The following is a 54,010-nucleotide window of genomic DNA, read 5'->3' as shown; positions in this document are numbered from 1 at the left end:
CAGAGGCAAGAGGGTCTCTGTTCGAGTTCGTGGACAGCCTGGTCTCCAGCACAGCCAGGATTGTTACACAAAGAAACTCTGTCCCGGGGGTGGGGGGGGGGACGACGAGACGACACATCTTCCTTCCTCTCTATGCCCTTGACTCCATTCCCGGGACCTGATACCACGGAGGCAAAGATAACGGAAGAGAGACTCCTGCTCTGACGTGGGACAGGAAAAGAGACAGGCACTTCTCCAGCAGGGGACGTGTAGGTCTGTTTGTTTACTTGGAGGTGATGTGAGTTACACTGAGGCGAGCAGCTTATCACCAAGCTGCACCCCAGCTTCATATGTCTGTGATGTACGTGCGTGCAATATGCTCATGCACACATGTAAGGTTTGCACTGTGGGGTTTCCAGTGGTCGGAAATAAATGCCCAAGTGTCCATCACCAAGGATTCCACGAGTAGGGCCAGGTGAAGATGTAGGTGGTATTCTGTACCAAGAGGGGAGAAGGAAGGGGTCCAAGTCTGGCTGCGGCCAGCGTCTCCAGCGTCTCGCGTCTCCCGGGGCAGTCCTCTTCCGTGTGTGCTTGGCTGTTACCGATCGATGCCATGTTGCCGGCTCACACAGGGAATCACCGATTTCAGACGCACATTGGCACCTTGGTCTGACTCTCCCGGAGTCTAGGAGTCCAGAACCATCAGGCAGCTCATTTGTTTACTCTCTGCATCGTGTTTCCATAGTGAGCCCCCAGGTTAAACTTGGTAGTCCTAATCTTCCCAAGCTCATGAAGAACAATTAAAAACTTAGGATCTGTGTATGTGTGTGCCACAGGGTTTCTGATTATCTTCTTAGTTCCCGACAGAACACACCTCTGAGCTGTGCAAGCCTTGACTCTCTGTTTTCTCTCACTCTCCCTAACCCCTACTCTACCTCTCTCCGGGCATCCATTCTGAGTTTGGTGTGTATTTTGTGGATGTATATGACTGCACAAGATGTTCATTTGCCCCGGGTGAATAAATTTAAGATTTACATATTGTATCATACCTGTCATTTTTGTTTTTTTTTCACCTTTGTAAATTTATCTTATTTTTGAGACAGGGTCTCAGGTAGCTCAGGTTGGACTGGAACTCCCTTATGTATGTGAAGATGACCTTGAATTTCTGATCTTCCTAGTTCCACTTCCCAAGTGCTGGAATTAGAAGCACGCCCCACCATGCCCAATTTTATGGAGTACTGGGGATCGAACCTAGGACCTTGTGGGTGATAGGCAAGAATTCTACCAACTGAGCTTTAACCCGACCACTCATCTGTCTTTGGTTTCTGTTTTAGTCAAATGCTATTAATTATAGTATCTGTGTCTTCAGGTAGAATTTATTTCCAAGTAAAGTATATCTTCCTGACCTTGGCTGCCCTTGATAGTGAATTTGCTCTGGAGCATGTGACACCTGCCCTGCCCAGATGTGGCTGCCTATCTTCAGCTGAGCGATATTTTAATTCCTCCTGGATTCCTCCCATGATTGGGCCTTTTGTGGCAACTGCCACAGATTCAGGTGCCTGCTCATTGAAAGTTCATCCTCGAGGTGAGTTTTAAGGTCGTAGAGGTTAGTGCCATGCTGTTAGTGCACACAAAATTAAATACTTCTGTACTGTCACCTTACTGCCCACGTAAGGTCACTGCCCCAAATTCCATGACACTAACATTTCAGTAAATCAGACAGTTCTTAACTCTTGCTTTTATTAGAATTCCCAGCATTCCAGTCCTTCCCCTAAAGTAATCTCTGGCCTTCCAGACTTCTCTCCCTCTAAACCACACCCCTTAACAATCTCCTTATCTTCTCACCTGGTTGCAGGGCTGTGACACCAGCTTCCTTTTCCCAGATGGAGACTCACACCTTGTGTCCTCTTCACTAAACCTGGTGATGTCCATCTTCTAGAACCCTTCTAAAATCCCTAGTTAGCCCCCAAATACGAATTCAACAGTACACCCAGCCCGAGACTTGCCACCGGCCCCTGATTTTAGCAATCTGTACAGCTGAGCCTGCAGTGGAACCGTCCCTGTGCGTGTCTTCTCCCTCCCATGGACCTGGGAATCCCTGCGGCAGAGCACAGGCTTTGGTTTCCAGCAGACCTGGGTTCAAATTCTGACTCTTTTTCTCACTCATGGGTGATGTAAACCACCTCACTTACCCGCAGAGCCTTAGATTCCTCGTTTGTGAAGAGAGGACAACACATGTATATCTCGAAGGAGACTAAAGATGGTGCCAGGAATGTACAGCAATGATGCAGGTGGGAACAGCACACATCCTCCCGGCAGCCTTTGTGGGAGTGAGAAGCAGCCACTGCCCAGGAGCTGGCTTCGTGCTCAGCTTAAGTTCCTCTCAGGAAAGGTAGACAGTTGGTGGCGCTCCAGGAACAGCCTGTTAAACGAAAGTGAAAGGCGGCCATCAGAGCGCTGAAGGGGCATGAACGAGCTAGCCTGGTGTCCTTTTTGTCAGCTGTTTCTGATCACCGGTGTTGCTACAGAGTCTCTCATCGTCATTCAGAGCATCCTGCCCTTCCACCGCCAAAGTAGCCACTTCACACTCTCCGTTTGTTTTGTGGTTGCCATGGCTTATTTGTTTGCACATTGCTCCCTGAATTTAGTGTGAAGCTTCGCACCTGTGGAGAAGGGTCATAGACCGTACCCCATGGAAGCAGTATAAACACACTTACCAGAGCATGTCTGAGGAGAGCCTGCTGGCCCTGGAGGTGCGTGCCTTGGCATGGAAGCGAGATGGGCTATGTATGGCAAGGGGGCTCAAAATCAGCATCATGTTTTTTGGAGATTGGCATCTAAGGTAAATATAATGCATTTCTGTTCCCTATCTAACTTCAGCACACAAGAAAAATGGATTTAAAATATCCATGAACATTCATATTTAAATAGAAATGTCACAAGAAGACGTGAACAGAGTGACTTGTGAGGGTTGTCACTCACTCTAGGGATTTGAAAAAGCGGAGAACCAAAGCACTGTGGTAAAAATATTTTAGAAAACCCAATGAGTTTGAAATGGAAAGATTCAGGTGTGAGTTCTGGTCCTTGACTTGATAGCCAGGACACCTCCAGATCTTCAGAACCTGTGTTCTGAATGCCTAAAGCGGAGATAAAGAATCAGCTACCTCATGGGGAAGCAAGGGAATTAGATCCTTGCAAATGGGAAAGCAACATTCAATCTAAAGCGGTTGTTTATCCTCAGCCTTTGAAGAAAGAGTGTGCCTTACATCTGCAATCAGAAAATAGTCCCCGGCTGGGAAATGGTTCAGTGGATAAGGGCACTAGGTTCAAATTTCCAGGACCCATGTAAAAAAAGCTGGGATGTGCCTTTAACTCCAATCCTATGGGGGAAGTGGAGACAGGAATCACTGGGGCTTGCTGGGGGGGGGGGAGACGGGGGGGGGGGCAGGTTCAGGGAGGCAGGGCTGGGGATGAGTGGGGGCATTGGTCAAAGAGAATTAAGATTCAGTTAGACTGGAGAAATAAGGATTTGTTTGTGTGTCTATTACACGGCACAGTGACTAAAGTTAATAATTATGAATGACATGTTTCAAATTGCTAAAAAATACATTTTAAATGTTTTTGCTACACACACACACAAGTTAAGTGTTTGAAGTGATGTATGCGTTAATCATGTTAATTTAATTAATCCTAAAGTATACACATATATTATGATATCACTTTGTACCTTTTAAAGATAATTATATTTATAATTAAATTCTGTCAATATATGTAATTATACACAATTTTAATTTGTCAATTTACAGTAAAAACTTTTAAAACGAAGTTGGTGTCTCACTGAAAATTAGCTTCTATCTTTTCCATTCTTTTGTATAACACCATGACTGGTATATATGTACTCACCAAGTGAGAATTTCTGTGGATTTAGAATATGTTCAATCAACACTGTGTCTTACCATACTAGACAAAGATATTTAATGCTTGCACAAGAAAACATAAAGAGGGCTGGAGAGATGGCTCAATGGTTAAGAGCACTGCTGATCTTCCCAAGGACGGGAGTTCAGATCCCAGCACTCACATGATGGCTAACAACCGTCTGTAAGTCCAGTTCCAGAGGTTCTGATGCCTTCTTCTGGCCCCTGTGGGCACTAGTTGTATGTGGTACCCAAACATGTACAGGCAAAATACTCATATATTTAAAATATAAATGAAAAGTGTAAAAGAAGACATGAAGAAGGAAACTTTCATCAAGCCCAAATGAGACCGGTCACCTTCCGAGTCTTGAGTTAGGTTTGCTTTTCCTTATCAAGCTATTAGACTCGGACAGTCATTTCTCACTGACCAGGATGTTACACAGTAAGACGGCTTTCTAGTCCATGCCTCTGCACACCCCTCCTGGGCAGTCTAAGGAACACTGCTTTCAAACTAATGGCAAACTCACTTTCTGTTCCGTTCCTTTGGGGCTTATATTAGAATTCTGTAATGCAATGTATTTTTTTTTACATTTTTAAAGTAAAACATACTATTATTTTCTAATTTATAGATTATGCATGTTGCAGGTGCAGATGTGTCTGTCTACACCATTGAGTATCCTAACAGTGGACTGCAGAATCATTTCAAAGATCGGGGGAGACACAGGTTCATGGCAAGCCAGGGAAAACAAGCCTCCAAGCCTTCTAGCCTTGTTTGCTTCAGGGGCATGTTGATTTCTCTCCCCCACATTCATGAAAGGACCCAGCACAATTCTGTGGGAATATGGACTTGCACTTTGATCTCAAATATGGAAACATCCATTTTCTCCTAGTAAAGGAAAAGCAAGGGAGAAGATTTACTTCAGAAATCAGAAAACCAGTGAGTCCCTAAAATCATTTGTCCTTTGTTCAAGACTTAGTAGTATGCTCACTTTTACACTTCCGTTTACTTTTCAGCATTGTTAGTATAGACGCTTGTGCATTCCATGCATAAATAAGATGTCTCATGTAGCTAGAGTTTTCCTGCCTTGCCCACAGTCAGGACAAATCTCTATCACCCGCCAGTCCCACAGTCGCTCAGACCCAACCAAGTAAACACAGAGACTTGTATTGCTTATAAACTGTATGGCGTGGCAGGCTTCTTGCTAACTGTTCTTATAGCTTAAATTAATCCATTTCCATAAATCTATACCTTGCCACATGGCTCGTGGTTTACTGGCGCCTTCACATGCTGCTTGTCATGGCAGCGGCTGGCAGTGTCTCCCCTGTCTTCCTGTTCCCTCCTTTCTCCTCTCTGTTAGTCCCACCTATACTTCCTGCCTGGCCACTGACCAATCAGTGTTTTATTTATTGACCAATCAGAGCATTTGACATACAGACCGTCCCACAGCAGTCTCATTTTCTGAGTCTGTTTGTATTAGACATGAGTAAGAATATGTTATCAGTAAACAGTAAGAAGTTTGAACTGAATTAGATTTTTTTTGGTATGGTTGACCAGTACAAAGATAATACTTCAACAAAGATGTTAACTTTAATGATGCCTCCCTGCTGCCCCCCCCCCCCCCACACACACACACTGTAAAATGCATTTCAACCTTTCTCAAACCTAGACTACATTTATATCTTCTGGTAATTTGAAATTTTTACCAGTTCTGTTCTACACTAAATGACTGTTGTATTTCCTGTTTTACTTGGGAAGAGAGTAAAAATGAGAGAGTTCAAGAATCTTTGCCACCTCTTTCTTATTCTGTAGCCCACGGCAGGAGCCTGGCTGTGCTGTCTCTGTGGCTCACAGGAAGTCAGTGTATCAGTAAGCTAACAGAACAGCTCATTGGTCTAATTTCAAAGACACTATTGTCACTATTATTTCCATTCAATAAATTTAAAATTTAAAGTGTTTCATCTCATGTGATTTTAATCTGTTTTTGTTGAGATAGGGTCTCATGTATCCTACCCAGGTTACCACTGAATGCTCTCTGTGGCCAAAGATGGCCTTATGCTTCTGAGCTTCCTGCTTCTGCCTCTCGGGTGCGGGGACTACAGGTGTGTACCACCACACCCAGTTTAAATGATACTGGGGATTGAACCCAGGGTCTCATACATGCCAGGCAAGAGCTCCACTAACTGAGCTACAGTCCCAGCCCTCTTCTTACTTTTTAAACTCTAATTTTAAGTTTTAAGGCATTTCTCCTACAATTACAGATATGGGAAGAGGCTAGCTATTTAGCTGATACTGATTACATATAGACAATTTAAAAATAAACAAATAAAAGATGGTTTGTAAAGGAATATGAAACTCAGAAAAAGGAGCCTAGTAACTTATTATTATTATTATTATTATTATTATTATTATTATTATTATATATTCTAGTAACATCAGGTAGCCTTTCACAAGGACCAGGACCAAGAGAGTATGAGGTCTGAGGGCCATCAAAAAGGATGACCCTTCTTCACTATTTGTCATCTGGAGCTTTCATTTTTAAAAATGTTTATTTCACATGTGTGTGTGTGTGTGTGTGTGTGTGTGTGTGTGTTCCAGTGGTTCTCAGGGATCCAACTCAGATCACAAACAAAGGCACCCAGTACCAGTATCTCACAAAGTGCCGGGATTCTAGCCAACATTTTGGAGGAAAAAAAAGAGAAGAGGTAGAGGGTTAAAAGGCTATAATTTGAAGCTGATATGACTATCTATCTATCTAAAAAACAAAAACGAAAAGTATGAAAGCTTAACAACGGTGATGGATATCAAATTATAATCAACTACGTCTTTGTCTGTGCCACTTATTCTCCATTACAGAACTACTGTGGCCAAGAGACCACTTACAGCAGCACTGAGAACCATGGAACGTCTAGAGATCAGCCTAACCGACAATGTGTGAAAGGCTTCTTCCCCAGCCCACAGTGCTGCGGGACAGCAACGTTTCTCCATGGGGAGAGTAGTCAGTTTCAAGTCTTTGGGGTCATCCTCTCAGAGGGAGCTGCAGGGTTCCAGTCCATTCCTGCCGCTTTGCTTTTAGCCATGAGGAGAGCAGGTCTCTCCCTCTGCCTTTCCCCACAATGTAATACAAGAGACGGAACCAACTGATCATAGTCTGAGCAGGGCAAAACCAAAAGCCCAAAGAGACAGCTCCTCTTGTTGAAGTCGATGACCTCGGGCATTTTATAGAAGTAACAGAGAGCCTGCAGGTACAGTGTCAAGGGAGAAAGTATGACACCGTCGAACTGCCTCTCATGTTATTGGCAACGGTAATTACTACAAAGATATCAATTTTCCTCACATTACTTTGTTTCACACAGAAAAATATTACTAGCTTTTTTTTTAATATATAAAGTAACTAAAATTGACTCTGTAATTTCTATGAAAGTTTTAAGGGCTGTGATTAGTTTAACCTACTTTGAGGCTTCAACTGAAAGCTGGGGGCTTTCCAGGCACTCTCTTCCTTAAGCCCTGGACTTCATAGATTTCTTTTCTTTCATTTTCTCTCCTTTTACTGTGAGTCTGAAAAATCTCTGCTTGGTCTCCAGCTTAGTTTCCAAAATCAGAATGTGTCGAGGGACAACTATGATACGGTGATTGATGCTCTTCGGGGCTCCTCTTGGGCTTTGGTCCAGCAAATCCTCACTGATAGGGTAGTTCAGCCACCACACAGATTGTAACACTTTACCAGATGTCATGGGGAGGGTTGGCTTTTCTAGAAATCCTTTCGTTGTTCTTGACACCATTATGTCATTTTAAGACATCCCCCACATCTCCGGGTATCTGACCCTGGGTTTCACTGTCTCCTTGGCACACCTGATCCGGCACGGCTCTGCTGGCTCCCGTCATTACCGTCCCATGATTCTTAGGGTGACATGGTTTACCTCTTCCAAGATACTTTTCACTCCCTATTTCCACACCTTAGCTGAGAGAATTATTGTTCTCTGATACATTGTTTCACTGGCCTTTTTTCTCCTTCCCATTCGTTTTTTGCCATTTGGTTTTGACCTATGGATCCTTACCCAGATTTCCAAATCCAGTCCCATTGTTATCTCCTGAAACCATGTATACTTTGTTTATCAGGTTTTTCCCAGCACCTAACAAAGTGCCTAGTTCCTTGCTGGTGACTAATAACTACCTTGGAGAATCCCCTGGAGAACGAGCTAAAAGCTCAGCTACAAAGCGCGTGCTTTATGGACAGGGCACTTTCCGAATGATCTACAGTAAACTCTCCCAACAACCTTTTGACTTCATGATCCTCATTTTAGAGAAGAGACATAAGGACATTTCATAATTTATCCTGTTAGTTAGTGTATATTCATTGCTTTCCTTATGGCTGTAACCAAGTACCTGAGGAAAAAAACCAAAGTTGAATGAGGATTTACTTATTTGGCTCCCCTTTAAGAGGTTTTAGTCTACCACAGTGGGGAAGAGCGTGGCAGAGCAGGTCACACCATGGCACTTCAGGAAGCAGGGAAAAAAGGGATGCTGGCTCTCTACTCCCCTTTTCTTCTGTCCTGGGCCCCTGCCCATGAGATGGTGCCTCGTGTCTTCAGGGGCAGACTTCTCTCTCACTCAGTCCTCCACACACATCCAGAGCTTTGCCTCACCCATCTCCTAAGGGACTCTAAACCCAGGCAAGTTAAAAATGATTGCTGAGCCTTTAATCCCAGCACTCGGGAGGCAGAGCCAGGCGGATCTCTGTGAGTTAGAGGCCAGCCTGGGCTACAGAGTGAGTTCCAGGAAAGGCACCAAGCTATAGAGAAACCCTCTCTCGGAAAAAAAAAAAAATGATTTGCTGAGAAAGTTTAGATTTGATTACCACTACTTACATTGCGTGACCCCAACTACCTACAACTCTAGCTGTAGGAGATCAGATGACCTCTTCGGGCCTCCTGGGGTCCTCACACACATGTGTGCATACACACATGGAGACATATGTACACATATGACCAAACAAACAAAAAAATCTAAAACAAGTGGAAAAAAATGTAGTTTGACCTTTACTCAAAATCATGGAGGTGATTAGCTGGGTGTGGTGGCACACACCTTTAATCCCAGCACTTGGGAGGCTAGCCTGGTCTACATAGTGAGTTCTAGGACAGCCAGGGCTATACAAAGAAACCCTGTCTCAAAAAACAAAGCAATATTTTTTTAAAAAGCCATCGAGACAAAGACATACAAAAATTCCTTTACCACTGGAGACCAACATCTAAGCGTGGGTTGGGAAGAGCCCCTTGTGTCTCCCTGATTCCCAGCCTGCCATGTAATCTTAGCCTGATCACACCACTTGAAGTGTCTTGAGGGCGAGGAACAGCCAGCCCTCTGGCTCCCAAACAGAATCGAATCTGGTTTGGCTTCAGTTTGGGCCTCTGCCTGTGTGGGGCTCTCCTTCTCATCAGCAATTTCTGCTTGGTGTCAGGACCCTGACGGGGATTTCAGCTTCTTCTTGGCGTGTTCTTCCTTATGTGGGGCTAGGTCCAGTGGTGGTGTGCCTAGTCTTTCTCATGAGACGCTTAGACTCAGAACTCACTCCCATTCACTTTCTATAAGCTTATATGCCCTTGACGTGATGTGGCATCTGCAAGCAGGATGGAGATGGGCTCTAACAGGCCTCCTCTGGCTGCCTCTAAAACCACAGCCATTTTTATCTCCGTGTTTATTTTCCCACTTTCCAATTAAAAGTTTCCAGTATACGCTCTCGACTCTTTTCTTGCTAATATTGCTTGACTGACTTCCACCCCATGACCTGTGGTTTCGTGGGAGAGCCAGATGTAGCTGTGGGACTTCCCTAATTGTTCCCACAGAAGATTTGCAGGGGAATTGTGGGGATGCTATTTGCACTAACAGTATTATACAATTTCTGTTGTGTGGAGTTGGGGTGCGGGAGGTGCAAGGTCTTGACCTTGAAGAATACTTCAGAAATTATATGTAAGGCAATCCAGAGATAAAAGGCAGAAACTATAACAAATACTGTGGCCAGGGGAATATTCTATGGGGCATGAAGCAATTAAATACGGCCTAACCAACCCCATCCTGTGTGCTTTCCTCTGTGCTTTGTATACGTGTTAGGGAAGCTGCAGAAACCATAAATACTTGCTCTCACTGCTACTTTTTAGGTGCCCAAACCAACAACTACCATAAAATGAAAGAAGAAAGTAGTCCTTAAGATTGCCAAAGAGTGGGACCGGAGAGATGGCTCAGTGGTTAAAAGCACTTACTGCTCTTGTAAAGGATCCAGGGTCAATTCCCAACACCCACATGGTGACTTACAACTGTCTATACTTCAGTTTCAGTTCCAGGGGGTCCACAGGCATACTTGTGGTACACACACACACACACACACACACACACACACATTTGTGTATAAAAAAAACTACTTAAAAAAAGAGATTGCTGTTCAAGAAATGGAAAAGTTAAAACCCAAACCTGAAGTTCAAGATCTTTCTTCCCTTTTATAACCAGAAAGTTCTAGAACAGGCAAGTTCATCTCTGAATTAAGGGACTTATTCGGACCCTTGCTTTTCTTCTCACTGTTGGTGCCTCTACTAACGGCAGAGGAATGGGCATGGGGAGATGTCTCGTTGATTGTCAATACTGCTTTGAAAGGACAGAGGAATGAATCAGGTTGGAAGGCTGTTAGGCCCACTACCCCACTTGTTACCACTGCACAAAGCTTTGCCAGGGAAGAAATCTCCCGTCAAAATAAGGTATGAGAGTATTTCATTATGCAGTCTTTCCCCACCCAAAACACTTGTGCTCATAAACTTTTAACATAACTTTTAAAAAAGGACTACAGTATTCAACTTAAACTCCTCCAGTTACACCACATAGCTTTCAGAAATGTTTAAACCCGTGAATCTTGCCTGGCGTTTTAGCTTCATCTTCAAAGCCTCAGACACCCTTTGCTTCAAACTGAACACTGCACACCACGTTCTGGGCCATCATCCCGCCAGCCCTGTTTGCTTATTTAACTTCCACTTAAATTTTAAACTTTGGATTCCATGTATGTCGTCATGTCCTCTAGAACATTCATTTTATAGTTTTTATGTGTGTTTTGCCTGTATGTATGTCTGTGCCTCATGCACCTGCCTGCATTAGCAGGGAGAGAGGATCGCAACCCCTGGAACTGGAGATACAGATGCCATGTGGGGTGCTGGCAATCAAGCCTGGGTCCTTTGGAAGAGCAGCCAGTGCTCTTAACAGCTGAGCCATCTCTCCAGCCCCCAGACTCACAAATTAAAGACAGCTAACAACCAAAAGCCACCTTCTGCAGGAAGCAACCCTCTTTCTTTGGTGGTTCTCTTTCCTGTTACACTTGTTACTTTTTTTTTTTTTTAAGTGAGAAGTTTGTTTTTGAAGGAGTCTGTTTTTAAAGTAAAAATATCGAAGGGATAAAGCTAATGACTTTAATAGTTTATAGAGTATATATGTAGCCCAAAAATGATTATTGCATATGTAGATTTTATTCATGTTACTAGATGGAAACAAAAATAGTATTACTTTATATGGGCTTGATGTCAACATAAAAAGCTATTTTTGTTAGGGTGACAAGTAGTCTGAATTATAAAATAAGTGTGTCAGTGGATTTAGGGCAGCACTACACCATCCATGATTTTTCAGTGGGTAATTATTAAACTATAAAACATCATACAGTACTATTTTATTTTGATTTAATCATTTTATAATTTCTAAAATGTACAATCAAAAATCTTACTTGCAGCCCATTGGTGCTGGCACATGCCTTTAATCCCAGCACTGGGGAGGCAGAGGTAGGTGGATCTCTACATTCAAGGCCAGCCTGGTCTATAGAGTGAGTTCCAGAACAGCCAGGACTACACAGAGAAACCCTGTCTCGAAAAGCAAAACAAAACAAAAATCTTATTTGCTTCTCAAAGTCTTATAAATTCACTGTAGCCATGATATTGTAAAATAATTTTATGTACACATTCTTATTGTAATGTCAAGATATAACACAGTATTAGAATTCTACAAAATGATATATTCATTGGATACAAGAATTTATTTTACACTAAGAAAAGTCAATGAGCCATAGCTTAATTCATCTGGCTGTGATATTTTTTTGTGTCCAAGCAAAATAAATAAATGATACAGTATGATTTCATTTACATAAAAGTTGATGAAGTTCAAAAATAAACAAAGCAAAACTATATATAAAAAAAGGAACTGAGTTTAAACATAAAATGTGGGGTAGTTACTTCTTGGAGGAAGAATAAATGCTAAGAAGTGGCACAGGGGAAAATGTCTGTGTGGCATTCTGCTCTTCATTCCAGAGACTCAAGTACCTCAGTATTTACTACCCACTTTATACCACACTGCACAGTGGAGTGCCCACCCTAGCCACACTGCACAGTGGAGTACCCACCCTACACCACACTGCACAGTGGAGTGCCCACCCTACACCACACTGCACAGTGGAGTACCCACCCTACACCACACTCTACAGTGGAGTGCCCACCCTACACCACACTCTACAGTGGAGTGCCCACCCTACACCACGCTGCACAGTGGAGTGCCCACCCTACACCACGCTGCACAGTGGAGTGCCCACCCTACACCACACTCTACAGTGGAGTGCCCACCCTACACCACGCTCTACAGTGGAGTGCCCACCCTACACCACGCTGCACAGTGGAGTGCCCACCCTACACCACACTGCACAGTGGAGTACCCACCCTACACCACACTGCACAGTGGAGTGCCCACCCTACATCATGCTGCACAGTGGAGTACCCACCCTATACCACACTGCACAGTGGAGTGCCCACCCTATACCACACTGCACAGTGGAGTACCCACCCTACACCACACTGCACAGTGGAGTGCCCACCCTACACCACACTGCACAGTAGAGTACCCACCTTGTACCACACTGTACAGTGGAGTACCCACACTACACTACACTGTACAGTGGAGTGTCCACCCTACACCACACTGCACAGTGGAATACCCACCCTACACCACACTGCACAGTGGAATACCCACCCTACACCACACTGCACAGTGGAATACCCACCCTACACCACACTGCACAGTGGAGTGCCCACACTACACCACACTGCACAATGGAGTGCCCACCCTACACCACACTTTACAGTGGAGTGCCCACCCTATGCCACACTGCACAGTAGAGTACCCACCTTGTACCACACTGTACAGTGGAGTACCCACACTACACTACACTGTACAGTGGAGTGTCCACCCTACACCACGCTGCACAGTGGAGTACCCACCCTACACCACACTGCACAGTGGAATACCCACCCTACACCACACCTCACAGTGGAATACCCACCCTACACCACACTGCACAGTGGAATACCCACCCTACACCACACTGCACAGTGGAGTACCCACCTTGCACCACACTGTACAGTGGAATATCTACCCTACACCACACTGCACAGTGGAGTACCCACCCTATACCACACTGCACAGTGGAGTACCCACCCTACACCACGCTGCACAGTGGAGTACCCACCCTACACCACACTGCACAGTGGAGTGCCCACCCTACACCACACTCTACAGTGGAGTGCCCACCCTACACCACGCTGCACAGTGGAGTACCCACCCTATACCACACTGCACAGTGGAGTGCCCACCCTACACCACACTCTACAGTGGAGTGCCCACCCTACACCACGCTGCACAGTGGAGTACCCACACTACACCACACTGCACAGTGGAGTACCCACCTTGCACCACACTGTACAGTAGAGTACCCACCCTACACCACACTGCACAGTGTAATATCTACCCTACACCACACTGCACAGTGGAGTGCCCACCCTACACCACGCTGCACAGTGGAGTACCCACCCTATACCACACTGCACAGTGGAGTGCCCACCCTATACCACACTGTACAGTGGAGTGCCCACCCTATACCACACTGCACAGTGGAGTGCCCACCCTATACCACACTGCACAGTGGAGTGCCCACCCTATACCACACTGCACAGTGGAGTGCCCACCCTATACCACACTGCACAGTGGAGTGCCCACCCTATACCACACTGCACAGTGGAGTGCCCACCCTACACCACACTGCACAGTGGAGTGCCCACCCTACACCACACTGCACAGTGGAGTACCCACCCTACACCACACTGCACAGTGGAATACCCACCCTACACCACGCTGCACAGTGGAATACCCACCCTACACCACACTGTACAGTGGAATATCTACCCTACACCACACTGCACAGTGGAATATCTACCCTACACCACACTGCACAGTGGAGTGCCCACCCTACACCACACTGCACAGTGGAGTACCCACCCTACACCACACTGCACAGTGGAGTACCCACCCTACACCACACTGTACAGTGGACATGAGAAAATGGGATCATACAGCCTTTGGCAGCACTAAATCTTGCTTAGAACGTGCAGAAATGTAGATGGGAAGAAGTATGGGTGCTTGGAGAGGTTTTGTATGAATGCTTAACTATGAAAAGAGCATCTAATTGCCCCAGGAAGTCAAACTCCCTTGGAGATGTTGAAGAAACAGGAGAGGAAGGGAGCAAGATATTAGAATGAAGCACATTATCAGAACTGATGGAAACTGGACACAAGGCTCATCTGGACACTAGCCCTTGAAAGGAGGACTGCCACCTAAATTGCCCAGGAGGAGAGTGAGCGAACACTGCTGCTCATCTCCCTCTACAAGAGGGAGCTGAAGCTGGGCATGGCAGGGCATGCCTTTAGTCCCAGCACTTGGGAGGCAGAGGCAGGTGGATCTCTGTGAGTTTGTGGCCAGCCTGGTCTGCAGAGTGCATTCCAGGACAGCCAGTGCTACATAGTGAGACCCTGTCTCAAAACAAACAAAAAAAGAGGAGCTGAGGGATGATGGCGAACCAAAGGCCACATAAAGACACCAGATAACCATTTAGACACCAACAGAACCGAGAGTAAATTAGGCAGACACAGAATTTTCTCTCTGCTGCCTGACTTCCAAAAACTATCCTTCAGGACTCCATCTGCTATGGAACCTTGGTTACCTCATAGCAATATTTTCCTCTTGTTAGCTCACTTACTTATTCAAAGACTGAGTCTCACTATGTAGCACAGGCTGGTCTCAAGCTCGCAATCCTCCTGCCTCAGCTTCCCTGGTGCTGGAACCACAGGTGTGTGCCACCACACCTCATTCCTTTTTGTGTTCAATTCTACCCCACCTGGCTGTATCATTTGCTTTCCACTTCTTCACACACTATTTTGCAGAAGTTATTTTGTGTTGTACATCACTTAGCCTTCATGTGTTCTTCCATTAGTTGTTGAGTCCAAAAATCAAGTATTTTAACGTTATCCCATTATTTTTGAGAATGCATTACCATGCACATAGCAGCATTAGGATAATTTTTTAAGTATATCCACTGAAGTAAATATTCTGAAATGATAAACTGTATACACAAATACCCACAGAGCTTTGAGTCTCCATTATAAACAGCTTCAGGATTTTCATTTCTGGCTTCCCCCCACCCTACCCCTTTTCAGACAGGAGCTCATGTATCCCAGGCTGGCCTCAAACTATGTAGTTAAACATGGCTTTTAAGTCCTGCCTCCACCTTCCTGTGTGCTGAGGATGAAACCCAGGGTTTTGTGCATGCTAGGTAAACACTGTACTGGGATATTCCCAGCCTCCACTACAGGCTTTAGAACTCCATTTTAAAAGCCAAAGCCAGAGATTTGATGATAATACGTAATTGGTTTAATTTCAAACTTGTAAAACAAATTGCTCCTTACCCATGAAAACTATTAATCTTTTTTATCATTTTAATTTTTAATATAACATCTCTGTAAGGTAACTAGAAGCAGAATGTCATCAGCAAAGACCCAGTCTGTGAGGAATGCCATCTTGTGGTGGAGAGCAGCCCACTGCACTTCAGGTCGGTGACAACCTTAGTTCCAGAAAGTAAAATATTGAGGAAATACACACACAGGTCACAGTTAATTTCACTGCCACTACACAGTGACAGACATTATGCATTTGCATCCATTTGTATGGATTTAGGTGTCCAAAAATGTTCATTAAAACTGAGACAAATAGAAACAGACTTCAAATAATACAGAAGGTGGCTGTCTATAATTATACTTTTATTAAAACTTTTAGACATTACTGATTTGGGAACACCTTCCTCTTGAAGTAGTTTTTTTTATTTCTGTGTTCACTATTTCTGTTGACTGCTACACGCTAGAGTTAAATGTTGGCTGGCTTTTCAAACTTCACCGGCCTAACTGCAAACTTTCTAAGAGCAGTGAATGGTCTGGGAAATATGTAAGCAACTGCTGTCCAAAAATGGAGTTTGAACGGGTTACAAAAACGATGACTCTAACCTTAGTGAACTTCCTGCTTCTCTGTGAGTTAACTATCTCAAGCAGCAAACTGTTTGAAGAATAAACAGTAAATGGATGGGTACAGATGCAGTACTTAACTGTGCTTAAATATTTTTAAATGCCAAGCTAAACACCAGATACTTTGTTCCTCTCAGAAGTAGGGGTGAAGGGGAAACTGCCATAGCCCCCATGAGCAGAGACGGAACCCTGACAGCACAAGGTTCCGGGGACGCTGCTGGCATCTGTCTCTTCCGGAGGACCTGAGGAGGTACACCGCAGGTGTATCGGTCAGTCCCGGGGATCAGGATACGGGATTTCCAGCAGATGCACACATAAACATTTACACAAAACAAAACGCTATTGTAGTCCACATTGACTCTTGGGATTTATTTTTGCTTCTTACCAAGATAAAAATCCTCTACTCGGACTGCCTTAAGAACCGATTTTGGATCAGCTTCTCCACGTGACTCTTGAGGACACCGACATCCGCTGCACACACCTGGTAGTCCACCTTCCCTTCCTGCTTCATCCTCTCTAGTAAAGCCTCGTGAGGGGGCGGCAATGCGTTGTAGGAGCCCAGCAAGTAAAGCTGGCTTGACGACGTCTGGTTGAGTTCGTCAATCTTCAGGGCCTGCATGACAGCGGGTGCAAACTTGGAGTAGTGGGCTATGGATGAGATGATCACTGGGCAGGATTTGTCTTGTGTCCTGTCTGCAACCACTTTTGCAACCGCGGTGTGGGGGTCTAGAATGTACCCCGACGTGTTGTAGGTGGTGCTGATGGCTTCGAGGCACTCTCCCTCAGAACACCAGTCTGCAACCAAGTCCTCCTGCAGCTTCTCCACCAGCATCCTCTCTACTTGGAAGTGGAGCTGACTCTCGAGCTGGCTAAACAAATCCGCCATTAACTGCCCGTCTTTGTTAGCCATCAGGTATAAGTGCCGCTCCAGGTTTGAGGGTTTGAGAATATCTATTGATGGTGAAAAGGTCTGTGCTAACTTCCTATCCCTTAGGTCGTAGTGTCCAGTTTTTATGAAATCAGTCAAAACATGGTTCTGATTAGAGGCACAGATGAACTTTCGAATAGGGATGCCCATCATCTTGGCATACACTGCTGCCAATACGTTGCCAAAGTTTCCTGTGGGAATACAGACGTCTACTGGGCTCCCAAAGGAAATGAACCCTTGGCTCACAAGATCAAGATAGGCAGATGCGTGATACACTACCTGGGGAAGCAGTCGAGCCCAATTTATAGAATTGGCTGAACTTAGGATTGTCCCATATTCCACAATCAGAAAGCCAGTGAAATCAGAATCATTAAATATTTGCTTTACAGCTGTCTGGCAAAAATCGAAATCTGACCTGACACCTATCGCCCATCCATTTTCTCTCTGACTGCCAACTATCTGTGCCTTCTGAAACTCACTAACTCCATTCTCTGGAAAAAATGTGACCACAGCTATTCTTTGCTTGTCGTTTTCATTAAGGTGGCTAAAACCATTTAAGACTGCGCTCCCGGTGTCTCCAGAAGTAGCTACAAGCAACACGTAATTGCAGCTTGATGGGATACAGTAAGCAAAAATATGAGGCATGAGCTGTAAAGACAGATCTTTAAAGGAGCCCGTCGGCCCGTAGAACAACTCCAGGATGAACTGGTTGCCTGAAAGGTGCCTGACGGGGGCAATTTTGGAGCAGGCAAAGTTGTCCTCATAAGCAGTTTCAATCATTTCTCCTAGTTTGGTGGCAGGTATGTCTGCAGGGTGAATACACCTTTCCAAAAGTATCTGTGCTCTTTCTATATAGGTTGCTCCGATTAGGCTTTTCCACTCCCCAGAGCTTAATTTTGGAAACTCCTTCTCAGGAACAAAGAGTCCACCGTCGGAAGCCAGCCCCTCAATCACTGCCTCGCTGAAGTATTTTGGTGGGAACTTCTTGTCCTGGTCTTTAAGGCAAACGTGCCTTGTTGAAATGAACGTCTCTGAGTCCACGTCTTGGTATCTCCTCACAGCCTCCAGCACTTTGTCCGCGACCTCCTCAGCGGGAGCCCCGCTCTCACAGAAGACTCGAGTATCGAACCACTTCTTATAGTAGAGTCTTTGGTGCCTCAGTAAGTCTCTCATGGATCTTCCAGAGTCCTGACCGACAATCCTACCAATTTTCATTGACTTCAGACGACTAATTATATCTACTAGAGGCACATCCAGGTATACAACGATTCCGTTTTTCTTCAGATGCCACATGCTGGCATCGTGCATGGGATTGGACCTACTGAGGGAAATCACACTTCCAGATGCAGACAGGTTCAACACGGCTTTTCCTTCCTCTTCTAAAAATCGCTCATGACCAACATCCTGCAGTTTTTCAGAAGCGCTCATGTTCCAGGTTTTCTCAAGGATATCATCATCCACATCGATGACACAACAGCCTAGTTTGTGACCTAGTATTCTGCCCACTGTTGTTTTCCCTGCACCAGGAGCCCCCATCAGGATAATATTTTTGTCTCCAAGAAGAGCGTGGGTTGAGTGCCATGACTTTCCTGGTTCTGGATGTGCAGAGGCTCGCGAAAGCAGGAGTTGTGTGCGAGTCCGCACTTGAACCGGTACACTGGAAAAACACTTCTGCGTGATCTGTTTCAGATGTCGACATCTGGTGAAGTTCAGCATTGCACTTTTCTGCCCAAGCCAAACTATGGTTGGCTTTAGTCTTTTTCAAGACATTAAAAAAAAAAAAAAAAAAGACATTTGGTTACTTATTTGACAAATGGTTAAAATCCTGATAGGACTGACTATATCCATGCCCTCAACACATAAGATGTTCAAAATACTTCAAATTAATGAGACACTTAGAAAGTATTATAATAGACACATTGTATACTAACTATCCTTCTTCATAAACTGTTATAATTATGATATATTAATTACACGAAGCAACGAGCTTCACTGGGCCGCTTCCATCATGCTTTTATCAAGCTCTGATGACCCATTCTCCACCCCTTCCCATGCCCTTCCACCCCCTTCTCTTCCATCCCTCCCTCCCAGTCCCTCTTCTATTATTATGTCTATTTGGCTGTCTGAGAAAAAACACATAGTATTTTTGTTAATATCTTTTCAAATTTGAAGATACCAATAAAACAAAACTTAAAAAAAATGTGTATGACTCCTAGTATTACAAAAAGCAAATATTAAGAGCAGAAATCTTATTCAAAAAATATCATATCACAGAGTCTTTAAAAAAAACACAGTAAGTCCTGTTAGTCTCTGTCTTTCCTGTAGGAACACTGTTGCAAATACTGGGTCATGATTTATTGGCTTATAACACATACAGAGAATATGTGGAGTTGTAGTAATAATTACTTGCAATTCATAAAAGCTGAGCCACACTATTAATATTCAACTTATCTTTATGATCATGTTGATAGACTATCATTATTTATTAATTTCTCATACAAGCCATAACAGGAAACTAGAATAAACAAGTACACTTGCCTATAAGAAGCATAAACAATTTTCTAAACTGCAAGTCTAAGTGTGCCCTTCTTTCCTATGTGCCTTTAACCTGCAAACTGTGGAGGCTCGTGTTGACATATTTTCATATTTGATGCCTTTAAAAGGCCATAGTGAAATGGATAATTAATAAAGATTAATTAATGAGGTCTTCATTTATGTTCCTATATGCATCATTAATGGTGGGACTTAATTCTAGACTTCAGAGAAATAAAGAAATTCAGGAAGGTACTCAGTGATAAAAAGAAAACCTTTTTTGGCATATGGAGATAATCTACAATTGTCCATACCAATCTAGGCCTTGTCTTTGGAAATGTACTCATCCTTAAAACAAAACATGCCAGATATCAAACATTTTGTAATAATAAAATTCAATTTATCATAACTTGCAATATTTCTCAAATTGACTGAGGTAACTTCAAAGGCACGAAGTTGGAGCTTTTTACATGCTCCCTGACAGAACTACTTTGCAGCTAAGCTATATCAAATATTAAGTGGCTATTTAATTATAAAAAGTTTCCAACAGTACATTGCTATTGATACTACCTAAAGTCTGTTCTGCAATAAAATCTTTGGACCATTTTTAAAAAGCTAACTCTGAATTTTACTTACAAGCACTTTGACCTATCAAGAGAAAGAATTCATTTCCTTATTTGGTTTGTATGGTGTTGTGTTTGACTCCACTGAAGCACACACACAAACTGACAGGAACCACAAATGAAGAGTCTATTAAGTTTGAGCCAAAGCTGATCTTGGCAAAAGTAGGGTCTACAATGCAAAAGAACTTCAAGTTAATCAGAACTTTATACAGTATCATAAAATTTCATGCATAAATATTTCAAAATGGCACCTGAACTTTGTAAATCACAAGACAATTATGTTTTTCATGTTTCTAAAATCTATTATTGAATGATTAAAATATTGGGCTTTTCTTTATTGCAACATTTATAGTAGAACAGCCAAGAATTTTGCTAACAGTAACAAAGGTATTTTTACCATCAAGCAATAAAAGACAACATAACCAGGACTGGAAAGGTGGCTCGGAAGTTAAGAGCATGTGTTCTTGCAGAGGACCAGGATTTGGTTTCCAGCAGCCACACAGCAGCTCACAACCATCTGTAGCTCTAACTTCAGGGGATCTGGTACCCTCTTCTCACCTCTATGGGCACCAGTCAGGCACATGATACACAGATATCTGTGTGAGCACAACACTCCTACACACAAAATAAAATAAATTTAAATTAAAAGACAACATAACCAAATAGTAACAGTTGCAAAATCTTCCACAGTGACATCTCATTTTAATCATTTAATTGTATGTTTAATGAGGGGCAGATCAGAACTAAAAGCTATAAAATGAGGACCTAAATTGTTCTTTCAGATTTTCTTACCCATCCAAGTTACCATGAAAAGCCTGTAAGCACCTGCCACCCACATACACATCTTAGCTAATGAAATAGGTCTGTGATAAATGCAAAGCATACATTCTGGTGACCAGCACAAAAATATTAATATTAATCATTGCCAGTCAATGACAAATATCAAAGAATCTATAGACCAAATTGAATTCTCCAGGGATAAGGCTAAGCATCATTTATAAATTTTCAGAGAAAACAGTGGTGCTTACCCCAAATTAAAAAAATTTTGCTATGCAGTCTGATATACTCTCTGGAATAAAGCAAAGCCTAGGGAAAATTCTGACTTAAATCACTCAACAATTTGTAAAACTATACTCTGGTACTGTGTGTTTCTGCTACCTGTTTTTAAGGACACTGTGCAGAACAGCATAATTAACCTTCTATTTATGCACAGGTAACACTCTTAGGTACACACATGCATCAAATACACACACACACACACACACACACACACACACACACACACACACACACACACACACACACACGCACCCCTGGAAGGACTGTGTAATACCTGAGTAGCTGGTTTGTTTTTATTGCTTGCATGGACAATGACTCTTTCATGTTTGACTCAACTTTATATTGCTTGCTTGATGTCTATTCCATAAAGAGCAGACAGTGGAAAAGCAAACACCATGCACATTAACTTTATGTCTCCAGTCTTCTTTGGCCTTACCTCCCCCGCGCTCTCATTTCAACTTTCTCTCACTTCCTCTTTACAAACGACATTGGGAGAGCCGAATAAAAACAAGGCTACGATGGAGTTCAATTTCTAAGTTCTGCTTCACTGTCATTTCACAGCAAAGGTCCCCGTGAGACTGGCAGAAGGCGGACAAGTGCTGTGACAAGTGACAAGTGACACAGTACCCTTCCTGAAGAAAAATTCTGTCTTCAACTACATCCTAAACTTTGCTTTGTAATATTGAGCCATAAAAATAACTTTGGAGCCTCTCTGCCCAAGTCTAAAGGACCAAAGAGGATGGAATGACTCCCCACTGTTGCTCATCTAACTGATCTGAGTCTACACTACAGTTGCTTCGCATTCAGGTGGTTAGGCTCTATAATGCCGTCGCTAGCCCTGAACTGGTGAGCAAGGCCACTAATCGCTCTTAGGCGAAGTGCTGGGTTGGGTTCCTATGAATCTCCAATCCTTTTTCCCATGAATGAATATATTAGCGCTACTCCATATGCCTATCTGTGCCGTGACATTACGTACACAGCTCATTAATTCCTGTGAACTAAGCCTGCAGCACTCCAACTCATACCTGGATGAGTTAGCTCATCTTAACATACCTGTTTTCTCTGTAAAACTCAACACTTGGAACTACTATAGAGGACTTGGGTGCTCAGTCTAGGAACCTGTTCGAGTGGTCACTGAAACCACAAGAATGCAAAACACGTGGCAGTGAACAAAATATAAAAAGGGTTTCTGTTACTGAAACCCCAGACAAGTCAACAAACACCTTGCTTGATTTCCGCTGAGAATGTACACATACCACACTTCAAAATTTTCACTGCCATGTGCACGTCCACGAATAACTAAAAGTGTGCGGCCAGGTATTGATTTGGGAGATTATGAAAAAAAAAAAAGTGAGCAAACAAGACATTAACATACAGAATCCATGAATAATGTGGGTTAACTTTGTCGTTTCCCTTTATTGAAAGCTGCACTTACATCTTTTTTCATATATAGATCCCTTCCATTTAGAATATGTATAAGCCACTGGCCTAACATACCTGAATCCCTGGGTTCAATCCTTAGGTCAGGAAGGCATATATGTCTTGACTAATGACTATCAAGTTGGTTAATACTGTTGTCATTCTATGAATTCATAATTCAAACTTTAGCATGCACAGGAGCAGATTCCCCCAGAGAAATTTTTCTCTATCCATGTTAAACAAAAAGAAAACGAGCAACCATTTTTTTTCCCAAGGCAAAAATGGGTAATCTCTGTTTACACCTAAATTTATATAAAAGTTTTCCTGAAAAACTCAATGTGATGTGAAATAAGGAGAACCATGCCCCAAAAGATCATTCATCTGAATTACGGGCTGCCCAGAAAAATTAAATTCTACCAAATCGAAAAACAGAAAATTAAATTTATTCTTTATTCTTACAGAATAAAATTTAGCAAGAGCCTCAAGTTAGGATTTGCATTGAGCGAAGCCTTCCAAGTAGGAACCGAAAAGCTCACTAAGCCACCAGGCCATTTAACCCATCCACCAGGCAGTCAGAACTGCAGAAGTGATGCGCTGGACTTCCCGGATGGACACCTCCTCAAGAGGATTCAGAGACAGGGATTTTCCCTCCCAAATCAGTGTGTGACTGGGGTCAAGGCTTCCAAATGAGCTTGCAGTTACACGTGCATAAGCATGAACGGAAGAGCAAATGGCTTAAAACGGAATAAAAGCACTTCTCAGAGAGAAAAAAAAAATGTCAAAAAGGGATCAGGGGGCTGAAACCTGGGCAAAACCGGAGGCCCTCTTCTAAAAGCTGGTCCACTCGCTCCCGCGCCTGCGCTCCCGAGACATAGAGGCGCGCAGGGCGGGCCGCGGGGACCGGTGCGACAGGTGGATGGCCTCGCGGGGCCGATCGGGCGCGACGGAAGGAAGGATACGAGGGCAACGCCCGCTAGCCTTTCTTTCCTCCTCCATTAACTCACCAAGTAAACCACCCAGAGAAGACCAGGGAGAGGAAAAGGAAAGGAAAGCAGCTTCGGCACCGCCAAAGCAGCCTCAGCCGGCACGCCCGCCCCAGAGCCGCTGCTGCTGCGCTTGCGCCGATTGCGCTGCGCCGCTAGGCCGGCCACGTGACCGATTCGCCCCGCCCACTGACCCGCGGCTCCTCCCCTTACCGGACCGCTCGCTCCGCCCCTGCAGGGGCGCGGCCTGCGTGCTGGAGATTATTGTGTGACGCCTGCGCACCAGCCACGCTCTCTATTGTAGACTTTTTTTCTTCTTAGATGCACCGAAGAATAAAAGCAAATTTTTTTTTAGTGTGTGTCTGGGGGAACACTGTTTTCATATCGTCTTTCCCAAAGGCGCAGGAACGTTCTTACGTATTTCTCAGGCAGAAGGAGTTACAAAATAGGGACCAGAGAAAACCAACCTGCCACTGCCCGTTTCCTAGCAACTGTTTCCACAGCAACCACTCGGTCGACAACGCTAAGCAGTCTCAGGAGGAGCAGAATAGTTTCTTCCTGAAAAGGGGTTGCTACGAAAGGGTCAAAGGGAGATTATTATACGAAAGAGAAATTTTAGTTCCTTGTTAAGAGAGCAAGAAAAGAAAAAAAAAAAAAGCGGCGAGAAAAGGAGCAGAGACCGTGGAATAGGTAGCCAAAAGTTGAGGAGTTGTTAGGGAATCCTTTGGTGGCCATGGACCCATCCTGCACTTCCGAGAGTATTTATAACCTCATACCCAGTGACTTGAAGGAGCCGCCCCAGCCTCCTAGGTATGTGGGTAAGCAACAGTGACTTCTGCTCAGAGGAAGCATGGTGACTCCTTTTAAGGACTTACTGGGCTTGCATATCGTAGGACTTTTAAAAATTAAAGTCTATTTTTATTTTAATGAAATAACCGTGGGTGAACACGGTAAACAGATCTATTTAGCTTTTCCTAATTCACAGAGAAGGTGGGCTAGTGCTGTGAGATGGTCGTCTTATGGCCATAGTCTCCTGCTAGTGTGTCATTATTGATCCAGTTATAGGTGGTGTGGTGTCTAGAGCGAAATTTCATGTCGTTAGAAAGAGAAAAATCAGTTTTATCAGTCCCTTTTAGGAAATTCTGTGTTTGATTTTAGGAATTCCATGTCGTATTTGACTTTGTGATCTCTCTTTTTGTACTCTTTTGCCTCCCATACTTCTTGTCTAAATTAAATTCTCAAATTTGCTTCTAGGCCTTGGTACTTGAATGGGGTTAAACAAAGATGGTGGACTAGAGAATATTTTCAAGGATTTTTTTCAGATGGTTTAATGGAAGGAATATAGGTGGATGGATAGGGATTCCAAATATATAATTGAGGGAATTTTTTTTGGTTATTTATGTATCTGTTAGACCCCCCCCTCTCCCAAAAAATTCTCCAAATCTCAAAGAGGAAACTGCAAAATAAATGTCCCGGATACTCTGCCCTGTAGCTAGCTACTTCTTAAACTCTGTTGATGTCTGAGAGGGGAGAAGAAGGCAGTCTCATTTTGACTCATGAAGGTCACAGCCACTTTAAAAGAACCAGCACTTAGGTTCGTATACCTATTCCAGCATCCAGGAAGCTGAGTTCAAGGCTAGCCTGGGCTACAAAGACAAACTTTGTCTCTAAAACCAAACAACCAAGAAGAGAACCCTCTGAGCTTTAAAAATCAAGATTTACAAATTATTATTTTGGAGGTGTAGAATTAATTTTCAGTTGTTTTCTGATTTGAAAAATAAATGAGATAAACATCTCTAAGGTTCCCTCCAAATGTAATGGTCAACTTCTTGTTACTTGGAGTTGTAACAGCAAAGTGTAACTCCTTCCATTTTAAGCCTGAGTAGCTTAAACCAGAGCAATCACAAATATTGTACTTCCATTGGCTTATCAAAATCTAGTTGAGGTCAGGGTTGAGGTCAGGCAGGGACATAAATGCTGACACACTTGTGGAGTTTACAATGTTCACATTACTTGTGGCTAAATTTGGTCCAAAATTTCCATATACTGTACCAGATAAACTTCCTCTTCTCTATAACACACTGAAAGAAACTGCCTTCTATGGAATACTGAATTTGGATGTCATTTTATTAGTTCAGCATTCTGTTAATTAGTAAAGAGCTTACTGTACCTGGGAATTTTGTTTTTTTTTTTTTTAAATAACAGAATTCATTTGGTCCCTGCTCTGTGTATAACAGTGCCCTAGTATTCTTGCACATGTCTGAAGAAATAAGTACAATAAAATAAGTACTCAGGATGGGAAGGAATAAAGGAGGTGCCTTAAATAACCCTGTTAGGTGAAGTCAGTCTCACTGTTAGCAATAATGGTGAGAGGGTTTTGACAAGACCCTCTCACACATGCAAACTACTGATTTGTTTTTAAAACATGATAAACCATTCACCATTTTCCTTCACCACACTACTGTGAACTTGTTCCCCTCAGCCTTCTCATTAATAGACTTGATCACAAGAAAATATTTAAGTACAAATCCTGTTTGCATCACTGAATTAAAATCGGAGCTCCTGGGAAGCTGGCCATGGCTTTGAAGCCCTGATGAAGACTCCTCACTGGCTGTACTGTGATGTTCCACATGTCAGAGTTAACAGTCTTCTTGTTGGACAGAAATAGGAACATTAAAATGTTGATTAAGCACAAAGTAATATATTATTTAAAACCCTAATGAAAGTTTCAAATAAATGAGTGGAAGAGATATTTCAAAATGGCAGTTTGCACTTTCTGACATATGAATGAAGAGGACAAGGCACACAAATGAGGTTTTGTCAGCAAGGAAAATTGCAGCTGCCGTGTTCGTCTGAGTCACCACCTCTCACCCATGTTTCTGTAGCTAACATGCAGTAAGAACCTCACTGGTATTCTACCTACAAACCACCAGGGAAAGAAAATACGCCAACACTACCAGTTAACGTTAGCTGCCAAGGAAAACTGTAACTAAGTGAACCTGTTCAGAACATTGCTCATTACAGAGCAAGGTTTACCATCTTATGCAAATGACTCCGTGTGATATGAGAAGCCATTTTAAGATGTTAGGAACTTAGGCCAGTTGTTAGATTCACCAGAATTCAAATTTTTTAGTGAGTAAGACTGTGTCTTTATTTTACCCAGAGCTCAGGAAAAACAAAGTATTAAATTGATTTAGTTTAAAAAATTAACTCAGCTGGGCATGGTGGCCCACACCTTTAATCCCAGCACTTGGGAGGCAGAGGCAGGTGGATCTCTAAATTCAAGGCCAGCCTGGCCTACAGAGAGAGTTCCAGGACAAGGGCTACACAGGGGGGGAACCCGGTCTCAAAAATCAAAACAAAAAGCCTCAATATACATGTCTGCTAGTAAGAAGAAACACAGATACTGTTGCAACTGGGACTACCCAAAGAATCATGTCCAGCCTACTAGTACTTCTGATCTTCCAGACACTTATTTTTCACAATCACTATTCACTCCCACAGGAACTCCATTAGATAATTAGTATTATCTTAATTTTATGGAAGAGAAAAACTCAGGTCCAGAAAGTCGAAGCAGGTAAGAAGGACAGGAGCTAAGACTGCCACGTCTTACAGCAAGGTCCAAAACTGGCTCATCTTGCACACTGCCCAAAGAAAGGACGGGAACCGGAGGGATGCCGCTGCTTTGGCAGTGTTCGCCTTTGGTTGCTGACAACTTCTCGAGTGTCAGATACTGTTGAGTGTCCATAACGCTGTTTTCTTCCCGTACAATAAGAGATGTCGCGATGAGCCTATGGTGACAGAAAACTCCGATGGCATTACAGATGAGATGGAACACGGCATGTGTGCTCGGAAGTCTTGAATCTGTCTCAGGTTAGACTCAGCACTACCAGAAAGCAGTCAGGAAGAAACGTGACTCCGGGTTACTACATCACTGGCAAACATTAAATTGTCATCAAGCAGAAGTATGGGGCCCTTTATAGGGAGCCTTGAATATGCATCCTCATGGTTCCTGGATTGGGGACACACTGTGGGATGAGGACAGGGGTCAACGTCAGTCCCACAAGGAATGTGCCATGTTTCATTGGTCTGATATTACTCCAGTGCCAGCATAATTTAATGAAAGCAGTTTGAGCAAAAGTGTTGTTCTCTAGTTTAACTGGGTAGATTTTCCTGGTATTTGGGTCAACGCTGTCCAGTAGGAATGTAATACACTAAAACATTTTCTTACAGTCATTTTTAAAAGAAAAAAGAAGGCAAAAGCAAAATTCACCTTAATGATGTACTTTGTTTCACCCAGTGTATCTCCAGGACTGTCATTTCAGTATGTGGCACTAGACCCATTTCAAGTGTTTAATATCCACAAGTACTGAACAGCAGAAATCTAAATGAATATATTGACTGCACTGACATTTGCCAACTTATTTTTTCTCAGTAGCTTATGACAGATCATAATTAGACTCAATGAAACGCACCTGCAGTCCTGGTGATAAATTAAGTACAGAGTGTACTTGGGACAACTAACCAGTCTGGGAGTGGAATTTCATCGTTTTTTGAAAAAATAATTACTTTATATAGTCAAAAGGATGAATTGAAAATCATTTCAATGCCTGTGGGTGAACTTACACAGTATCTAACTAAATGTTAAAAAAAAATCTCCTCAAGAAATAATTTGGAGGACTTCCTAACACAGTTTAAGCCCCAGAGTCAACATTAATCTAAAATCAAAAGCATGTGCACACATGCTCTCTCTCTCTCTCTCTCTCTCTCTCTCTCTCTCTCTCTCTCTCTCTCTCTCTCACTGTGGTTTCTCAGATGTCTCATTCACTAAAAGGAAAAGCTGAAGTTCTTTCAAATTACCAGCACATTTGAGCATATTACTTCTTTGTGTGTCATTTTAAAATGTTATAAAATGGATTACTGTATGGTGATTGTTAGTAATAAAATATAGTATGTTAGTTGAGGATGACAGGTTTAGTTTCAAAATAACTTATCTCTAGCCCAGTCTAATATAAGTAGACAGCAAATCCAGTTATCTGATAAGACTACCTGCTATATCTTTAGAGTAAAGGCACACAATTTCAAAAATGTAACGAAATGTAGCTATTTAAAAGAATATGCATTGCTGGGCAGTGGTGGCACACTCAGGAAGCAGAGGCAGGCAGATCTCTGAGTTCAAGGCCAGCCTGGTCTACAAAGTGAGTTCCAGGACAGCCAGGGATACACAGAGAAACCCTGTCTTGGAAACACAAAAACAAAATAATAATAATAATGACAATAATAAAAATAATAAATAAAAGAATAAGTCTTGTATATACTGATATGAAAAGGTATCACACTATATCATATTTAAAAAATAAAGTTTCACATATACATGTACATATATCCATGAAACAACAAGTACTGTAAAAGAGTCCCCATGAATTTGATAAAGAGCAAGAGAAGTATATGGAGTGGTTAGGAGGGAGGAAAGGAAATAGAGAAATTATGTAATTATATTATAAATCTCAAAAAAATAAAAGAAATAATCAAATATATATAAGCAAAGCTGAGAATTTTGATGACTGTTAGTGCACTAAAGGGAAGAAAAATTAAAAAGACAACAGATTAAAGCTGCAATTTATATAGATAAGCACAAACTGAATTTATACTGTAAAATCAATTGGATAAATTAAGGGGAGTGAGATTATTATTCATTTGTAATTATTTTGAAACAAAAATTGTTACAAATACAGAATAAAATACCAGAGTTTTATGTAACCAATGAATATGTTTTTTGATTCATATACACACAAAAAATACTGAATCACACGTTTTCAAACTAAGAAGGAGGTGGCTATAGACACACCCTGTTTCACATAAAAGGAAATTCCCTTATTGATGGTGACACCTTCTCTGTCATCTTCCACCGAAGTTCTAAGGCACCAGTCTGGCCTGAAGATTGCTTCCTGAAGTTGTCTTGTGACGTATACGTTTCCATAATGTTCCCAGCTCCTGAGTTCTCAGTTGAGGAAAAGCCCTACAGCATAGAAACAATCTGTGTTCGCAGACACATTTGTGTATCCTCATGGGCATGAACTGATAAGGTAGAATACCAGGCACCACGGAGAAGGGGGCGGGATCAGAGTGAAGATGTACAGACACAAGATTGTCAAAAATTAAAAACCCAAATTAGAAACAGACAAGGAAGAAAACAGATTACCCCAAATTCCACATCCCTAAAGGGTTTAAACCGTTATATTTTAATGTATTTCCTTCCAACAATATTAGTGCAAATATTTTGATATATTTTTAACTTGGGTAGTAGATGTTACACATACAATTTTCATAACGTCATCAGGTCCTGAGAATTTTCTAAAGTTATTGAGTATTCCACAAAATGAAATCTATTTTTAATTACTATTAAACAAAGAGAGAGAGAGAGAGAGAGAGAGAGAGAGAGAGAGAGAGAGAGAGAGAGAGAGCCAAACTTTGCCTTCCACGTGAGGGTGGGGTTTGTTCTCTCACCAGAAAGAGTCAGGGGAAAAACACCTGGAACAAAGGGTTTGAAACACCGGAGAGTGGACAGCAGAGAACAACCCTCCCTGAGAGAAGGAGCAGGAATGAGGCAGCCTGCACTTGCCCTAACAGACACTCCAGGGACTACTTCCTGGCCAAAGTCCAAAGAAAGGAAACAAAGCCCTTGATTATCCCAGAATTAAGAAGACAGTTTGGAGTCGGAAAGACCAAGTATCTAGAATGCACAGTGAGGTGCACCAGAGAGCAGAGAACTGCCCAGAAAGGTGCAGAAGCCTGCATGAGATTTCCTTGAACTCTTTGTCAGGAATCAATGCTATAAAATTCACATTGCTGGGCATCCAATAAAAAAATGTAGAGGCAAGCCAGGCATGGTGTTGTATGCCTTTAATCCCCATACTTCAGAAGCAGAGGCAGGTGGATCTCTGATCTCTTCAGGGTCAGCCTGGTCTACAGAGTGAGTTCTAAGACAGACAGAGCTTTAGAGAGAGACTCTATTATCAAAAAACAAGCAAACAAACCAACAAACACAAATAACAACAATGGACAGGCGTGCAGAGAAACAGGAAAATATAAGATATAGCCTAGTGGCAAAGCAGCCAATCTAAGTAGCCAGAAGTGTCACAAATAAGAAAATTACTGGACAAAGGCATTTAAAGCAGCTCTTTTAAATATCACGTTCAAAGAGGTAGAGGGACACAGAACTAAGATATGGGGAGAAATGAAAAGGGAAGAAAAGACACAAGTCTAACTTCTAAATGTGGAGAAGACCATGTCCAAAGTGAAAACAGCACATTGGGTGGGCTTAGCAACAGCAAAGGCACTAATCAAGAAAACAGAAGCAAATCGAATGACACCACAACAGCACAAAATGAAACATGGGGAGTAAAGACCAGAAAAGAGACCAGGGCACTGGCGAGCTAGGGACAATGTCGGCCAACTTGTAAGTCAGGTGTGGTGGTGCCTACCTTTCATCTCTCTCTCTACCATGTGGTCCAAGGGTCAAAAACAGGTCATCAGGCTTCCTGACAAGCCCCTTAACCTGCTGAGCCATCTCACCAACCCACAATTATAGACTAGAAAGCACATTAGAATCAGATGACACAGACATACAAACTAAAAGTGACTGGCTAAAATTTCTATGTAGTCTGTGAGAACATCCCTTTAAAAATCAAGATATCAAGCACAAGAACTGGCCGATTCAGCGATCTGACTGGCTTAGGTGGGGGTCCCCCTCCTCACCACCTCAAGTGTGTCCCTCTCAAAGCCCTGCGCTGGGGAGAGGAGGAAGACTTTTCCCTGAGACAGGGAGCACCATTCTTCCGTTAAGGGAATGCAGTTGAGAGACTAGGTGTGTTTCGTCCATGCTACAACCTCTCCAGGGTATACAGAAGCACTGGTTTCTGTTTTTAAGGACTGAAGCCATATAAAGTATATTCTCCCACTACAGTGGAAATAAATTAGAAATCTGAAAAGATAAATGAGAACTCCGAATCTATGAAAACTAAGCAAACACATCCAAGTAAACTTCTAAAGGAAGACAGTATAAAAGGTATTAGGGTTGCATGAAAATGGAAGGTGTCCTTTTCTTTTCTTTTCTTTTCCTTTTTTTTTTTCCAAGACAAAGTTTTTCTGTGAAGCCCTGGCTGTCCCAGAATACATTTGGTAGACCAGGCTGGGCTCTAGCTCAGGGATTTGCCCGCCTCTGCCTCCCAAGTGCTGAGATTAAAGGTATGTGCCTCCAAAGCCTGGTGAATGATGTCCTTTCAAATGTTTGGGATGCAGTCAAGGCAGTGCTTAGAGGAAAGTGTGTAGCTTTAAACACTCAGAAAGTCCTAAGAGTTAAAAATAAAATATATTTGTGTTTATAACTTAAGAAACCTTTTTTAAAAAAGCAAATTACATGTAAAGCAAGAAGAATAAATATTAAAGAGCAATGAAGAAATCATTGAACTAGAGAAAATCGGTGAATTTGGTTTCATTGAGAAGATGATTAAACTGCTAACAAGACCGACTGGCTAGGGCTTGGGGTGGGGAGACCCAGCACTAAGATCAGCAGTGAGAGATGAGACATCCCAATCCATGCCAGTGATAGACGATAATATGGAGATAAATGAACACCTTTGCCTCCGCACCTCCTTCAACTTCTAGGTCATAAGTGCAGCAGATCCAGTCAGATCATTAATCTATGCCCATTCTCCGTTATCAATACAGACACATGTAAACCAGACATGTATGCCTGTTTTTAAGCTTTAAGTATTTTGCACTAGAAATATATATGCTGTAACTTTAAATTTTGAATTTCAGGTACACGTCAGTGTTTAGAGCATCTGTAAAAAATGACATGAAGAAATCCAAAACAGCGATGAAAACCATGGGGCCTGCCAAAGTTGACGTTCCTTCCCCAAAGGAGTTTCTAAAGAAACATTCAAAGGAAAAAACGCTACCACCTAGTAGGTTTAATCGCTTCCTGTTTTAAATATTAGAATTGTTGGCAAGTAATTTAGCTACCCCATTATTTTACCTTCAATCAATATTAAATATACACAGGCAACAGCAACTTTACCTCATAGTGAACAGGGCTTGGGCGTCTAGGAGAAAGTGCAAGCAGGAACAGAAAGAGAATGGCGGGTGGTGACTTGGCTCCATACAGACTCTTGGTGGGGCAAGCATCGTGAGCCACTTCTTGACCTATCCAAAGAGCCTTCTCCTCCGACGTCATCTGCTTCAGCATCTTGTCTCCTGGCTTGTATCTTTAATTCTAAGCATTTATAAGATGGGTTGGCACCCCAGGTACAGTGTCTGATTGGTGGCAAGGTTGCCCCTCATCTTGACTCCAGTCTTTTTTTTTTTTTCTGAGATGAAAATTACAATGGTTATTATCAGTTGTTGAACCAATATCAGATGGAATTAGGGACCACTCTTATAACTTCTTTTTCTCTAAATTACCTTAAAGACTTTACTCCCAAGCAAAGCATTCACATTGTAAGAGACTGGATCTGTGGGTTCAATATATGAATTCTGGAAAGATATGTCAGCCCCAAGAAGAGGTTTATCCCTCTCATAGACTTTTAACAGCAATTATGTTTTTCCCCCTGAAAATGGAAGTAATATAATCTTACTTGTAACAGGACACCAGAGCTTAGGATCCTCCCAGACCTTAGCACAACTGACTCCATGGTGGAAGTACCATTCAGGCTGTGAAACTCAGCATGTAGACAGTACCACCTGCCAAAACTGAAACAAAGGCCTAACCGTCCAAGTCCATAGTTCTGGGCAAGTCTCCAAATGTACTAACCTTGCCTTTTGTGCTTAACAGCTCACCCTGAGAAAGGCTCAGTGCTACACTGGGATCCCCATCAGTGTAGTCACTGGCTGCCTAGTAAAGACTTTCTATTGGCTTACACCATGTCCGAACAGCCTTCTCTGGCGAATGCCCCCACAACATCACTGAGAAGACAAAGTCAGCTAATGCAGAAGTGACTAAAGCCTGACCACAGTAACCATGGTACAGTTAAGATGGGAGTATGGCCCGGATAAGAGAGTAACTGTCTTAGTCCTTAGAAACACACTTTAATTATTTGACATTTTAGAATAGAAAAGCCATGGTTATGTGACTGGTTGGAATTGTTAAACTGAAGAGGCTGTGTTAAATGAAACAGTTCCATCTGCTGTTATGAAGACTGTGTGGAATAGAGAAGATGAAGTCTGGTGGCTGCTCCTTTAGGATGGTGGATCACACCAGGAAGGAAGGAGTGGGGGATCTTGGTCATATTGGTAACTTGTGAAACTGTGTGTTGAGTCCACAGCAATTACTCATTGTAATTAATTTCTGTGAAAATATCCACAGATCATTGGGCTTCCAACATCATTTCTTTTTTTTTTTCGGTTTTTTTTTGTTTTGGTTTGGTTTTTTGTTTTTTTGTTTTTTGAGACAGGGTTTCTCTGTGTAGCTTTGGAGCCTGTCCTGGAACTCGCTTTGTAGACCAGGCTGGCCTCAAACTCACAGAGATCTGCCTGCCTCTGCCTCCTGAGTGCTGGGATTAAAGGCTAACATCAAGTTTTATCAGTTTATTCAATGGCTTTGTTATAGCTATCTCTTTAAAAAACATAATTATGGATAATACTGATAGCATGCTGAAAATATGTTTTTGTATTTAAACATTTTTGTATTTGAAACTTATTTAAATGGGAAAACTGAGTATTGTTGTTGGAGTTGTTTGTTTGTTTGTTTTTGGTTTTTTCAAGACAGGGTTTCTCTGTGTAGCTTTCGAGTCTGTCCTGGAACTCACTTTGTAGACCAGGCTGGCCTCGAACTCACAGAGATCTGCCTGCCTCTGCCTCCAGAGTGCTGGGATTAAAAGGTGTGTGCCACCACTGCCCAGCTTATTGGAGTCTATAATTTCCATCAGAAATGTAGTAGTGATCTATCATTAATACCCTCTTACTCTTTTCTACTGTTTTTCAACATCATATTGCACTTAATTTTAAATTTTGATTATTGACAATTGAGGTGGGATTGACAAATGAAAGGCAATATATTTGATGTACACAAATCAGTAAATTTGTGGATATATACAATTCTTTATCTTAAGTATTTGCATATAACATTAATGAAACCTCAATACCAGTGGTAAATATCTGGATGTCCTCAATAGTGTTGAGTAACAATTGTTATTTTTAAACATTAACAATGAAATGTTATGTTTAACAGAAAAAAAGTTTAATAGGGACACTCCCAAGAAGCCTCCAGTGCCCTTGAGGACCGATCATCCAGTCATGGGAATACAGAGTGGAAAAAACTTCATAAACACAAATGCCGCTGACGTCATCATGGGCGTGGCCAAAAAGCCCAAGCCAGTTTATGTTGACAAAAGAACTGGAGATAAGCATGATCTTGAAACTTCAGGCCTGCTCCCCAAATACATCAATAAAAAGGTAGTGCTTGATTTGTCAGCGTGAGTTCTGAGATCCCCAAGTCCTGCAGGGAGCTCCTAATCTCCATGAGGTAGCTACACAGTGTGCTCCCTGGGCAGATCACAGATTCTGCTCATTGCCACTGCTCTGGGGTCTGTGCACAGTTCGTGTATCTAAAGCATGAATGCTGTCTTCCTCAGTCTGAGTTATTAATGTACTTAATAACTACAGCAGACATTCTCTAAAAAATGTCTTATCAGTGAGGTAAAAATATCACTAACGGCAGTCACTACTATAAATCTGGAGGAACCCACCTTTCAGGAGGTCGTGAGATGTAGTCATTCAAGTGCGTCAGCTTGGGAACAGAGTGAGAGAACTTAGCAGATGAGACTCCAAAACCACCCATCCCGTCAATCTCTCTGAATAACCCACGTTACTATTTCAGTGATTTGACTGGAGTTTGGGTAAAGATTGCAAGCTCTGTAAAGGGATTAATTATTTTGGGTCATTAATTTCTGTCTGAAAAGGTGTTCATCAGAAAAGGATATAATTTTATTTGCCAAGTGTTATGTAAACTTAAGTTTAATTGTTAAAAAAGGTTTTTTAAGTAAAAAGCTTACAAGGAAAATATACAAATCCTACCCTATTTTATATATTTTATAGAGCATAAAAGTGTGTATGTGAACACATACTAAAATAGGCTGCAAAGTCCTAAATATTAATAACAAATAGTAGTAAGTTGTGGCCAGAAATAGAGGAAAGAGAAAAAGAAGGAAGGAAGGAAGGAAGGAAGGAAGGAAGGAAGGAAGGAAGGAAGGAAGGAAGGAAGGAAGGAAGGAAGGAAGGAAGGAAGAGCTTGAGGAATAGAGGGAGAGATGAAAAGGGAAAGAGGAAGAGAAGGGGGAAAAAGAGAGGAGGAGAGGGAAAGAGAGGGGAGGGGAGAGGAAGGGAGGGGAGGGGAGGGGTGGGACTTCAATAGTGAGGAATGAGTCCAAGTAAGTCTAGTGGTCCTGCAAACCCCCCATGAGTTCAGAAAGTGAAAACAGGCTCCAGGCTGCTTTCAGAGCTCAGCATCCATTCTCTGGGAAACTTCTCATCCAGCAGGTTAAGAACACCTCTAGAAGAACTCAGCTGTTTTCTGGGCATCAGCCACAGGCTGAGAACTTTACTGAGGCTTCTCAGGATACTTCTTCCTTTTGTGGCACATCTAAGGTGCTCATGGTTCTTGAAACATCATTAGGAAAAGTGGACTCCTTCAAGCTACTTCTAACACGTTATTGATCTGTTGTTGCATAAATTTCTTCTCCTTTGGTGGTTGTGATGGAAACTGCTGCCCACACTACCTCCTCTCTGCTGTCTCTGTTTATGCTACCCACATCAATGCATTTTCCTTTGGAACAGAAAACAAATTGAAGTATCCATCACAGAAACATAAAGATAGCAGATTAATCTATTACCTGTGAGTGTTTATCAAGCCATAAAGCAGCACACGCTTGTTTTCTTTTTGCTGGTCTTCAGACTTATTCAACTTTTCACTATTCAGAGTTAAGTCTTTTAAAAAAAAAGTCTATGGTTAGATTGGAAAGGCCATAGGTAGCACCTCAGTTTGGTTTCCATTGCTCTGATAGACATTATGACTAAATCCAGGGAGGAGAGGGTTTGTTTACTATTACAGCTCACAGTCCATCAGGAAGGGAAGTCAGAGCAGGAACTCAGGGCAGTGACCTGGAGGTAGGAGCTGATGCAGAGGCTATGAGGGGTGTTGCTTACTGGCTTGCTCCCCATGGTTTGCTCAGTCTGCTTTCTTATACAACCCAAGGCCTCCCACCCAGGATGGCACTACCCACAGTGGTCCCTCCCACATCAGCCATTAACCAAGAAAATGCCCCCACAGACTTGTTTAGAAGCCAATTTAATGGAGGCTCGAATTTTCTCAGTTGAGATTCCCTCCTCCCAGATGACCCTAGCTTCTGTCAAGTTAACAGGAAACTAACCAGCTCCAGCTGGTAAAGGGAATCCGATTTTTGGGGAAAACCTAGTTAGACCCTTTTTCCCTTTTTCTTTCTTTTTTTCTTTTTTTGATTTTGTTTGTTTGTTCTAAATGAAGTATATGCCATTTGTGCCTTAAGATTGTGGAGACAAACTAAAATATGAATGAGCACATGAGGTGTGTAGCAATAATAGTGAGCTATCGTTTTGAATTCCAATTTGTCACTTGCTAACTTTGGGATCTGTGACAATCCATTGAATCGACCATAAGGTAGAGTGAGCGTTAAATGACATTAAGGATACTAAGCATCTGATGATGCCTGGCACCTAATAAAAGAGCCAAAAGAATAGACATTATAATAGAACATTAGTGACGGGATTCATCAGCCCCCAGCCATTTAGCTTGTAGGAACACTTAAGATCACTGAAGCTTTTGCTCATTTGCCAGACTTTTTTTTTTTCTAAAATGTACAATTCTGGTCCCTTTCCTAACACAATATGCCAAACATAATCTAACCTTTTAAAAAGTATTTTTATGATGAAGCAGGGTGGTATGCATGTGCCACAACTCACAAGCAGAAGTCAGAGGACTTTGTGAGAATCATTGTGAATAGTTTCCATGACTACCAGACCCTCACTGCCACTTCCTCAGAGACACCGCCCCTGGCTTCTTTAGCTTCAATTGCTTCTGTTTTCATTACACGTCTCAGCCCTTATTTACTTCTGGACGTACACACATGTTATTTTATACTTATCCCTCTCAGTGTTATAGAGGGGGTTGGTTTCAGAACCCTTGTGGGTACCAAAATCCACAAATGCTCAGAGCTCTCACGTGAGTGTCTTTAGTGGATGTGTGTAACATACATAACCTGTTATGGGCCTTATTTTATCTCTAGACTTCTCAACATAATCAATATAGGGCAAATACTATGTACACAATTGGTACACCATGCTGTTTAAAGAATAATAACAAGGAAAAAAGTCTGTATATATTCATTATGGATATAGTTTAATTTTTTAGATTTTTTATTTTTATGTGGATGTATATTTTGCCTGCATGTTTCTCTGTGTACCATGTGTGTGCCTAGTGCCTGTGAAGGCCAGAAAAGGTTGTTGGATCCCCTGAAACTGGAGTTACAGATGGTTGTAAGCTGCATGTGGGTGCTGGGAACAGAACTAGGTCCTCTAGGAGGACAGCCAGCACCCTTCACTTCGGAGCCAGCTCTCCAACCCTAGATACAGGTTTTTAATGTTTTCCTCTCTTGAGGTTCATTGAACACATCTCTCTACACAAGAATAAGGATTCAATGAGGAAAGAAACCCTATTTTCCTATTCACTATTATTTTTAGCACTCAAAAATTCTCAAATTCTTTTTTGAAATCTGAACACAGAGAAATTGTGTTTCTCTAGAAAGTGATAGTGCATTCACACTAATTTGAAGGAACCACAGTCAACAGCCTCACCATCAGTCCCTGTAAGCAGATCAGGAGTCTGAAAATGCAGCTTGCCTTTCCAAAACAATGTTAGGGGCCTGAGCCTAGCTTCCCTTAAAGTTGTTCTGCATGGTGCCATTAAGGGTTTGTTCTTACGGTTTATAAAGGCTTGTTCCCTTTCATTTAACCAGATTACAAAAAAAGAGACCTCTGGGATGTTTGAGAGATTTCAAGTAAAAGCTGAATTACATAAAATATAGGGGGGAAGACCAACTCTTTTTTTAAAGACTTATTTTATTTTTTAAAACTCTGTATGCATGTATGTTCATGTGTATGTGAACACAGGTACCGACAGGGAAGGGATGTCAGATACCCTGGAGCTGGAGATACAAGTGGTTCTGAGCCACCTGAATGGGTTCTGGAACTGAACTCAGGCCCTCTGCAAAGGCAGAACATGTTCCTAACCACTGAGCCTTTTCACAAGCCCCAGAGAAGCCAACTCCTAAAAGTGAATTTGCTAGGTGTGGTGATGTTAGTCTCAGCGCTCAGAAATCCGAAGCAGGTGGATCTCTATAAACTGGAGGGCAGTCTGGTCTACACAAAGAGTTCAAGGCCAGCCTTGACTATTCTGTCTAAAAAAAAAGTCTAGATCAATAGTTTTCAACCTTCTTAATGCTTCAACCCTTTAATACAGTTCCTCATGTTGTGGTGACCACCCCCCCAATCATAAAATAATTTTCATTGCTACTTCATAACTGTAGTGGTGTTACTGTTATGAATCATAGTATAAATATCTATGCTGCATAATGGGCTAAGGCTACCCCTGTGAAAGGGTCCTTCAACCAGAGGGTCACGATGAGGTTGAGAACAACTGGTCTAGAGCTTAAGAATGGACACTGGTGACACTCAGAAGAGAAAAAGCAAATTGCTACAGGATCTCTCTTCTTTTAGTGTGTGTGTGTGTGTGTGTGTGTGTGTGTGTGTGTGTGTGTGTACACGTGTGCACATATATGAAGGGCAGAGGACAACTTATAGGAATCATTTCTCTGCTTCCACCGTGTGGGTCCAGAGGATTGAATTCAGATTATCAGACTTGGTAGCCAGCCCCTTCGCCTACTGAACCAACTTTCTAGTCCAGTATCTCAAACTAAACGACGAGGTGGGGTGGGGGGGGGCAAGCGAGGAGGAAATCAAGGAATTTTGTCAATTTGCAGAGTTTTTTGTTTGTTGGGTCCTTTTTTCTTCTTCAATATTTAAGACAATAAAATTGCTTGCTCTCTAGTCCTTAGTTGCTCACACACAGAAGACTGAGCACAGGATGCTGATTAGTTTTTTTTTCTGAAAACTCCTCACAGGATTATGGTATCACTCCTGAATACATATGTAAGCGAAATGAGGATGTAAAGAGAGCCCAAGAGGAGTATGATAATTACATCCAGGAGAACCTTAAGAAAGCAGCTATGAAGAGACTTTCCGACGAGGAACGGGAGGCGGTTCTGCAGGTGAGCCTTCCGGAATTCGCTCCTCTCAGCCTCTCTAGACAAACCCCGTCAACTCCACCACTGAAGTCAGGGCTCTGAAATGTCTCTTCGGTTCTAGCAAAAGTGCACAGAGTAAAGCTTACTCTTTGGAAAGGGAAAGAAAAAAAAAACCCTGTAGTTCAGAGATTCTTAAAATATTTTATTTCTAATTTGTGACTATTAGTTGTAAGGAAGTCTACTTTTTCCTACAACAAACTGGTATTTTTAAAAAGTAAGAAAATAGTTACTTTCATTCACTAAACTCATTTTTCAAAATGCTCATAAATGAGGTATTTTTTCACTAGATGGAGCTCTAGAATAATTGAAGCTCTCCCCAAACAATCTACATTTTTTTCTTTCCAATGACTCATTTATTAAATAAATGGGTGTTAGATTTTACATATGTTTCTTCTGTTTTGAATAAAAGGGCCAGAAGACCTATTTTCACTGAGTTTAATGGAAGAGGTCTGTCTGGAGTGGGAGGCATCACGAGATGTGTCATTTGCACAGAGCATTCACTAGGCACCTGTGTGGACTCCTCTGCCATCACGCCATCCCTTAAAGAAGTGAAATCATGACTCTTTTTAACATTTATTTGAAAGCTTTCTGAAAGACAATAATATCCAGTGACCCCATAAAACAGGAGGATTGGGGAGATGGTTCAGTAGTCAAGAGTTTACCTGACAAATGTGGGTACATGAAAAGTGGAGTTTGATGATGCATGTTTGTAATCCCGGGCTCCTGTGCCAACACAGAAGGGGTTGATTGATAGGAGAGAAGCTCATGGGCCAGTTAGCCTGGTGTATGCAAGAGACCCTCTCTCAGACAAGGTAGAAGGCAAGAACCAACACCTGAGATCGTCCTCTCACCTCCACACAGACATCATAGCACACACATGTCCATACTCATGTACACAATGCGCACACACACACCATAAAAAACAAAACCCTTTCTTTGATTAATTTCTGTTGAAAATGGGTTATATGCCATCACAGAGTCCTAATGTTTAATCTATGGCATCATGATCACCAATAAAAAAAAATTATTAAATATCCAATTTGTACACAGTATTAGCCTGAGCCATGAAGATACCGCAAAAGGTATAAGGTATAATTTTGCTATAGAGTGCTATAATCTTATTGATGAGGCTTGATCTGTATAATGTACCTGGATAGACAGGTATGTGTATTTGTGGGTGTGTGGATCTCAAGTTTAACCACGTCCCAGGGTAGTAGTCAGTACAAAAAGTTATAGATCTTAAGTGGAGCCCCGAAGTGTAGAGAAGCACCCATCCACCAGGGACCAAAGGGCAGGGTCTTCTCTGTTGAGGAGGTCATGACAGAATGCTGAAGTGGGGGCAGGGCACTGGCAGGCAGGGATGGGGAAGGCCCTTGGCCCATTATTTTTCCATTATTACTTGGCTTCAGGAAGCACATGCCTCTGCAAAAGCAAGGTCATTATACCTGCATATACTGTAGGAAGCTGGAAAATGGGAACAGGAAGGACTTCCTTAGAGAGTGCAAAGACTCTTCCCTCCTGTGCCTTTTGGCTGTAGTGGAGAGACACTTCAACTTCCTCCTCTGGTCACCCCAGAACCTCTCTTGGTGCGGCAATGGCAAAATAGTGACTCCCTCATGGAATGCCTCACTCACTAGCCAGTGCATACTTACCCAGTTACAAAGCCAATTGCTGTCCTCCTGACAAGCCCCAGACCTTGCTTCCCACCCAGTTTGAAGATGCAGGGTTCTGTGGCACTGTGGACATATGCCTTCAACTCATTCTTCAAAAAGCAGCAGTCTCATGACACCTGGAAAGGACCATCTGCTCTAAGGATTCCAAACACCTCATTTTACAGATGAGCAGAGTAAATGCAAATATAATTCATGGATTCATCGGTGCACTCATCCATTACTTAATTTGTGGACATCTCTGCGTTTATGGGCAAGAGCATAACACAAAATAAGCACAGTCCTTACTCCAATGAACTTGAACTCTAGCTGTACTTGCCTGTAGTGGGTAGCCATTCCAGCTTGGATCTGGAAGTTCCAACCCCCATTGAGACTCTGGCAACTGTCACGCCTATGAGGCGGGGCGAGGGGAGGCGCCGGGGGACCCGAGAGCTGGATGGGCCAGCGCTCGCTCTGGGCGCTCTCTCGGTGCCGGGACGCTGACCAGTGCAGATTGACTGTGTAGAGCTCCGGAGAACACCGCTGGACTGCATTACACCTTCCCCAGACCCTGCGACCTACCCATTACTTAATTTGTGAGTTTCGCCATTAAATAAATATCCTTTTAACTACGTGGAGTGGCCAAAATAATTTCTCCAATACTTGCCTTTGGCCACATATTTTCAAGTCCATGAGTCAGGACTACAGTCACATCTAACGAACCATGGGCTGGTGTTTTCCCCCGCCGCAGACAAGATGGGTGAAAGGGGAAGTTGTGTGAGTCTGGGCTCCAGGAAATGGAAGGCACACTCAGCCTGGCTTGTGAAGGGAGTTCTAGAAGGAACTGTAGACAGAAGTGAAGTCCAGTGAAGGGAACCAGCAAGGCCCCTAGACCCCCAAGACTAGGGACAGGGAAGTCCAGCACCATCTACAGGCATGAAGGCCTGTGAAGGATGGGGACAAAGGGCTGGCCGTGTTCTCAGAACTTCATGAGCTGGAGAGACCTCACAGTATCGATAATGCAGCCCATGCGTGTGCGCAGTGCAGCAGGCGAGGGGCAGAGGCCCAACCTCTCCTCCTCCCAGCAGAGAGGACAGAAGGACAGAAAGCAGGAGACCCCACGGGATCCGCTGCCCCGGAGCCATGTCACAGGCAGGCAGGAAGGGGGAGAGGGTTTGGGAGCCTGTGGGCCTGGAGACAGGAATCAGAAGGCTGTTCTTATGGAGCGTGGCTTGCTCCTTGAATTTTTACCTCATGAGCTATATTATTTTAGTACAAAAACAGGAGAAAGAAAAATGAAAAGAGAAGGAGAAATTCCTATTGCTACAATGGATAAAAGACTATTTTATAAGATAAAATAAACAAAAATAGAAAGTTTAAAAACAGCACAGAGGCTGCATCAACATGACACAAAATTATATTGAGTTTCCATCCCTAGCTGCTGACTTTGATCCAAACACTGTTGTACATCCTAGAAGTTAAAAGCAAACTATCCTTCAGAAGGAAAGCCACAGGGGGCGAAAATGTGCTTCTGGGACCACAAGTAATAAGAAAATATTCCCCAACTCGTTTGAAAACCCTTTGATATTTGAAAATGTATAAATGTATACATTTTCTCTCTGTGGTAGGCACCCCTGTGGCGCACTGTGGAAACATGTTCAGGGTTCACAATGAAGGACTCGGGGAAGCAGAGGCCCTCTGAGAACTTCTTTCTCTTAGGATACATCTCATGTGCTATTAAAAGCTGCACTGACCCATGTCCCTCTTGAGAGAGTTAACCCTGGGAGGGAGACTATGACTTCTACCTTTTACCACCCCAGATCTTTGGTTTAATCTGATTCAACAAGGGCCCAAGTCGCTTGTCCCATTTCCCCAACCAATATATCTTCTGGAGTGTGTCCTATCTTTTCATTTCCTTACCTAAATACAGAATTAAATCACTGAAACTCCATCATCCCCCAAAGGTTTCTACTTAGTGTGATGTCCTTGTTATATAAGATACTTCCAACCCTCTTTGTTCCACTTATTTTGCTTAGTGTGAATTACTTACACAAATTAGTGGGTACCACTTTGACATTTTTTTCATGCAGGCACTTAATGTGCTTAGATCGTATTCACCCCTCCATTGCCTTCTCAGGTCTCCTCTCCCTTCTACTGATCTTTCCCTTTCTATTTCCTCACCTTTTTGTTACTGCGGTAGTTTGAATGTAACTGGCCCCCATAATCTCATAGGGTGTGTCACTATTAGGAGGTGTGGCCTTTTTGAAGTAGGCGTGGGCTTATTGGAGGAAGTGTGTGTCACTGTGGGGGCGGGCTTTGAGGTTTCCTACGCTCAAGATACTGCCCAGTGTCTCAGTCTACTTCCTTTTGCCTACATATCAGCATATAGCAGCTCCTTCTCAGGTACCATGTCTGCCTGCACACCATCATGCTCACTACCATGAGGATAATGGGCTGAACCTCCGAAACCATAAACCACCACCTCCACTAATAAAATATTTTCCTTTATAAAATTGCTGTGGTCATGGTATCTCTTCACAGCAATAGAAACCCTAATTAAGACAGTTACCAATTCTGTTTCATTTTGTCTCAAGACAAGGTTTCTCTGTGTAGCTTTAGAGCATGTTCTGGAACTCACTCTGTAGACCACGCTGGCCTCAAACTCACAGAGATGCCCCTGCCTCTGCCTCCCAAGTGCTGGGATTAAAGGCGAGCACCACCATCGCCCAGCCAGTTATCCATTTTTAAAGTTAGCATACATAGTGATGGGATTCAGTACGCATTTCATACATATGCAGCTTTAGTCTCTGTTCTCATTTGTTCCACTCCCATTGGCCTCTCCCATGTCCCCTGGCCGGCTCTGGCCTGTCCCTTTCTTCACATAGTCCTCCCTCTGCTTTCACGTCACATGGTTCCATTATCCTCTCTTCTAGTGCCTTGCTTAAGACCTCCTTCCCCCCCTCAAGACATGCTGTGCACCTTCACCCATTTTCCTTATCCGTTGCTCTCTTGACAGACATCTGGGCTTGTTCCCTTTCCTAGCTATTGTAAATACGGCATAAGTAAACACGGAAATGCAAGGATCTCTGGAGTATGTTGGCTATGACTCCAGCTGGTACCTAACCAGGAGTGATGTAGCTGGGTCATTTTGGAGAAACTCCTATAGCATGGGAGTGGCCGTACCTAGTTCAGAGTCTACAGCAGTTTGTAAGGATTCCTCGCCCCATAACCTCACCAGGATTTGTTGTCATTTATGTTTTTGATGACAGCCATTCCAACGGGTGAGATGGGATCTCAAAGAGGTTTTAATTTGAATTTCCTTCATGGCTAAGTATATTGAACATTTTTCAGGTATTTATTGACCATTTTTGTGTTTCTTCTTTTGAGAACTATTGGTTCAGTTTCTTAGTCAATGCACTGATTGATTTGTGGTTGTTACTGTTTCCCATTCTGAAGACAATCTCTTCACTCTGATGATTGTTTCCTTTGCCATGAAGAAGCTGTTTATACATTTTAATTCTATCTTACAAGTATGAGCATTTCGCCCACATGTATGTGTGTGCACCTCGTACATGTCTGGTGCCTGCCATGTCCAGACAAGGTGTTGAATCCCCTGGGACTGGAGTTACAGATGGTTATGAGATGCCATGTGGGAGTTGGAAATCAAACCATGGTCTTCTAGAAGAGCAGCCAGTGCTTCTAACCTCTGAGCCCTCTCTCCGGACCCCGAAGAAACCCTTGAATTTCATGTAATACCACTTGTTGATTTGGGGATCATTTCCTGTGCTACTGCAATGCTTTACAGAAAGTCCTTGCCTATGCCGATGATTTCAAGTATTTCATCTGTATTTGTCTCCAGCCATTCCAAAGCTTCAAGTCTTACACTAAGATCTCTTTGGTCCATTTTGAATTGTTTGTAGCATGGTGTGAGTAGTTTCATTCTTCTACACATGGGAATTCCATGTTCTCAGAACTGTAATTTGAAGAGACTGTCTCTTTTTCAATGTATGTTTTTGTTACCTTACTCAAGAATGAGGTGGTTCTGTCTCTGGGTTTATTTCTGGGTCCTCTATTCTAGTCCATCAGTGTGCATCTCTAGTGCTGTGCCCGTACCATGCTATTTTTGTTACTATGACTCTGTAATATAATCTGAGATCAGGTATTAAGATTCCTCGAGCATCACTCTTTCTGATAAGGATTGTTTTGGCTATTCGAGGCCCTTGAAAATTGGAAACTGACTCATATGTTCAGAGGTGGAGGCAGGTTCAGTTCAACTAGTGGACTCCAATCCTTCCCCAGCTTTATACTGTTGCTGAGTCTATACTGAAAAACTACAGATGTTCACCAGGTCTGTCTTCACCTTGGCAGCTTTCCTTTTCTTATCAGGAATCTCTGCTGGCCACAGGTAGCTTTGCAGCCTATGGGCTGGGCCGTCCTCTCACCCTTCAGATACCTCCTGGATTGCATCTGTGGGGTGGCTAATGTTCTAGCCAAAGAGGGCTCTCAAATGTGAGCTACCTACTAAATGCCTTGGGAGTATGAGAAGCAACCACAGCACTGAACTCTGGTCAAGCAGAAAATGTGTTTATATTAGCAAGAACTCTTGAGTCCTCACCCTCATGATGGAGGGATGCAGCTGTCGGGTATATAGACCACGTGTGGAACGTCGGGTTTCTGGGGCTGTACAGCAGTGAAGGTCAGTAATCGTGGTTCAGAGGTGGTTCACACTAAAAGCCAGCTGACTACAGGGCTATTCTGTGTTGATGAGATCTGTTCCTGGTCCCCAGGGTCAGATTATCCTTCCCCATGTACTTCCTTGCCCAGCTTCCTGTCGCCTACAGCCTGGACTTGTCAGCATCCAGACTGCTGCTCTCCACTTCCGCCTCCAGAGCCTTCCCACACCCTGGGGCTATGGCAGGCCAAACTGAAGCACCCAGGCCTGTTCTCACGCCTCAAGGAAGCTTGATTTTTAATAGGTTATTGCTCAAGATGCTGCCGGTTGGCTGCCCTGAGTCACCCAGAGTGACACTGTGGGATTTCTCACTGTCTCACCAAAATCCACAGCTGGAGTTGCAGCTTGTGAATGCCGATTTGGGGTTTGTCCTGATGGTGAGACTGCCTGTCTCCTGCGTGGTCACCTTTCAGAAATGGCATCTGCTTCCTCTCACCCTGCATGGCCCAACTTGGTTTTCTCCTTATTCTTGTGGCAACTGTTATTTCCTCTGCTCTTTGGGGGCATCCTTTTACTTGCTTTGTGGATTTGCAAAGCTCTTTCTTTCTGTCTTTAAAGTGGAGTCTACTTTTTCTTTGTGTCAATGAGTGTACACACGTCTGTGCATGTGTGTGTGTGTGTGTGTGTGTGTAAGTGTGCTCATGCACATATATGTGTGGAGATCAGAGGTCAATGTGAGGTATTTTCTTTCACTGTCTACCATATTTTTTTGAGAAAAGGTCTCTCACTGAACCCGGAGTTTACCAATTCAGCTAGGCTGGATGATCTGCAAGCTCCTGGTATCTTCTTGTCATGTGTGTAAATAAAATGATCTATGATCTCACAATGAACAGAAAGCACTAGTTTGTAAAACTTCCCTGAATGAATTCAATTAGTGTTTTAAGCCCATGTTGTCGGTGGAGCCCCCCCCCCCCCCCCCCCCCCCCCCCCCCCCCCCCCCCCGCCGCGCTGTGATGAGAAATGTAACTAGGCAAAGATGGGAAGGTATTTATAGCTCCTAAGAGATCCTTCATTTCGAATTTGTTGATTTTAGAGCCCATAAAACATGAACTATGTTATTGAATTAGCATGTGTTCTACGTTTAATGACCTTCCAACCATGTCTAGAATACATTAACAGGAAGTGTGGAACCCTTGACTGTATGGAAGATGACTTATTCTTTGTAATATATTGAAAAGACATATAAAAGGTCATTGTAAAATTGAAATTTTTTTTCTTACAATAACATTCTGTCAAATAAAATATGATATGCCAGTCAGACATCCAGGCTTCTGGTGTGACTTCTGTGTTGAAGAATAAGGATTAAAACAGAAAATTCTGGGCAGGGAAGGGGAAATTCAAAGGTGGGGATGGTATGGCCGATAAAGTGCTTTCCTTGTGAGCTTGAGTCTCAGCACCTGGATAAGAATGCCAGGCGAGATGGCTTGTGCTGTGAATCAGCAGCAGTAGAAAGAAACAGGTAGACCCCGGGGAGTCTAAGTCACATGCTGCAGACTAGCCTAAGTCACATGCTGAGCTCTAGGCCAGTGAGAGACCTTCCCTGGAAAAAGGTATGGGGTGGGGGAATGGAGGTGGGGGTTTGGGGGGTTGGCCCTGAAGATGACACATGGGACAGTTCCCAGCTTCACTGACTTGTACGCACATGGCCATGCACACGCAAACACGCATGCGCACACAAATATATACACATGCATTAGGAAGCAAAACTTTTCTAATTTATGAAAAACATTTCCCAAACCAACTTTTACCTAGGGCTATCAATTTTCAGATGGTTGATTTTTACCAAAACATTTGCTGTAAGCTTGGTTCAACCCTGCTCATAACTCTGCATTTACCCGTGAGATGCTAAAAACAAGTTACAGCCACACTGACCTCCAAGCAAGTAAATCCTCCCAGCCGGGATGGAGCGGACAGCAGAGGGCAGGGCTTGGCCTCTGTGCAGCGTTTTTTTCTGTTCCTGCAGCCAAGTCCTGGACAAACCTACTGACGTGTTACCATTTCTAAAGCTGCTTTCAGCAGCTTTTTTTCACCTACTCCCTCTTTGTCCCTGCTATAGTTTCATCATTATTTCCTTTTGAGGTATCCATGTTATTTCAAGGTTTCTTTACTATTTGCAGGGGCTGAAGAAGAACTGGGAAGAGGTACACAAAGAGTTCCAGTCCCTCTCAGTCTTCATCGACTCCATACCAAAGAAGATTCGCAAGCAGAAACTGGAAGAAGAAATGAAGCAGCTGGAACACGACATCAGTGTCATCGAGAAGCACAAGATTATCTACATTGCCAACAAGTGAATGGATCATGGCAGTTCAGAAACAGAAGAAGAAGAAAAAAAAAATCCACGGAGGACATAAAAATAAACCCATGCTTTTCGAAGAGGACTGTAAAGGGAATAAAAAGTTTTCACCAAAAATGTAGGCAATGTTGACAGAATAACTAAGTATTCACTGTACCAGAGAAAATTTTCTCCTCCAGTGTCATAGTTCTCCTTATAAACAAACCATTAAAGTTTGAAGCTCCATCCTTGGTCTGTTTTCTATGATATCAGTTGTATCACTGTGTGCTTGTTTTGTAGAAACATAAATTTTGGACCTTGAAAAATAAAAACATTTAGCATTTCAGGTTTTTCTCCCCCTCTTCTTTGGGTGACATCAAGAGCCCAATTCAGAAAACCACGCAGGTCAACCAGAGATTGGAGCCCGTGATTTCCCTATACTTTGAAATGTTGCTTCCAAACTTCAGAGATTTGAAACATATAATCTCAGGGGGCCGGTGTTATTTGTGATTATTCCTAATTCTAAGTGCTTTCAGTATCCACAGCATTATACATGATAAAACATTTCTTGAAAGGAAGAAAAAATGAGAAAACTCGTAAAATCCAGTGAGAATGCACCCATCTGGCAGACTCTCTTTAAGGCTGATCATGTAGCTCAGTGGCAGGACCTGAAGGAGCATGGAGAGGGCAGAGGGGAGGGCACTTTAGATTCCCAGCACACCACAAAATGGGAGCACAAATGAATAACAGAAAAAAATTATGGAAAAGGCCAATATCTTGATTTCAGACTGTGATGTCCTGCTGCATCATATGATTTGCTATGAATATTCATTTAGCTGGGGTCTGTTTTTCTTGAGGGTCCTGTGGAAGTATCAATTTTGTGAGTTCCAAAGTTATTTTTTGTAAGATTACACAACTTATTAAGCAACAGATTTATATATCTAGAGGTGTCATCAACTCAAAATAAGAAACAAATCTATGCATATCTAAGAAAGAAATTACTTATTTCATGAAATTTAATTATTTATTTGTTGTTTTGTTTGTTTGTTTTGTTTTTGTTTTTTGTTTTTTATTTTTTAAATAGAGTTTCACTATGTAGCCCTGCCTGTTCTGGAACTTGCTCTGTAGACCAGGCTGACCTTGTACTCAGAGCTCTACCTGCCTCTGCCTCTCTATGAAGTTTTAAATTAGGAAAAGTTGGTTAGGCATCAGTACTACAAACTATCAGAGCAATGTAGCTTATGCTATTTACGCTGGTTTTTAACCTAGGGTAACACAGGAAAAACACAATAGTCCTTTTGAAACATTTTACATGCACAGAATTTTACAAGTTCATTAAAAAGCTTGTATACTTAGGGGAGAATGTTTATATGGCACTATTTTTGAAAATTCATTGTAAGATTTGTTTATGAACTTCTTAACTCCTTTATTAATCAAGGGCAATTATAAGTTAAAGGACAGTGCAGGACAAATAAAAAAGAGCTGCAACACTAAACCCAGAGGAACTAAATAACCATAATAGAAACCTAGTCCTGATCCCACAGTTCTGCTCTGCTGGTCAACAGGAACCCTTTGCACATATTCAGAACCTCAGACTTATGGAGTGGACAGGTTCTGTCTTGTCCAGAGACCAAAGGACCACGAACTAGTCAGCCTACAAATGCCGTGTACTGTTCCAACCTACACTGTCTATAAGTCACCAATTACAAATTGCCGTAACAAACCCACCCTAAACAAACAAAGATAAGCTTCTCATTTACATCACTGCTTGTGTGAATGAGGGAGGAAGTAGTTAGTTCTTGTCTAGTGGCCTCCTGTGCCCACCTGCCTTCTCTGCAGGATTAAGGTTAAGATGTCTGGGTCAGTATTTTGTTAATGACCTACCACACAGATTCATTTTCAAATCTTTCAAAATCAGTAGCAATACAAAGAAATCCTAATGATTTCAGGCTAAGACATGTTCTACTCTGGAGTCACAAGTGGGCGTTATCTTAAATGATAGTCGTGATTGAGACTGTGGTTTCAACAGATAGGGGTTTTGCTTACCTTTTATAATTGTTCACTTGAAAATTATAGACCTTTTTCTGTTTCCCAGAATGTTGTCTCAGATGAATTTGTTACCTTGTCATATACTGTCTTCCTACCGAAATCTCTTCCACCATCAGGCTCAGGAAAGAGCTTCCTGCCATAGACTCTCAACCTCGGGTGGCTCCAGTGCAATTGCTCCCCATCCACATGCAATCCTGGTCACCCTAACAGCCAAGGGAGGGACCAACACCTGCCTCAGGCAGTTGGCCAGTGAGTAGTAGGATTCTCACCTTTAACTGTGAATTAAGAGACTCAGAGATGAAGACTGAGGCGTAGACACCTGTTTAAATGTCCATACCATTATCTCAGCAGATCTGGCTTACCTGTGTTTCTACTCTGGGACTTGAGAAGAACCAAGATTTGATGTGGTCAGACCCTCAGCTTGAGTGCTTGAAATACTATCCGTCTCATTCCACTGTAATGAACAGTCCTTATGGTGCTTTGAATAAGAATGGCTCCCATAGGCTCATAGATTTGAATGCTTGGTCTTCAGAGAGTGGCACTACTTGACAGGGATTAGGAGGTTTGGCCTTGTTGGAGGAAGTGTGTCACTGGGGGTGGGCTTTGGGGTTTTAAAAGCTCAAGCCAGGACCAGTGTCTCTCTCTTTCTGCTGCCTGTAGATCCAAATCCAAATGTAAAGTTCTCTGCTACTTCTCTGCACCATGTCTGCCTATGTATTTCGGTCTTATTGGGCTTTCTATTGCTATGAAGAGACACCATGACCACAGAAACTCTTATAAAGGAGAATATTTAATTGAGGGGGCAGTAAAAGGTTCAGTCTTACAATTCAGGGGTTTAGCCATTATGGTCATGGTGGGCAGCGTGGTGGCGTGCAGACAGACATGGTGCTGAGAGCTCTACATCTGGATCCACAGGCAACAGGAAGAGACAGTGAGCCACTAGACCTAGCTTGAGCTTCTGAAACCTCAAAGTCCACCCTCTAAGTGACACACTTTCTCCAATAAGGCTACACCTATGCCAATAAGGCCACACCTCCAATAAGGCCACTCCTCATGAGTCTATGGGGGCCATTTTCATTCAGGTCACCACAGCTGCCACACTCCCTGCCATGATAACAATGAACTAAACCTCTGAAACTCTAAGCAAGCCCCAATCGAATGCTTTCTTTTATAAGAGTTGCAGTGTTCAGGGGTGTCTCTTCACAGCAATAGAACAATGACTCAGACAGTCCTCCTCTCAGATCTGTAGGTATGGTCCCCTCTGCAGAAAATGACGCTTTCCCTTCTCACTGCCTATAGGTCTGGCAGATCCTTAGAGTCTGCTAAGGCATTGATCCTCCGGCATTCTAAGTACTGGATAATTGCCCATTTCCCATGGAACCAGATCCTTCTGCGAGGGAAGAGGCTGTGTCTTTTCATCTGCAGTTTTTCGAACCTAAAGACAGTTACTAAATAGAAGGCTTTCAAAATTCTTTACTGAGGACCAATGAGATGGCTCAGTTTAAAGGTGTGTACAGCCAAGTCCGATGACTTGAGTTGAAAGCCCCAGGACCAGCATGATAGAAAGGAAAAACTAACTCCTTTGGTTATCCTCTGATCTTCATAGGCACATCGTGGGGGTGTACACACACACACACACACACACACACACACACACACACACACACACACACCAAATGTAATTGTCTAAAAAAGCATCTCCGTGGCTGACTTTAGTGAACTTGATGCAATTCCAGACCTGATCTCAAGTCTGGGGACACCATGAATACTCTCAGAACCACATCTTGCACATGAACTGAAACCCATTTGAACAGAATTGTTGCCTGAGCATCAGCCTTTAAGAAATATCTCACAGCTGGGCAGTGGTGGTACAGGCCTTTAATCTCAGCACTCTGGAGGCAGAGGCAGGCAGATCTCTGTGAGTTCAAGGCCAGCCTGGTCTACGGAGTGAGTTCTAGAACAGCCAAGGGTACGCAGAGAACCCTGTCTCAAAAAAGAAAAAAGAAGAAAGAAAGAAAGCAAAGAAGGAAGTAAGGAAGAAAGGAAGGAAGAAAGGAAGGAAGGAAGAAAGAAATGTCTCCCATCTAAAAAACAAATCCAGCATGAGAAAGTCATAACCCAAAGGTTATTTGAGATAGGGTAAAAAAAAAAATTGAATTGATTATTTTGTCATAACCCCTTTAGCCAACATAACACACTCATTGTCATTCTGAAAACAGTTACTACCAGGAACCATCCTATTTGTTGGGCCTACACAGACTAGAAAATAAATAAATAAATGAATAAAAATAAATAAAAATAAAAAGCAGTGTTCGAAGGATATGAATAATCAATAACCACGCAAACCACTTATACTTAGAAATTTAGTGGTTTGAAAGGAAAAGAAAGAGGATGCTATGCAGGAGAAAGAGCATTAAGGAAGTCTTATATCGGGTTTTGTAGGATCCAACATTTTCAGTTAGATTATAGAATTAGCAGAAGCTGGAGCTGCGAGAAAGCAAAGGTTGCAAGGAGAAAGAGTTCTGAGCAGAGAAGATAAAGCGCATGGCAGAAGCAGGGAGTCACCGCAGCTGCATGGGGCTTAGGGAGGAATATACCACCTGAAGAAGGAAGCTGGACCAGAGTGTCCCGCAGGCGTGATGTAATCTGTTTTCAGTCATTTGTCCATTGGCAGACTGTGGAGGATGGAGAAGTCAGTGGCATGGCTCTCGGGAACAAAGAAGCTTCCAGATACATTTATGAGCTAAAAATACAACTCGGTAATGACTTGAAAGGGGAAGAAAGAGCCAGGTCTCAAGAGGAACAAGTTCTGAACTGAAAGTCAGGTGACTGACTGGGATAACATCTTCTGACTTGAGACAAGCTAGAAGTAGAGCTTGGAGGAAGATGTGGAAGAGAGACATTTTGACAATTCTGTGACATCTACTTGAAGGTTTAGACGGATGGGCTGAGGGGTAGGCTCACATCCACACAGGGAAGGGAAGGCATGAACACAAGTCAGGAAAGAGATCTGGGGAGAGCTCTAAGGTCAGCAATACATCAGCAGACAAGAAATTGTCCCCT

General features: G+C 42.7%; 2 protein-coding genes across 10 annotated transcripts; one reads left to right on the top strand and one right to left on the bottom strand.

Moving 5' to 3' along the window:
* Positions 1 to 15,640: 15,640 nt before the first annotated feature.
* On the bottom strand, positions 15,641 to 24,013 carry Thnsl1 (threonine synthase like 1). 9 transcript variants are annotated; one of them, XM_037206025.1, is made up of 4 exons: positions 22,947 to 24,013; positions 20,949 to 21,005; positions 20,404 to 20,559; positions 15,641 to 18,991 (listed from the first exon to the last, which is right to left on the bottom strand). In XM_037206025.1, exon 4 carries the CDS (start codon positions 18,949 to 18,951, stop codon positions 16,708 to 16,710), a length of 2,244 nt encoding a protein of 747 aa, XP_037061920.1. In that variant the 5' UTR covers positions 18,952 to 18,991; positions 20,404 to 20,559; positions 20,949 to 21,005; positions 22,947 to 24,013; the 3' UTR covers positions 15,641 to 16,707. The 9 variants fall into 9 exon arrangements, with proteins under 9 accessions (XP_037061920.1, XP_028747837.1, XP_028747838.1 ...); XM_028892004.2 differs by having other exon boundaries at positions 20,788 to 21,005; positions 23,873 to 24,013; XM_028892005.2 differs by having other exon boundaries at positions 23,873 to 24,013.
* A 104-nt stretch (positions 24,014 to 24,117) lies between these two features.
* Enkur (enkurin, TRPC channel interacting protein) lies at positions 24,118 to 49,144 on the top strand. Its single transcript, XM_028892012.2, has 5 exons — positions 24,118 to 24,661; positions 32,675 to 32,820; positions 35,082 to 35,305; positions 40,063 to 40,209; positions 48,744 to 49,144. The coding sequence occupies exons 1-5, from the start codon at positions 24,585 to 24,587 to the stop codon at positions 48,915 to 48,917; spliced, it is 768 nt and encodes a 255-aa protein (XP_028747845.1). The 5' UTR covers positions 24,118 to 24,584; the 3' UTR covers positions 48,918 to 49,144.
* Positions 49,145 to 54,010: the final 4,866 nt, after the last annotated feature.

This window comes from Peromyscus leucopus, chromosome 5 (genome assembly GCF_004664715.2).
Source record: "Peromyscus leucopus breed LL Stock chromosome 5, UCI_PerLeu_2.1, whole genome shotgun sequence".
NCBI classification, from domain to species: domain Eukaryota; kingdom Metazoa; phylum Chordata; class Mammalia; order Rodentia; family Cricetidae; genus Peromyscus; species Peromyscus leucopus.
Note: the sequence above shows the minus strand (reverse complement) of the source record. Positions and strands in the feature narration are given on the sequence as shown.

Bases quoted from the DNA above. Each gene is read 5' to 3' on its own strand.
- Thnsl1 (XM_028892006.2), bottom strand. From the start codon at position 18,951: ATGCTGAACTTCACCAGATGTCGACATCTGAAACAGATCACGCAGAAG.
- Enkur (XM_028892012.2), top strand. From the start codon at position 24,585: ATGGACCCATCCTGCACTTCCGAGAGTATTTATAACCTCATACCCAGT. The intron at 32,821-35,081 runs GTAGGTTTAATC...TATGTTTAACAG, and splicing joins GGAAAAAACGCTACCACCTA to AAAAAAAGTTTAATAGGGAC. The intron at 40,210-48,743 runs GTGAGCCTTCCG...TACTATTTGCAG, and splicing joins AACGGGAGGCGGTTCTGCAG to GGGCTGAAGAAGAACTGGGA.